This window comes from Thunnus albacares, chromosome 24 (genome assembly GCF_914725855.1).
Source record: "Thunnus albacares chromosome 24, fThuAlb1.1, whole genome shotgun sequence".
Taxonomy (NCBI): Eukaryota; Metazoa; Chordata; class Actinopteri; order Scombriformes; family Scombridae; genus Thunnus; species Thunnus albacares.
The window spans coordinates 484,671-556,759 of NC_058129.1; the positions used below are offsets into that span (position 1 = coordinate 484,671).

At 39.3% G+C, this 72,089-nt stretch overlaps 1 protein-coding gene across 2 annotated transcripts; it reads left to right on the forward strand.

Annotated features, from left to right (window-relative positions):
* Positions 1–337: 337 nt before the first annotated feature.
* On the forward strand, positions 338–53,722 carry LOC122976584 (protein SON). 2 transcript variants are annotated; one of them, XM_044345147.1, is made up of 20 exons: positions 338–430; positions 2,705–2,920; positions 5,962–5,996; positions 6,257–6,459; positions 7,433–7,629; positions 9,133–9,341; positions 13,433–13,718; positions 18,390–18,583; positions 20,642–20,794; positions 21,337–21,512; positions 23,013–23,147; positions 24,654–24,740; positions 26,666–26,884; positions 42,642–42,752; positions 44,399–44,515; positions 48,765–48,912; positions 50,734–50,802; positions 51,131–51,246; positions 52,126–52,227; positions 53,624–53,722. In XM_044345147.1, the coding sequence occupies exons 7-20, from the start codon at positions 13,453–13,455 to the stop codon at positions 53,699–53,701; spliced, it is 1,971 nt and encodes a 656-aa protein (XP_044201082.1). In that variant the 5' UTR covers positions 338–430; positions 2,705–2,920; positions 5,962–5,996; positions 6,257–6,459; positions 7,433–7,629; positions 9,133–9,341; positions 13,433–13,452; the 3' UTR covers positions 53,702–53,722. The 2 variants fall into 2 exon arrangements, with proteins under 2 accessions (XP_044201082.1, XP_044201081.1); XM_044345146.1 differs by lacking the exon at positions 338–430 and adding an exon at positions 948–1,048.
* The last annotated feature ends 18,367 nt before the right edge of the window (positions 53,723–72,089 follow it).

Here is a 72,089-nt window from a genome sequence, read left to right on the forward strand (position 1 = left end):
TGGCAGAGTGGTCTACAACTCTTGAAGGGTAGAGGTATGCACATTACTTCGAATTTGTTATGCGAAAGTCAAGAATGTGATGGTAAAGTGCAAGTTGTGCCCAGGCCAGGGACAACTATCCACTGCTGTGAACACAACATCAAATCTCTCCAAGCACCTGTAAAGGCAACATGTCAACACAAAGCTAGTAGCCAAAGACTCCCGGACTTAGAGTGATGCTCAAGCTGAGTGTATGCCGATCCCAAGCAAGCAGCCAAAGCTCGATTTTCAACAAGTAACGTTAACGTTAACAAAAGCAGAAATGAATAGGCTTGTAGCATCGTACACAGTAGAGAAAATGCTGCCTGTTTCTACAGTGGAGTCTCCGTCTTCCAGAAACATACTCAGCAAAATGCGATAACAGGGAACGGACGGCCACCATCATAAGACAGTAAAACCTTTTCTTTTTTATGTCCTCCTTATTAAGATACGGATTTGCTCTGATACGTGGGCATATGTAAGGTTTAACGTTATATTGGTAACTGGCAATTACACGACAATGCATCTCAGGCGTTGTTGCGGAGTAATGCAAAAGTAATGTAACGAGTAGTGTAAGTAATAACCTTTCACAGGGAGTAATAAATCAAAGTAATGCAGTACTTTAAATAAAAATGTAACGAGTAATGTGTAATGCATTACATGTTTTGAATAACGACCCCAACACTGAATATAGTGTACTCCAGTACACCACCACGACCTACTACGACCTCAATTATAAACAAAGTAGAATTATCTCCTTTCTGACAACGTCAATAGAAAGTGAAAATGATATATTTATGTTCCTAAGAAAGTGCTCTGTGACTGTATATATATAGGTATAACGACTGGGTCAATGTCTGAACAGGGAAAAAAGAGCGACACGAGACCGGATCATAACTGCAGATAACAGTTCCTACCCGGACCTGCAATCAGATGCACACGTAAACATGGCAGCCAACATAGAGCAAATATTCCAAGATTTTATATTGAATAAGATCAGAGAAATTGAAGACCAGAATGAAGAAAAAACGTATGTCAATGTTGTATTTCGCTTTCATCTTAGTGATAGTTAAATGAAATAAAGTAGCTAGCCAGTGAATCAAACTGAAAACGCAGGAGTTTCCAGCTATAGTGGCCGGTTGCCGCTTTGTTACAAAATGTTACCGTACAAGCTAACAGTAGCTATATATTTATAGTTATATTTACACATTGGGAAAGAGCCGTTAACTGTGCTATTGGTGTGGCTTGCAGGATGTCAGTAAAGCCCCGTTTACAGTAGTTCGTCAGGAGTAAACCGGTCCCATGTCTATATAATGTGGAAACAAGGAGATATAATGTCGAACACAGTTGTACTGGTTTAGGAAGCTAATTTACATTGTGCATGCATGGTCCTCCATTTACACAGGCAAGAAGCATGTTCTTCCTGCCTGCTTGCACATTACGATTCTTGTATGCGTCTTAGAGTTCCCAAGTGCCCAGAAATAGAGACTAAATGTGTGATTTCCTTCCTACAAGCTTTTCTCTTTTCAATGTCTGAAGTTCCTGAGCCATAACCACATATAATAAACCTGAAATGTTATATTAAATCTCATATGATATTGGTTCAGCATCATTTCCCTGTGAGAAGTACAGACGGGTGACAAATTAAAGGAAAAACCAACGTAAAATATCTTAGTAAGGTGTTGGGCCACCACGTACCACCAGAACAGCTTCAGTGTGCCTTGACATTAATTTTGCAGGTCTCTGGAACTCTTTTGGAGGGATGAACACCATCGTTCCAAGAGATGTTCCCTCATTTGATGTTTTGATGATGGTGGCTTAGAGTGCTGTCTAACACATTGGTCCAAAATCTCCTGCAGGTGTTTAATGATGTCTTTCCCATAGATCTAAATGCAGATGTCAGTTTAGTCACAGTTCTTATTGAAACTCTCGCCAGTTGAGCAGTCTTTGTGACTGAAGCTGCTGCCATCCATGCCCCAACAATGAATCCTCTTTCAATTTCACTTAGTTCTTTTCCTCTTGCCACCTTGATACAAAATCAGAATCATCTGAGCCTGCTCAATATTTTTTATACATGTCACAGTGCATTGCACCTGTGTGGGAGTATCTGCATTCATTATGTTTCTCCACTCATTTATTCCAATTTTTCCTTTAATTTGTCACCTGTCTGTAGCTCCAGGCTTTAATTCCTGGCAGCTGTTTTAAAGATAAGATATTTTAGGCCCATGTGCTGGTTTTATTCAGCAGATTTATCCTGATAACTCAGTTATTTTCACTAGCAATATTGATTAGTTGCTTGGTCCATAAAATGGTCCCAAAGCCCAACATGATGTCTTGTTTTGTCCACAACTCAAAGATATTCAGGTTATTCTCACAGAGAACTAAAGAAACCAGAAAGCATTCACAGTTGAGAAACTGGAAGCAGAGAATTTGGACATTTTCTTCTTTAAAAAATTAACTCAAAATGATACATCAGTAATCAAAATAGTTTGTGATCAATTTGATCGTTGGCAATGAATCGATTATTTGACGTATTGTTGCAGCTCTAAACTCAACAACTTCTTGGAACAGGCCTCTGAATTAATTTACACATCTAAGCCCACGTTTCCTGTTACAGAACATTTAACAAACTTGGTCTAAGCTGTGTTGGCAGCCATAATAACAATGATCTCTTATTGTACATCAGTGCTGCTGAAGGAGTGGGTGCTTGCAGTGAAACGGTTACAGCAGAGAAAACCATCTCAGAGAGAGACAAACAAGGAGACTTCAGGTGCACCGGTTCACAGAAGAAACATAAAAAGCACAAAAAACACAAAAGCAAGAAGAAGAAAAGGAACCAGGAGAAGGAGAGCAGTTCAGAGTCTGGAGCAGAATTGGACGCAGGAACTAAACATCAACCCAGGTGAAACTTTACCCTACATATTAATGTACACCATAAATATGTAAATGAGCCACACCGCTTCACTGGGTGATATGTTCCTTCATCATGAAGAGTTTGGTCCTGTTAATTTGTTTAGAAACAGATGAATAACAGTGATCACGTTTTCAGTCTTCAGTCAGAGTAGTTCCGTGTAAGACAGATGCTACTGAGAAATATACAATGTGTGGGTCAGAGTCTGAATGATGGTAGGATGAGATGGACTTGTATGAGCATTATATTCAGAAGAGGAAATATAACAGACATGCTGGGAAGGACAGACTGAAGGCAACAGCTGACATTAATGTTACCTCGGTCTTGGTCAGGAGCACTTACGTAACTTGGTTCAAAATTTGGATTCTTTATTACCTCCAGCCATCAACAGCATAACAGAATCTGAAGGGAAAGCTGTTTTCTATGTTTAATGCGTTTGGATTTTGTCTGAGCAATTGTTTGATAGTGACAGATCAGAGCTCCGCATTTTTAAATGACGTCATTATTTTGTTTATTTTGCTCTTTAATTTATAATTCAAGTAACTTGTCTGTTCTGTAAATTCTTAATGTACTATGATTTTGCGTACTGTAGGTCATGTCAGTGGTTAAAAATGGTTTGATTATGGAAAACTGTCCACTGTATTTGATAAATTATAATGATTAATTGACTATTTATTGTTAATGTGGCCGACTATCAGTTGAATAATTGCTTAAAATTTGCATCTCTATATAATTGTATATGTTTTAAATCTAAACATCATAATAAATTCACAGCTGTTATGAGCCCTAGGCAGGTGCCTAATGTTAAAGTGCACCTGTCAATGGTAGGTTCAAGCTAGGTATCTAGGTATCTAGGTATATTTCTAGCTGAGAAGTAGCGATTTCCTCATCGTACACTACATACGGTTGTGCTCATAAGTTTACACACCTTGGCAGAATCTGCAAGATGTGTACCATTCCTAGTGTCTATAGTTGTGACCATAAAACTCAATTTTGGTCTCATCACTCCAAATAACTTTGTTCCAAGCTTGTTTAGGTGCTATTTTAAGCGGGTTGTTTTGTGGCATTGGCAGAGTAACGGCTTTTTTCTGGCAACTTGACCGTGCAGCCCATTTTTGTTCAAGTACCTCCTTATTGTTCATCTTGAAACAACCACATGCAACTTTTAGCTGAAGTTGAATGTGGGTTTTTTCTTTGCAATCTGAACAATTTTCCTGGTTCAACTCCCTTTTTCTCGCAGGTCCTTGACAGTTCTTTTGCTTTCCTCATGGCTCAATATCCAGTAAAGTCAGAGCAGCCCTGGATGAAATGTGCAGGGTCTCTCAAGAGCGAGGAAACCCATTGACTATTTATACACAGACACTAGTTACAATCAAACAAGTCACGGGTGTGGAAACTTACCCTCCATAGCCATTTAAACCTGTGTGTATCAACTTGTGTGTTTATTATCAGGTTATGTAAACTTTTGATCAGGGCCATTTTGGTGATTTCAGTTGTCATTATGATTTAAAAAGGGCAAACACAATTATGTGAAAATACCTGACCACTATCCCTAAATAAAACAAAAGTTTTCAGCATTATCAGTCATATTTTCCAAAAAATGGTCAATATTTCACAAATTCTTCCAGGGTATGTAAACTTATGAGCACAACTGTACCTTCTAATTCATCAAACACTCAATCATCTTTAGGAAAGTATTTTCAATTTTGTCATCTGATTTGTGGTTTTGTGGCAATCATAATGTAATATTAATAACAAAAGTATCTATTGCAATAAATTACATTAAATTGGCATCTTTTTGCATATAGTTACATAACTAGCAGATACTGTATACATCATTGCCTCATATAACAATTACAAATAGCTTCATAGTCATGCTTATCTGGGAAATCCTAACTAGTGTTTGCTAGTTATCTTCTACTGCTTTCCTTCTAATAGATTTGGCTTGCTATGTTATTTGATATTTACCTGGAAGCAAGTTGGCAGTTTTATAATTATATAATGTCCATATTCCATTGCTGAGAGCTGTCGTATCATTAACTGAAACGGACTCCTGCAGAGTCACACTCTGACAAAGCTTTAGTGGAGCACACTATTTGACATTTGTCATTTCAGGAGCAAACATCTGGATTTACATTTTACCTATTATAAATGTAAATATAAAAACGCCTGGATTGGTCCTGATCTAGCAACATTTATGATATGCACAAGATTATTTTTATATTGTCATAATCCTGACATCCAATTTCTAATCGGAGTGCCAGGGCTTTACTTATGATTTGAATTATCTGTGCGCCTGTGAGCTTTTCTTCATGCAGTATGTGTCTGCGGGGGCTGTACCCAGGCTTGAACATGGAATAAGCTGCTGTCTTAAATCAGCTGCTGAATACAAGCAGATAGCAGCTTTCAATTCATTGAAAACTACATTGCACATTTGCACGCCTTTTCCTTAGTAAATCTGGTCCACTGTTTCCAAATGTATTTGAACATATCTTTAATTGCTGATTCTCATATATCTGGAATAAGATAATATTGGCTAGTCGGCCTGGCCTGGCACAATGTTGAATCTGCATAATATGTCAACTTTATATGATGCATTTAATCTTGCTAGCTGTGCTTCCTGTAAGGTTGCAGAATAAAGTGAAAGTTGAATTGACCCTTTCAGTCGCCCTCTGTGGTAGTAAATCTTTGAACATCTTTGGTTTTGAAACTATGCATAACTATCATAAGTATATAGATGTAAAACCAAAGGTGATAGTCACAGGTTCTCTGGAAGCATTTGAAGCAGAACAGACACTGGACAAGTATATAAAAGGTTCAGAATGGTATGGCCTGGTACTGCTTAGTTCCCCTGTGCACTAATGGGCCTTATAGCATACTAACTTGTGTATACACAGTTTGGCTTGTAAAATGGTGTCAATGATTAGGTCTATTTTGGAAATTTGTGGACAAAAAAGTTGGTTTCCATCCATTTTACTATTAATACCCGCTTTTCAAATGTGCCTAACTCAGGTTTTATCTTTGCTTCATAGAAGAGGAACACCAACAGTGGCGAATAAGGCGCAAAGTAAGTCTGTTTGTCTTTCTGGCTCTTCACAGTATTTCTCTGTAGATTTATGCATTTCATGATTTTGATTGCATCACTGTAGGATATAGTGAAATTCTCATTAGGAAAGATGAAGAAGAGACTTAAAAACTGCTCAAATCTTTTATGTGAATACTCCCCAAGACCCCAAAATGATATAATTATCTATACATCATCTCTAGGTTTAAGTTCTATTGTACAAAACATGTTGTAATAGCAGAGTTGCTGAACTGTTTGTCCAGGTGAGGATAACAACTCTAAGTCCAAATGCCACAAGCGGACAACAGGAAAGAAGAAGAAGAAGAAGAGGAGGCGGAAAGGTGAAGGGAGGGGAAACTCATCAGATTCTGACTCAGAATTCGTGTCAAAGCAGAGGGATAGTAAATGTGGTCAAAGCCCATTGCCAAGGCGACGAGAGGACCTGCCTGATATCATCCCAAAACAGGTAAAAACGTAAAAAAAACAGTAAAAACAAAACAAAAAAGGAAAACAGACAGATGCTGGCTTGATAATGTTTACAGGACATAGTTCTAATGATATTTGTATTTCATTCAATCAATTTCCTTTAAATATGAGTAGGACAAAAATATGAATATTGGATCTGACTTGTTATTAGCAGATAGGCTACTTAAATATACTTAGGACTGATCCAAGAAGCTCACATATCAAATTTAAAGGTTACTCTTTCTCTTAAATTGCTCCTTGGCATGTTGATCTCTTTTCTGACCAGATTCTTCTTTTCCGTTACACAGTTCAGTCGGACTACACATCTGGGATGAATGTGTCTTGTTTTGTATATTTTCCATGTTTGAATGATCAAGGCTGTACCCTGTCATGCTCTTGAAATCTACAGACCTCATCGAAGTTATAATTTTAGAAATTAGAAACTTAGAAATGAATGAAATGAAATGAAAACAACGATGTGTTTTCTCCCGAAGCATGTATAGGGCCCCAAGGCCGACAAAGGAGTGTAAAGTGAGACTTACCATAAATGATACAGTTAGTAAAACCAGAAAATATAAAAAGAAGCTTTAGCTGTGCTTTCAATCTAATGGCTGGCCAACCTTTTTGTATTTGAGGAATACAAAAACCTGGTGATTAGAAATGAATGTAAAAAAATCTGTTGTATACTTTTTAAACTTTTTTATTTCTGTTTTCGGGCAAGAATTGGCACAATTAAATAACATTACTTTAAATATACACACTGCATGCTTATCCCCAATCTTAACCTAAGAAACAAGTCTTATTTCTATACTTGTGGGGTCTGACTTTGGTGTGAGGTGACTTTATGAACAGACTGCTGTCCTCACAATGCAATGAATGCAAACAGCATTTTGTTGACTGATAAACTGATGCCACAGATATTGGACATCAGTCCAAAGACAAAAGATACAAGTTTCTTTATTGCTTCCTAACAGGACAGCTCCAATAAAGAAAGAGGAGATGAGGAAAGCTATGACGGGAGGAGTTGTCGTTCCTGTTCACAGTCACATTCCTATTGTCATTCACATTCCTGCTCAGTGAGGAGGAAATCTCGCTCTCGGTCTAGACACCACCACCGAAGATCTAGAAGTCGTTCCCTGTCCAGTTCACAGCGCCACAGGACCTGGTCCAGGTATGAACAGAAAACCATCAGTGGATTATCATCAGGTGATTATTGAGAGAAATTCAAAACATTGAGTTCTCCTTGTGCATTTACTCATAATCCTTGGAGGATACTCATATTCCTAAGAATATGAATATCATATAGCTCTCATAAGATGTTAAATCATTGACATAAAACTCTGTACAATGACGATCTCAATCTGAAACAGGGAAAGTAAAATTGTATTTTAAAACTGTTTCTTTTAACACTGTACCTCCCGCACATTTGTTTAATTTATGTGACACTAAGATGGACACATCCTCTACAGTTTTGCTGCCAGGAAATGTGCACTTACACATATTTGATTGACCAATGCAGTCAGAGATTCCCCCCAAACACCCGGCTCTGAATTGGAAGCAGTTCTAAATTAGTAAGAACTATTTTTATGGTTCCTTCTTCTATTGGTACATGAAAGAAAGAGATTAGCAGAGTGTAAAATGTGGTTTTGTTGTCATTAAAGCACATGCAGACTTTTCACCTCTCTTCTCTATGTCGGTGCTTGTGTTTGCACAAAGGGCATTGCTAAGCTTCTTCACCTCACACACAAACACAGAACAGGCAACAGAGCAGAGACGATGATATCATGTGAAATGTGGATACATTTTGCTTGAGTTAAACTACAGTATACTTGTTACTGTGAATGCAATAAAATCTCCGAGAGGAAAAAGTCAGTGAGAGTTATTTATCAAAACACCTGTTTAACAAGCATAAAGTAATATTCTCAGCGGTTATGCCTGCAGTCTCCCATCTACTGCTGGTATACCATAGTATTGTGTTATAAACAAGCAAAACTAAAACTTACTGTTTGTAGGATGAGTGTTCACACTATTTTTCCATGTGCAATATATTAAAATTTGGTAAGTTCCTACTGGCATGTAGAAGGCAGCCTCCCTTCCAACCAACCCCTCCCCACACCAGCGGTGCCTGCCTAGCAGTCTATCCATACTAGCTGTATAGAGAACAAGATGAAAGAGTGGTAGCGACTGATAGATACATTCTTTGTGAACAGCACTCATTATTGTGTTCATATTGTGGCTTTGCTGTTGTAAACATTGTGGCTACTATTGTAGAAACAATATTGTGGTATACTGAAAATATTTGAAAAATACAATCCTGTTTTGAATTTATTCCTCTTTTTCACAGTAATAAAAAAGACCATAGAAGAGTATTGATAAGAGTAGTAGAATCGATAAAATCCTAACCATACCCATCCTTAGTGAGGGATCTTAATACATCCTCAAGCATATACTCAATTTTGGGTCTGATAGCTTAAAGAAGGCTATGGTATAATAATGTAATGGTTTGGTTATGGCTTGTAGATTGACATCTGCATAATAATTCTACTACTGGAAATACTGTGACAAAAGCAGCAGTCTTGCTGCTTACATGGTATATTAACTAATATCTTCATAACAATAGTGCCTTTTCTCTTTGTGATGTTGCTTTGTCCTACCATCATGTGGCTGCTGGTAGCTCTTCAGAGAAGAAGGGAGCTTTGGATCAATCCACCCAGAGTCCTTCAAAAGGCCTCCAGCTGCCCCAGCTGGTCTCCAGTCCTACAGGAATAAACTTCAAAGCAGAGGTGCAGACAGAGTCAAGCACAGAGCTGCAGAGCCCTGACCAGAGTGGCAAGCCAGCAGTGACAAAACAAGCGCAAGCAGAGGACACATCAGAAAAACAAGGTAGGGCCTGTTTGATGACATTATCCTGTCCCATGTTGGTATAAACCCAGTTTATTGGCCTCAATGCAGTTTTACACTCCACTCTTATGGTAAAAAGAGGGATTTCTTTAAATTGATTTTGAATGACAGTACATAATGACAGACAGGTAGAGACATAAAATACACAGATGGATGGAGAAGAAGTAGTATGGGGAAAAAAGGTTTACGAATATCATCTTATACTAAACTATGTATATCTAAACAGGGGAGATATGACAAAACAACAACAATAATATATGATAACATGCAAGCCAGTTACAGTATACTTGATCAGAGTGGTTATGCAGGGCACATGTGTGTTCATGTGTGAGTGTGTGTGTATTTATATCTAAGGAAAAGAAAGAAAAGAAAAATGAGAAAGGGAAGAATAAGAAAATTAATAAAAAAATTAAAATTAGGTTAAATTTCAAATAATAATGAGAAGAAGAAAAAAAAAGGAAAAAAAGGGCCACAAAGTGTGAGGAACCTATTGTTTTTGTAGCGATTACTATTATTAGGGCCCAAGCACGAAAGTGCCAGGGCCCAACGGTAAATGGACTGCATTTATATAATGCCTTTCTAGTCTTCCGACTAGGCTTGCAGCGGTGGTTGATGTTACTGGTGTTACACGGTGTTGGGAAATACACCGATTACGTTACCATACCACACACATACTGTACTGTTGCTTTTTTCTATAGAAACAAACTCATTTATTTCATTTTCTTGTATCAGCACCCACTTTCATCAAATCAAAAAAATCCAATTTGTAAACTGACAGTGTCTGCTCTGGGAGCATCTGCAGCAGCAGCAGAGTTGCAGCAAAAAGTAGCAGAGTGAGACATCTGTTTCTCCGTCCTGCTGCTGTAAACTAACGTAACACTAGCTGTTAGCGAGCAGCTTTTCGGTGTGCCTCTCTCTGGATGGCAGGAGAATTGTTCCGGTTCCCGTTCTAAGCAGCGGTTGTCCTCTGGCTCGTCCCAGTGTGTGTACACTGCAGCCTGGCTGTACATGGAGGATGACCCACTGGCAGCAGCCTGAAGCCCACTGTCACTAACTCTTAAATAAAGGGAAGAATTAACTAAAAATCTAATGTTAAACATCAAAGTAAGCTCTCTATGGATGAGTGTCATTGACGATTATCTTATTCTGTAAAATGTCTGCTGTAACTGGTAACACCTGCTTTGTCACGAGTTTATTAGTCGGTGGGAAAATTTCCTCACCGTCTTCTGTACTTCCGACCACTCAAAGCACTTAACATTACATGCCACATTCACCCATTTTCTTACTTATCGGCATACATTAGCCACCAATATATTGTACATCCCTAATTAAATTGCAGTGGATGGCAGCTAGATTCTGTATTGGCTATATGCAGTGACATAGTCAAAGCGTGCATAAATATTATCAAGAATAAGTGAGAAACCATATACTTGCTCGACTCCAATGATGTATGCAGTGTCTGAATCTACCCATGTTCTACACATATTCTTGTTAATTACAATAACCACCCACCTTGCCTGTGAGTGCAAGTTGGAGTGGTAGGATTGGCCCACCCATTTGCCCCTCTTATTCTAAAATTATCACATGTACACAAATGCATCTCTTTAAGAACAGTAATATTAGCTTTGAAGTGTTGAAGTTGGGTGATAACCTTTTTCGTTTCACTGAATGATCATGAGTTTTGACATTCCAGCTCACAAAGTTAACTAATCAAACCATTACCTGTCCAGAAGGATCTATATTAGCCATAAGGAGGCCTATGTCAGGTTCCCACTGAACTTGCGTCCTACAAGTAAACTAAACTTAAGTAGTATATATACAGTATATACATCACCTTAATCACTCTAAAGCCCCATTTGGACAGAGTTTATTTCTCTAAGGGAGGTAGTAGTTTGATTTAAACATTACCTGCCCTGGTCAGTGATTTTAATCCAAACTCTATGGTAAATCTCAAACCATAGACTGTATATAAAGATAGATTTTACAAGGTGTGACGTTACCCATTGGTTTGCATTGGAGCTGGTTTGAAGCCCAGCTACCAAAACATGCCCTGCTACCTCAGACACCCCCAGTGGTGCACACTTAGGCTAACATTAGCTGCTTTAGCTAAATTATGCTAACACAGAAGGTATAGTTATCAAGTAACATCAAACTTACTAAAATATTGCGCCTGTAGTCTGATTCAGTGAGTCCCAGTGCCAGGGAGAGCAGCAGGTGAGCCAACTGTCAATCGCAGCTGTCAAAGCTACTATATATCTTCAAATCTTATTAACGATGTAATAATTTCCTAAACGACTACCAGCACACCTATTACAGGACTATAATTTACCATTTTAAACCTTAATGACTTGTTGAAAAAATATATTGACTTTGTGTTTCTACAGAGAAGTTGAATATTTTTGAATGGGAATCTATGCAGCCAGGGATTTTTTGGAGCCAGCATCTAGTGGCTGTCAGTAGCATTGTACTTTGAGGTACTTCCGCATTGGCTTCAACCTCAAGTCGTGGTAGATGCTGCTTGGTTCAAACTGTTGTTGCAGATTGTTTCAAATCAAGACCCCAAATTATTGATAAAGGTGTCCCTCAAGGATCAATATTAGGCCCACTGATGTGTAGTTTATACACAAATAACATTTATATTTCAATTCAGCACTGTAATGTCCATTTCTATGTGGATGATACCATCTTGTGTACAGATACAGTCTGCTTTTGACGACCTCCTGACCTCTGTTTGATTTAAAACTTGTTCTCAACTAAAAAAAGACTAAACGTGTGCATTTCACAAGAGAGCAAACTGTTGATGTCTCCACACCTATTCATGCTGTAAGTTAACTAATTGACACAGTACAGCACTAAAAATACTCAGGACTTTGGTTAGACAGCAGATTGTCCTATAAAACTCATGTTGAACATCCCGCTCAAAAACTAAGAATTCACATTGGAGTCTTGTACCGGAACAGAGCTTGTTTCTCTTTTCAAATCAGAAAACACATGCACTTACCATTGTGTTATATGAAAAAGTCAGAGGTCATCATCAGCAGACCTGTGTCTTAATTTGTAAAGCCTGTGAATGTGTATCTAAGTTGCCAAGTTATTTAACGTCTTTAGTTGAGCTCAGAGCTAATAATCATGACGCCAGATCCCAGAGCAGGTTGGCTTTAAAAGTTCTGCATGCAAACTCTGAAGAGCGGAAAGCTGGTTTCCAGTATTATGCACCTCACTACTAGAATGAACTACAATACAGCTTTAAGTTAGAGACACTGTTCCTCTGAGGGACTTTAGAGTTTTACTAGTTGTATTAGATGATAGTTCATAATGTTTATAATGTTTATGTTTTAAGTAGTGTGTCTGTTAGTGTGTATGATTGTGTTGTGATTGTGATGTGAATGAACCATCTAATTGTGATCCTGTGTATATGTAACCTATTGTCAGGTCTCTCTTGCAAAACCGATCTTGATCTGAATGAGATTTCCTGAAAAATAAATCTTAATGATAATAATAATGATAATAATAATAACTAATGAAATTAAATTGTCAATCTAAAAATAAGTATTTATTGTCCTCTTCATTTTTTGCATTTGCAATAACAATATCATATCAGTAATGGACATCATTATTGGCCCTGAAATTCCATATCATTGCATCTCTAGCTTAGGCCATGTACTCACATCTCAGGCTTTTATTATGCTACTCCTTCTGCCCTCCTTATCCATTTTGATGTCCAGGGATGTAGAAAAAATGTAACAAATGTGGCTCAAGAGTTTTTTGTTGCCTCAGACCATCATTGAGATGAAGGTTAAAAGATTATGAGTTTGAGGGCCTAATCACTTAATTTTCAGTTGTAATATGATCATTGTTCTTTTAGAAGTGAAAAAAACAAGATAATTTGTGTTATTGAAAAGTTTGGATCCTACTGTATTTTGCCTTGTCTTATTTCCTATTTTCTCTTATTTTGTAAATATGTGTCTACCTTTTATGCCAAGCCTGACATTAAACACAGACAAACCTTTTTAAATAGGTTTGTGCAGCTCTTCAAAGTATGTCCAAGTAATGATCTAATGCTAAAACTGCAGGTTCTGCAGCATCCCAGTCCATGCTGAATCAGTCTGCAACCTCTGAACCTGACCAGACCACTGAGCCCAGCCTCCCTCAGCTTAAAGCATCAGAGTACCCCAGGTCCACCTCTGCCACCAAAGTTAAATCACCAGCAAAGAAGAAGAGGAAACCATCCAAGTCCCCACAAAGGAACAGAGAAGGAAAGTCATCAAAGAAGCAGAAAAGATCCAAGTCACCATGTAAGAGCCACAAGAGGGGATCCAGATCCTGCAGCCCTTCAAGGAAGAAAAGATCACGGTCAAGGTAGAGTAACTGGATTTTTTCTTCATTTTTTCTTCAGGATCTACCTTATCCTGTCGGTCTGAAAGCCAAATGAACCAACATATAGCGATACTAATAATTTTATGTTGAAATATGGTAACAGTATTTGTTTGCAGTATTGCATATTCCATCCACTCTCTGGACACTGACAGGAATCAGTCTGGGCCATTGTAGTCTTCTGTTTACAGAGTAAGATGAGGAATTACCTGTGAACTGTATTGGCTGGTCATGAATTATGGATGAATTACTTTTCCCCACCCAGTGTCAGTTGTGGAAAGAAACAAAGTACTTGGGTACAAATTTGAGACACTCATACTTTTCTTTATATTTCTATCTGACTACATTTCACTGAGAAATTTGGTTGTATTTACGCTACTACATATATCTCAACAGCTACAGTAACTTTTTGAATGTTAAAAGGACAACTCCATCTGCGTTTTTTTCCGGGTTGTTCAAATAGGAACACCTGAAAAATTGTCAAAATATACTAAAAGCAATGTCACAGCGCTGAGTGTATGAGTCTGAGTGTATGCGATCTTTATAAATCCACCTGACGGAATAAGGGACAGACAGCTACTGAGTGCGGGGAGCAGAGCAGATTCTGCTCTGATCTGGGGCCATTTACTGGTGGGAGGAGAGCTCAAGAGTTTATTTTTTAAACTTTGAGCAGCAGCAACAGTGAGTGCTTAATCTGTTTCTGGGGCTACTGGCTAGGTGGGTTAAGGGGGTTTATATGTAGCCACGTCATCATGCAGAAACCTACGTCAGGTCACATGGGAAAAAGTTTTTAGAAGGGCTTGGGATTTGATGCTAAAACATACATACTTTGACCAAAATGTGAATTTTTGGATTTGAATACACGTGGAACACTACTTGGAAGCTACAAAATATTATAAAACCCTTAAAAAAATGGACCCATCCCTCAATTTAATTGACAGTTCTGTTGTCAATTTCAATGATTCCAATAATTGATTCCATTTTGAGGAGATTTGGCTCCTTTACTTTTCTGGATGAGTTTAACATGAACCAGTGTGATATCAAGATGGCCTAAAAATCCACTGTGAAAGACTTAAAGTTGGTTTTGGTAACTTTTATAAAAATCACTTTTTGTTAAATCTCCCGAAACTCTATGAAAACAACCAGTCAGAGCCAGGGGGAGTCTCTAACTTACTGTCAATCACTCCTCATGCACACAAAGAGCAGTCCCCCCTCCCTCCTCCTTCTTCTAGCCAAGCTCAAAGCTCTGGAAGACTCTGGAAGAAGTTCTAACACACAGTAGTGGAGACTCAGCTAGCAGAAATGGAAAAAACTGCCTGTGGTAACAGTTTACAAATAAAAAGTGACTAAACAAAAGAAGACAGCGAAGAAAAAGTGAGCTAAAAGAATGAATTATATCAAGCCAGAGATTAAATTTGAGTAAATGAGCTTTGGATCTCAGCGCACTAGGATGTAAAAGAAAATGTTTCTTGGACAGGTAATTACCCCTGCTAGATTTCTACTTAACACAATATTTAAAAAATTCTCAGTCAAACCATGTAAGGTGATTGCGAGCCCTGTGTCATTAGGTAGTTTAAATCTTATGTTATAGTCGGGCTAATGGTGCAGCCCAGCTAGCGCTTTGACATCCAGGTGGTCTGGTTGGTGGTGTTTGTCGTGATAATTTCAACGTGGGTCTCTTTTCTCACTATTAAATGTCCTAAGTATAAGTCTTACAGTGAAGTAAGCTTTGTTACTGACTACAGTTGCTGTTAGCTTTGTTACCGACACTGCACTGCTGCTAAGATTATGCTTGTTGGACTAATAAATAGAATTTATGGCAGATTAGCTTGATGATGCTAAGGCTTCTGTTGTTGGCCAATAATGTTGATGGTTTATTACTAAGGCAGCGCTGCTGTCAGTACTCCCCTTGTACCAATCATTTAATAATTTTTGTGTAATTAAATAATTACAGTTAAAATCATTAAAATCCAGTGCTGTATTAGCAGACATATCTTCAGCTTTGTGTGACCTGAAGATAATACCCATTTGTTAGTAGAATATGTCATGAGTTGTATTTCTTTTCTTAGAGCAGGGTGACACCAATTTTGTAATATATGTTTTCTTGCAGATACCAAGCAGATGCTTATACAACATCAGTGATAACAAAACGCAGGATAGCCACACTACCTTGTCCCGTCTTTTCCAGTGTTGATTGAGACGACTTGGGGCATTTCTATATGTAGTAGTTATTAGTAGTAGTAGTAGTTATTATTTATTCATTTAATTTATTTATTTTCAAAAGATGATCTTTGGTTTCTTGTACTCATGTATGCTTTTTAGTCATTGATTTTGATTTGATTCCGTTAAATGATCTGGAAAATACAACACTACCACTACCAGTTTTTGTAATTTTTGAGTATTCCAGTTCTTCTCAAGCTCATATTTCAGCTACTGAAGGAGGCAAAAGAGTACAGCTGCGTCTCAGAACTTCAGAGGGCCATAGTAATAAAAGGTGTCTTTAGGGCCTGGGATGACACAGTTGTACCTCAACCACCCAGGGGCTGTTGTAGACACAGGTCAGCAGGGGACATGAAATGGCATGAAAATGTATCACTGTCTTCACTGCTGTGTAAGAGGTGGTTGTTACACTTAATTCATACATACAAAATTTAAATATTGTTCATCCAGTTTATCCAGAAAGCCATTTTAAATTGTGAATGTTTTCAAAAAGTAGCTTGTCTTTTTTTCTCTTAGCATGTAAAGATTCAATTTGTGGATTTAGAGGCTTGTCCCTGAATCAGATGAACACCACTTGTGAAGTATCCACAGTCACCCACCACATTTTAAACTATATTTCAAACTACATATTTGCCATATCAGCTTGCCCTCTGTGTAGCTGTACATCATTTATATTTGTGAGTACTTGTAATCCAACATTCTGTATTTTATATACTGTATTTATTCTTGAGCCAAATAAATTCTTACAACAGCTCTAAAACGTCATTATTCTTTGGCTGTAACTGATTTACCAAAAATTGATTTGTTCATGCCATTACTCTAAATGATGGTGAAAGTCTTGTACAAATAATAAATGGTACAATGGCGTAGTTTTTAACATGTCTGCATTCAGAAACAAATCAACTAGGAACTAAAAAGTAATATATTACTAATAAACACAAACCTTTTTACAGTATATTGCATGCCAAACTATTTACAATTGAAAAATTAAAATAGAAGGTACACCCTCCTGCTTGTTTGTGATGCTCTGGATCAATCACAGATTCTCCAGAAACAGCAATTTGGGATGACAAGTGACCTGGACCAAGAGCCCAACACTGCCATGTAAATACTGTCTGTTATCCTCCTCTGTTTCTGGTAGGTCAGCTACTCCCTTGGTGTCACTTCTGATTCATGGCATTATAAACACATACGTACACACACACCTGCTACTACACTGGCTCATGTTTATGTGCATACATGTATACAGTGCTGTGAGGATGCTTTCAAAAATAATGCAATGAGTAATTTTTATTCATCAGTTAACTTGCTACGAAGTTGAGTAAACAGCAGAAACCTAAATGAAATCAATATTTGGTGTGAACAGCTTTGCCTTGAAAACAGCAGCAGTTCTCCTCGGTACACCTGCACACAGTTTTTCAGGTAATTGGCAAGTAGGTTGTTCCTGTATCTTGGAGAAGTTGCCACAATTCTATTGTGGATTTAGGCATCTCAGCTACTTCTGTCTTCATGTAATCCTAGACAGACTCCATGATATTGAGATTAAGACTGTTTGGGAGCCATACCATCTGTTGCAAGACTCCTTGTTCTTCTTGTTGTTGAAGATGGTTCTTCATGACTCTGGCTTCATAAACTGTGCAAAAGTTTTAGGCACTTCAGATGTTTAGATTCTTATCCATTATGCAACACCATCAGGGAGGTGTCTGTTCAGTCCCAAATTTATTCTGCAGCATGACAATGAGCCCAAACATACAGCGTCATACAGAGTCATAAAGAACTGTCTTCAGTAACAAGAAGAACAAGGAGTCCTGCAACAGAGAATCTCATTTAGTAACTAATTTAATAATCTAGTCATGTTACCAGTATGTCAGCGCATTCCCATTTCAACCTCAATCAAGTGTAACCGCCGTAACACTGGCAAAAGTAAACCACTATTACCGTTATTATTCCGTTAGAGTAGGCAGAACGGCAAAAATGAAGATTAAATATAAAATAAAATTGTAGACATAGTAGTAGAGATGATAGATTTTTGTATTTAATTTTTTAATGAAAGATGTCTAAATTACATCTATGACAGCTATGATCTTTCTAAAACATCAAAATTAAGCTAATTATTTTCTATTTATCTATCTACTGTAATATCACAATATTTCAATTTATTTTGTGATAAAAGGAATGTATAATGATAACACTCATATTTTATAATCATGTGTATAATCATCCGTTGCTCCTCTGCAAATGATCTCACAGTAATCAGCACCTTCACATGCATTTGTATATTTATTTTAATTTAAAATTTATTTTCATTTCTTTTTCAGGCTAGTTCCTTTAGCTGCTGTGCATCCCTACACAGCTTTTGCCCGAATTTCTCCGCAGGTGGCTCACATTTGGTTCATAGTTATTGCAAATAAATTGAACTACATGTTGTCTGTACAGGTCAGGGGGCTGGAGGTCACGAAGGTCACGCTCACGGTCGGTGTCACGGGGTCGGAGAAGAGCAACATACAGCCAGAGGGACCGCTGGAAACGAGAGCCGAGTCACTCCCCTGTACTTATCCTCCGCAAAAATAGATCACCCACCCGGAAACACTGCACTTCCATCAACAGCCCTCAACGCATCAGTGAACTGGGTCAGATGATATGGAATCACTTATTTGAATGTTATAGATTACCTGTAATGCTGTTTGTTCTATGTTTTTTATTTGCATTTTGGCATTATTATTTATAAAGCCATATGTTTCTCAGGGGCTACACTCCAGGGATGTACAGAGGATGTTAGAGGGGCAGGGGCCCAAATTCATAAAATGCAATTTTTGCAAATAATTAAATAAATATATGCCTGGAATGACTACTTTTGCAACACTGTTAAAGGGATACTAAAATGTATGTATTTAAAACAAACCCATGACTGAGGTTGGTTCAAACAAGTGACAGTTAATTAATGGTACATGCAAAGAAATTATGTGTATTTCAGTAAATTCTCCTCACATTTTAACCAGCCCAACTCTTACCTAGTCCTCTGGCTGACATCACTTGTAGAAGCTCAGCTTAATACTGCTGACAAAGAAACACTGCCTCTCTCGCCTCCATATTCGTCTATTACCACCTCTCTATAGAAGGCATAATTGCTTCAGTAATAAAAGGCAATAAGAAAATGCTGACATTGTATGGCTAAGATACTATTACTATATGCCAACAAATTAGTTTAATATAATTCACATATCACATCATAATACTGAGGCTTGGAAGACATCATGCATTTCACAATTCTAAAAAGTAACACATTTTTACACCAATACACTTTAGATAAAGTGTATTGGTCACTGGCTTGCTCAAGGGGGAATGTTGGGTCTCTGTAAAATAAAGAGTATGGTTTTGACCTGCTCTATGTGAAAAGTGCCCTGAGATCATTTCTGTTATGATTTGGCAATATATACATAACAACTGAATTGAAAAAATTGAACTGGTTTGTAAAAGATTTTAACAATTAACATTCCCTCACTCCCTCCCTCCAAAAATACTGAAACATGCTGAAAAAGTGCCTGAACTTAACTATTTGTCTAAATATCATGACAATAATAATGACATTTAGTAAACAATTAACATTCAACATTTGTGTAAATGAAGCTGCATTCACTGTCCCTATTCACATATTCACCTGTTGAGCAAACATAACACATAAAATACAAGGAAAGGAAATAGTGAATATATAGTTGTACATTAGGCATTACTTGAATGTCTGACATTAATAACACAAACACAACACCACCAACAACATTACTGCTGATTATAGTTAATGCAGATCAATTTGACACTAGAAACTCAGATTAACTTAGCTAACATTGAATGCACCTCATTGGCTACTTTTACAGAAGGGAGTAAACGTCCTTAATTTTGTTGTATTTCTTAAGTTCATCATATCATCACTATTTTGTAGCTTGTGGGGGCTAAAGATGCATACATTTTTCACAACTTTATAACTAACGTAAACAACTTGGTGAAATGTGTTAAGTGACGGTATCCATACCTGCTTTGCATCTGATGTGCAATGACATTAATAGTCATAAAGCATATTTAAATTTTACTACTTTTACAAACCTGTTCATAGGCATCTTGGATGTCCTCATGATTTTGCTGCTTTAAGGAAGCTGTAGGCATCTATGCCTTTAGGCTTTGTTTAGTATAACCTTACTTGCCTGGCGTTGAGCTACATATTAAGACAATTAAGTCCCTAAATTCTGACAATCCATTACGTCATACCGATCAGTTCCATTTCCAATGGAGCTGCTTTTTCAAGATTTTGGTTTCTTTGACTCTTGATATCACAGCTTCGCCAATTCATAACAGCAACAATTTTGTATGTTTTAACCACTCAGGCTCAGTGAGGAGTGTGATATCATGTGAAAATTATAATCTATACCCTCTATAGGTATATTTTCTGAATTTTGTTAACCACAGGTAAGTTTAAATATAGGAAGTTGTGAGCAATTGCTCAATTTTTCCAAAACTAGAACAATGAGTATGTATGTATGTTAGCAATTATTAACTTGGTTTGGGAAAAGATATCTGAACATGTTGAGATCATCACAGTATCAAGAAACTTGCTTAAAACAGTTATCACGTCAATAAATCTATTAATTTCATTGGTTTGTTGATTGTATTTATGTTTATTCTTTGTGTTTCCTCAGATAAGGACCAGTTGTTGGAAATTGCCAAGGCTAATGCTGCTGCCATGTGTGCCAAAGCAGGTATGCCCATCCCTGCCAGCCTAAGGTCCACAGTGCTTCCCCTGGCCCTGCCAAGTATGGCCATGAATGCTGCTATGGCTAGTATGACTGCAGGTATGATTTTGACTCTTGTCTCCTTTCTGTATGCTGTTTCTTTTCTAGAATTACTAATCTAGCTATTGTATTGTCATCCCTATAAAAGCTTTGTCGTTCAAGAACTGACCATGATAGAACTGAAAGCAAAATGTCAACATAATAGTTAAAAGGAACGTATGAAAAACTGTTTGTCATGATTAAATTATGATTTATTTAATGTAACCTTTGTAAAGATGATAATTTTTAGTTTTTATTTAAATAGTTTTAGAGGGGCGTTTTTTAAATTTGTGGTGATTTTGGAGGTTAGTTAGTTTGTGCTGCTGTTTAATTGTATTCCATTATACTGGAAGGTGTTTCTAATATTTATATATCCAATATGTCTAACTTAATTGATCTCAGGGGGGCAGTTTCGCTTGATTTCATGTTTACACTACAGATTTGTTCTGAAGGTCATCTTTTGTGACAAACAGTTGATAAGCTTTGATCTAACCCTTCGCTACAGTACTTGTTTTTCATTGGCTCCTGTGTTGTTGTCTTTCTCCATGTCTCTATCTCTGTAGCCACCATGACAGCAGCCTTGTCTAACATAGGCACTCTGTCTTCACTGCTCCCACTGCCCTCTATTACCAACAAACCACCTCCTGTTCCTGCTCAACCCAACATTGCTGCTTTGGAGGAAGTGAAGCGGAAAGTAGCAAAGCAGGCCAACAGCATCAGCATTAAGGAGTTCACTGATGTAAGGCTACAGAAACTACACGGCTTGTACTATACATGTTAACAATGTATTATTTACTGGAGTTTCACTGCACACAGCAAAAAAATCAAATGTGCTATTCAAGTAAAAATCATTCTCTAACTTCTAGTCTGTAACGAATATGTACTACTGTTTCATAAACTAGACAAAGTCACTAACAATAACAAATCATAGACCATCACAGATCATGGGCAATTGTTTGGGAGGCCAAACCTAACTCAAAACTAATTACCGGTCTCCAAAGCCAGACATTTTCAAATTCTACACATAGAAACTTTTAAGTATCTGGAAAGTCAATTTTCAATTAAATTAAATTTTATTTATATAGCGCCAAATCACAACAGAAGCTATCTCAGAGCACTATTCATACAGAGCGGGTCAAGACCGTACTCTTTAATTTACAGAGACCCAACAATGCCCCCATGAGAAAGCACTTGGCGACAGCGGCAAGGATAAACTCCCCTTTAACGGGAAGACACCTCGAGCAGGCCCGGACTCTAGGTGGGCGGCCATCTGCCTTGACCACAGTGTATCTATAATGTGAATTACAATATGACAATTAATATCATGACATGCTAGGGACTGTCAACTGGTAGAGCTTTACTGTTTATACCATGATAGTTGATCCCTTTTTAACATCTGTCCTTGTATTGGGCTGTTGTATCCAATGTTGCAAATCAATGAGGAGGACTGCTTTATGGTAGCAGGATTTTTGAATCAGTGTGAAGTGCCATGATTTGTCAGTTTTTTCATTCTCTTGATTTGCCAAAACATTAAATATTCCCATCTGGGAATTTTATCTATAAATTCAAAGTTGAATTTCCAACAAATATACTATATCACAATATATTGTATGTTGCTATTTTAATTTTTGATAAGACACGATAGAAGTTTTCATCCATATTTGTCAGAGTTCTGAGTACCCAACATGTATTGCAAACACAGGAGAACAGATATCTTTATATGCTGACGATGTACTCTCTTGTTCTATCAATCAGTCATTTTATCCTCTGCAGTGTTGCAACAGTCGAGAGAGGTAAACAGTAGAATTAGAACTATCCAGAGGACCCTGAATTTTTTTGCTTGAGCTTAGCCAATGCATATTTTCCTTAGTTATGCTTGATTTGAAGCTTGATTGTTTATGAATAGTAGAATTGTGAACACATCCTTGAAAGTTCTGAATGCTCTGGATTTACATAGGATAAAGAGCAATTCCACACTAAATCTTACTCTGTAGGTTGAAAGTGCCAAGTCTGTTGCACTTCAGACCCAGCAACACACTTGGGTGTAGTCAGATGGGGCCTGTGACCACACCCAACTTTAATATTGAGCTTCACAATAGCACTCTGTGAAGCGCACTACGGTATAGTGGACCGAGTAAGCAGCAACCATGAGAAACTTCCAAACTGTGGTGTGGTAAAACAATGTTTTTACAATGCTAGCAGACAGTGCTTAATTTTCTGTGTCTGTATGTGTTTGTAGAAATGCAAGATGATTGTGGACAGTAAAGGAGAGCTGCCAGTGGCAATGCCACATGTATCAGATGAAGAGGATGATGGGAAACCCTTTGGAGGATCAGCTCTTCGTGAGCAAAAAGCCATCAGCTTCAGCATCAATGTAACTTCCACACACTGGCTACACTGTGTCTTATATAAATCTACATATTAGCACAAATGACAGTTTCGTCTCTTGTGAATGTATGTGAATGTCTGGTAAACCCTTCCTAGAAGACAGTGAAGTATATGGTAGCACTTTACGTTACAGCTCAGAAATAACAAAGTTATTAAATAGCAAGTTCCACAAAACTTAAGTTAAGGTTAGTTTAGCATTATGTTAAGGTTAGGGTAAGGGTTAGGCATGTGGTGGTTATGGTTAAGGTTAGGATAAGTCTCCAGGAAATGAAAGTCAATGTAATGTCCTCTGAAGTTACGGAAACACAACTGTGTGTGTGTGTGTGTGGGTGAACTAGCTTGAAGCTATAATCTGGTACGGTGCATCCAATGTTGACATTTATGTTTGAGCTGTACACTGTCCCTTTTAAATATAAATTAATTAATTAATTAAAGGTACTGTCCATTCCAGAAGGATTGAAGGTGGGGTTTGTAGACATAGTTATGAGGAAAGACGATGCCTTGAGTTTAAAATACTGTATTGGCCTGAATATAAGATGACTCTGATTATAAGACAATCCCCCCCTCCCTTTTTCAAGACTCATTTTTGGAAAAAGACTTACAACTTGGATTAAATTACTCTTATTTGCTTTGTACTCGCAAATTTTTTATTGCACTTACAATAACGTAACAAGTTAGTTGTCATCAACTCGAGCACACACACACACAGACAGAGCGCTCAGCCCCGGCCGTGGTGAAACAGAGGAGAGGAGAGAGTCTCAGTACAACCATAAATGACAGCAAAATGCAGTAGAGACTATGTTTATTTATGATTTTTATCTAATTATGTGCACTCATTTCATTTCAGCACAGTGCTCTCACTGCGTTTTGCTGTCAGTTATGGTTGTGCCGAGATTCACTCTTCTCTGTTTCACCATGGGTGGGGCTGCCCCTCCACACACACAAACACACACACAGCTCAGCGCAGCAGAGGAGAGACAGTGAAGAAGTCGAGTTAACAACAACCCTCATTACGTTACTGTTACTCAGTTATGGGTTAACTTGGCCTATTTTTCAGCCACTTTGTTGAAGACGAATACTGTGTCTCTCCATCTTTCAGGCCCCTGGCACTGTATTCTAGTTGTTAGGGACGGTGGCTACCCTCAGTCAGGAGGAAAGAGCTGTTGTTGTGAAAGTATATTGACATTTTAGTCAAGAGATACTGTACCTTGCACCATGATTTAGTGCATCTGTTTAAGATGTCCTGATATATGCCAACCAGTTAGTGAATTCTTCTTTAGTGTTAAATAGGTGAACACTTTATTTATGACATGTAAATATGTTAATATAAAAATGTTAATATAGTTATGCAACTCATTGGTGAAAAACAAGAATAATTAACACTTGACATCCTCATCTAAAGCACACATGCCAACTATTTCTACTAATGTGTGAATTTAGATGCTGAAAAGCTGCTGAACTCATCTATTTTCTTTTTTCCTCATCTTTCCAGAACACGACAGTTCGTCCAGCAGTGCGTAGTGATGCAGGCATGGCCAAGGAGTTTCCAGTTTCTTCAGGATCTCAACATCGTAAGAAGGTCTGAATAGATGTGTATTTGATTTGGATCTTGTAACTCTGTGACAAAGTTTAGTTTTTGAATATAGCAGGTACTTCACAGTGGAAGATGTTGAACAGCAGACCTACTATCACTCCACTTTTTTTTTCTCTTTGCAATTAAACATTTCTTATGACTCAGCACACTTAGTTCTTAAAGTGTGACTGTTGAATTGCACAATCTGCCATAGTTTATTACTCTTATACTGCAATTAGTGCTAAGTACGGTCTAAAACAGCAGGCTAAACGGAACTTTGTCACTGGCATCAGGTTTTTTCACTGCCAGTCACGTGAATATGGCGCACAGAAAGTGTTGAGTCATACTTCTCACGGCACCTACATTTCCTGAAGGCAAGGTGATTGAGGAAGGCCCTCAGCCTTCTTTGTTATAATGGCACTCATGATTCCATGCCACTCCCTATTGATGCCATGCCCCCCACGTCTGATTAAGGCCAAAAGTCTGAAACTGAAAAAATATGATTTGAAAGTGAAAAAAATATCTGAAACTGAAAACCTAAGATTTGAAACCGTAAAAAATAAGACCTCAAATATCATAAATAAATTTGAAAGTGAAAAATGAAAATAAATAATTTATTCAAAAGAATTTCAGAACTGAATCAAAATTATATTTAACCTGAAAAAACTTTTCCAGCATTTATTTTTAATTTGGATATATTGTTGTATTTTTCAAAGTTCAAGATCAAAACTTGAACTTTCAGTTTCAAATTTTAGTTTTTCAATAACAATTTATTTTTTTCAAATTATCAAACTTATTGGCCTGGATTTAGCACCATATGGAAATAGCTGGTAATATGTGCTGCTGAACTAATATCATAGTATTATGACATTCTACATTTTATTACTTTATTTTATTACACTACTTTCTGTGAAGATGTGAAACAAAATGAATATGGGAGCTGCTTTAAGCAAGTGAAAAATGACATGCTCTGTTGGAATATAATAATAACTAGTATTATAAAGACCCATATCTGTTTTGTTTCTCAAAACAGACACACTTTTGAGTCATGGCACACACTAAATGAAAAGAAATAAATAGACTTGAAAAAGACCCTCCCCTGCTCTCCTCCCAAAAAAGTCAAGTCTGGAGAAAGCAACAGATAAGTGTCAGTGAGTGACACGTTACTAGATTAAACAACATCAAAGTTGATTTGTTTCATTCTGTTGAAGCTTTCATCTAGGATTTGCTACCACCATGTGCTTCAAAGCATTCACACAAATCTTTGGCTTGTGTCTCAAAATAATTATCAGTGTCACATATATCTTTATAGATTTATATTGTACTATACTATATATACTGTCTTCTATTGGTTGTTGACAAGGAAACATGTAAGTCTACTGTACATCTTGGTACATTCTTGATTTGCTGTGCAGGTCAAGGTTTTTTCTTCACCATGCAAATGGTTTTTCCGCTCATCCACAAGACTTGTGCTCCTTGGTCAACCAGCTTGATTGCCATTTTACCAGTTTTACCAGCCTCATTATTATCTTCCTCACTTGCATGGTCACCTATTTACTCCTCATATTGACAGACAACAACACCTCACTCTCAGTCAACTTTGACTTTGAACCCATAAACTTTAGGCACTATGGGTTAAAGGGGTTGTATCTCCCACACAGTTCTTTCTTTATTGATGTAAACTTACTTAAATTAGAGCTGATTAAAGCAATTAAAGCTGCTCACTTCAATGTAGTATCCATTATTTTACTTAAAATTGAATGTGTAAGAACAAAATCTATAACTGTCCAAATGCTTACAAGCAATACGTTAACTGTTTACAAAGGCGCATCTATGTTACTGTTACAAATATGACAAATGATATATGTGAATGCCATTGTAAAATAATTTCATAATGCCTTGTGAGTAATGTAATCTGTTATGTTGTCCAGGAGGGTGAGGCGCTGGGTGCATATGGAGAGTGGGTTCCGGTTGACAAAGCAGCAGATGAAGCTGCAGCTGCCTCCAGAAAGGCCCTGACCACTGTTCCGATAGCGACATCCACCACATCATCGAGTGAAACTGCAACAGCTGCAGGGTTACCGGGGGTTGTGGAACAGCCAGTCTGTGTGGCAGAAAGTGACAGCGTTTTTCCTGACCCACCACTGCAGGTGAGGAGAAGTATACTGTGTATATACTTGGTACCAGTTTTGTTATTGGCATAATTCCTAAGCTGCAAACTGACTATAGGAGGGACTCTGAAAACCACTGACAAATACAGGCATAGGGCCCAATAAATACAATGTCTCAGAAACCCTGAAAGCTAAACTAGGAGAAAAACACTCCTTCAGAGTTTGTACTTAAAGCACTTGGCTGACTATTTTCTATATTTTTCTTATTGTCAATAAATCTCATGTGCAACACCACTGTCCAACCAACAATGAACTGATCCTGCTTACGAGAATTGTGTGTGTATCCAAAGATTGATGTATCTTATTCCTCTGTGCCTCAGACCTCCGTTGTTGTCCAGAAATTATTAGAAGAATTACTATAAAAATGCGTCAATGAGCCACACCGCTGTACTCTCCGACACTAACGTCGTTAATGGTTTTATGTGCTATCAGTCATTTCTTTGAACAGTGGTTTTTGTTTTCACATTCAAATATTACACAGTATGAATTCACCTTCAGCTCTATGCATGTTCTTTCTGCGAGTGGAAAGTTTTTTTATAACACTTTGACTGCACATTAATCAGATAGCTGTAGGTTGTTAGAGCAGTTCCTGCAATGACATGTTTATGTTGCACATAATGTGGTAATCTCTGTTTTAAATTTAAAAAATATATAAAGCTTCATATACATTCAGTCAGTGAATATTCATCTCATATTTCTCACTGCATTCTGGATTCTGCGTAGTTTTATAATGGAATCCAGCTAGATTTGACGTCATCTGAAAAGGACAACCGTTAATGCCTTCACTGACCCACTGACTGACTGACTGCTGCTTGATAGTGTGCAAAGGTCTCTTTACGCCCGGATTTTAAGCAACGTAGTTGACTAGTGGGGAAATGCGAGTTTTTGTACGAATGGTTGGAGGAGAAGAGTTGGAACCATGGCTGAGGCCTGTCTCTTGGAATAACCATGAGCCGTACTGCTCTGTGTGTCAGAAGGCGATTAGTGCAGCCTCGATGCTGTCCAGTCCTACATGTGCTAAGTGCTAGCCACAAAGCTGCTATGGGACGCAAAATGCAGGTCTCTATTGCCGATTCTGTGTAACACCACTGTCACTGTCCCTACCCACCACAGCTGAAGCTACTACAAGTACAGCCACCAATTTCATCATCTATTTACTGCTGACCCCCAATTGATGATGGATACCACTCCAACACTACCCACAGAGGTTCTGTGGTGCCTCAACACCGCAGCAAAACACCAATCCCTCAACTCCAATGACCAGATTTCAGATATTTTTCAAGCTATGTTCCAGGATTCAGAAATAGCCAAGAAGTTCACTGTGGAAAAGACAAAAGAGTGTACGCGGTCTAATTCGGTGTAGCCCCATACTTTAAAGAACAGCTTGTTAATATCATCAACAAGGCTGGGCTGTTTGTGCTGATGTTTGATGAGAGCCTAAATGAAGCCACTAAGCCACAGTTGTTATTGGGAGGATGGCTGTGTCTGGGCCAGGTATTTGGGGTCGCAACTCTTGGGACACAGAAGAGCCAAGGACTTGTTGCATCACATTAAAGTAAGTGTGTCTCCAGTCTATTAGCATTTGAATTCTTATTACTTATGGAAAGGGTTGTGTTTAGGGCCCGCTTGGGCTATAGCCAAGGGTCTTTTGCTTCAGCCCCGGGTCTTTTTTTTTACTGCCGAAATATTTAATATGAATATGAATTATGAGCTTGTACAACCAGGTAGATTTTGCAAGCTTCAGACCCTCTTAGACAATTAACAACTCTTATTTAAGAAGCAACTAGCAACAAACCTAGCAAGTTATTTGGACAACAAGGGGAAATGCAAGAAATATACATAAAAATCGATATAGTTTATTCCCATGCATGCTGCTCAGAGTAATCTCAGTCAGCAGCATAGCATCTCTCACTCTCCTCTCGTGCTGTGCTACGCAGGCAGGTGAGAGTGAGTTACTAGGGTTACAGGGACACTCTGTATATATACTATATTTTATTCCTATATTTTAGCTGCTGCACAATTTATGTCTTAGACTCTTAACTAGATTTGATTCTTCTTTATACATGTGTTTTATATATATCTGTAAGAGCATTGCTGGAGGGAGCCTGAGATGTAAGAATTTCATTGCCAACAACTGCTTTGTTGTAACTGTTGTGTACATGACAAAAAATAACTTGAACTTGAACTTTAGGCTGACAACACAGAAGGAGAACAACTAAAGATGGTAGAGAACATAGTAGGAGCAGACTTGGGAAAAAGGAAGGTGGCCCTAGTAGGGCCACACTTTAGATTAGTTTTTACACTTGGTCTGACCATTCGTTCTCTGATTGTAGGGGAGTTGGGGATCTCAGATCATCTGTACATCAGATTTTCCACCATGTTGCATACTGTTCCCAAACCTCAATTACCTGCTTCTTACAACCGCACAATAAACCTCTCTACTGCAAGAAAATTCTCTGATGCTTATATCGCTTCTTCCCTATCCCGTTACTTCGACACCTGTTCTTCCTGCCTGAGTACAGAAGAGCTAATCACCCAGTTTAACTCTGCTTGCATAGACATCTTGGACTCTGTTGTCCCACTCAACCCTGGCTTAATGTCAATTCTCGTGCTCTTAGGCAATTGTGCAGAAAAGCAGAGAGAAAATGGAAAAAAGACAGGTTTTATACGACATGATGAGAAGCTGTTTTGTAAACTATCAACAATCCTTTCAAGCTGCGAGGGCACAATACTTTGCTGACATAATTTCAAAAGTACTTTTCAACATAATTAATTCAGTCCCCCCCCCCCCCCCCCCCCATCCGCCCTCCTTGTGCTGCTGTCCTTAGCAAGTTATATTAAAGACAAGTTATATTAAAGTCTCACACATACTCACATAATATCTCCTATCATTTCAAACTTTATGTGTTTCCGAATAATATTAGCCAAAGGAAGAATATATAAGGTGAATAGTATTGGTCCAAGCACATAACTTTGTGGAACTCCATGTCTAACTTTGGCATGCTTGAAAGATTCATAATTAATGTGTACAGACTGAAATTGACTAGGACTTAAACCAGCTTAATGCAGTTCCTGTAATGCCAATTAAATGTTCCAGTCTCTGTAATAGGATGTGATGATCAATTGTGTCAAATGCAGCACTAAGATCTAACAAGACAAACACAGAGTCCTTTATCCGATGCAGTTAGCAGATCATTTGTGACTTTCACCAGTACTATCTCTGTGCTATGATGCGCTCTAACTCCTGACTGAAAATCCTCAAATAAACTACTTTTATGTAGGAAGTCACACAACTGACTGTCGACCGCTTTCTCAAGGATCTTAGAGAGAAATGGAAGATTAGATATAGGTCTATAGTTGGCTAAAATGCCTGAATCAAGAGTAGGCTTCATAAGTAGAGGTTCAATTACAGCTACTTTTAAGGACTTTGGTACATAGCCTGTTACTAAAGACAGATTGATCATATCTAACAAAGAAGTGCTAACTAAGGATAAGACTTCCTTAAGCAGCCTAGTTGGGATGGGGTCTAAGAGACAGGTTGATGGTTTGGATGAAGAAATTGTTGAAGTTAATTCAGAAAGGTCAGTTGGAGAAAAGCAGTCTAAATATATATCAGGTTTCACAGCTGCTTCTAAGGTTCCTGTGTTTGAGGATAAATGGGTGCCTGTTGAGGGCAGAAGGTGATGAATTCTGTCTATAATTAATAGAATTTTATCATTAGAGAAGCTCATGAAGTCATTACTACTGAGAACTATAAGAATACATGGATCAATAGAGTTATGACTCTGTGTCAGCCTGGCTAAAGTGCTGAAAAGAAACATAGGGCTATTTTTATTGTCCTCTATTAATGATGATGATGATAGGCGGCTCTGGCATGACAGAGGGCTGTCCTATATGTTTTAAGACTATCCTGCCAGATTAAGTGAGATTCTTCTAGTTTGGTGGAACGCCAAATCCTTTCAAATTTTCGCGATGTTTGCTTTAATTTGCAGGTTTGGGAGTTATACCATGGAGCTAACCTCTTTTATTATTTTCCTTTTTAAAGGGGCAGTGGAGTTAAGTGTCATTCACAGTGAGCCTGCAGCACTATCAACAATCACGATTATCAATTTTGGAGGGACTAAAATTAGCATAAGAGTCCTCTGTAGTATTACGAAATGGCACTTAATTCAATACTGATGGAATTGTTTCCTTAAATTTAGCTTCAGCACTATCAGATAGACATCTAGTGAAGACAATTTTGTCTAATTGCGTGTAACCCAGCAATATGAATTCAAAAGTTATCAAGTAATGGTCTGATAAAATAGGATTTTGTGGAAAAACTATTAAATGTTCAATTTCGATGCCATAAGTCAGAACAAGATCAAGGGTGTGATTAAGACACAGTGCTAAGACCATCATTATAGATGTCCACATGAATATTGAAATCACCTACTATAATTACTTTATCTGTACTAAGGACTAAGTTTGATAAAAACTCTGAGAATTCAGATAAGAATTCAGAGTATGGACCTATAACAAATAGAACTGGCTGTAAAGTCTTCCAGGTTCGGTGAGAGAGACTAAGAATAAGGCTTTCGAATGAGTTACAATTAAATTTAGGTCTAGGGTTGATTATTAGGCTTGAGTTGAAGATGGCTGCAACTCCACCTCCTCAGCCAGTATGTCGTGGAATGTGAATATTAATATGACTGGGGGGAGTGGATTTGTTCAGGCTGACATATTCTTCATGACACAGCCAGGTTTCAGTAAGACAAAATAAATCAATATGATGATCTGAGATTAGATCGTTTACTAATGCGGCTTTAGATGATAGTGATCTAATGTTTAAGAGTCCACAGGGCGGCTGTGGCTCAGGAGGTAGAGGGGGTCGTCCACTAATCGGAAGATTGGCGGTTCGATTCCCGGCTCCTCCAGTCCACATGCTGATGTGTCCTTGGGCAAGACACTTAACCCCAAATGTGCCATCAGTGTATGAATGTGTGTGAATGGTTAGCTTCCTCTGATGGGCAGGTTAGGACCTTGCATGGTAGCCCCTGAACCCAGTCAGTGTATGAATGTGTGTGAATGGGTGAATGTGATTCGTAGTGTAAAAGCGCTTTGAGTGGTCGGAAGACTAGAATGGCGCTATACAAGTACAGTCCATTTACCATTCCATTTACATTTAATCCTCCTATTTTGTTGTACAATTGCAGAGGTGGTGTTAATTTTTTTTTAGATTTTTATGAATGACTCCTCCTTTGTTTATTTTAGATTTAATTTATTTAAGTGGTTGGGGGACAGACACAGTTTCTATGTGGTTTTGGGTAGGTAACTTCTCTAATAGAAGCGCAGAGAAGTGTGTAGGACTGCAGCTCTGCCTCCTGGTCTCAACTCTGGGCTGTCATGGTTTTGGTCTGCTAATAAACTCAGCCATATTTCTAGATATGAGAGCAGCTCCATCCAAAGTGGGATGTATGCCGTCTCTGCCAATTGTCTATGAAGCCCACATCATTTACTGGACACCACCTCGACAGCCAACGGTTGAATGATGACATGTGGCTATACATATCATCACTGGTCAGATTTGGTAGGGGCCCAGAGAAAACTATGGAGTCTGATATTGTCTTTGCTTATGTACACACTGACTCAACATTAATTTTAGTGACCTCCAATTGGCATAACCGGGAGTTGTTACCGCGGACATGAATAACAGTCATACCAAATTTACGCTTATCCTTAGCCAGCAGTTTTAAATTTAATTCAGTGTTGCCCGCTCTGGCCCCAGGAATACATTTGACTATTGCTGCTGGTGCCACTAACTTCACCTTACTCACTATGGAGCTGCCAATAATCAGAGTTGGATTCTCAGCAAGTGTGTTACTGAGTGGGGAGAACCTGTTAGAACAGGTGAACTGGTTGTTGGTGAACCATGGGCTTCTGCTTAGGGCTATGCTTGAAGGTTAGGGCCCCTGGCCCCTAACCTTCATGCCCATGCCAGAAATCTTGGTGTCATTTTCAATCCAGCTTTAAAATTTGAGAAACAAATTAACTCTGTTGTCAAAGTTTGTTTTTTCCAGCTAAGAAATATCACAAACTTAAACCACTACCCTCATTTAATGACTTGAAGACTGTCACAAATGCCTTGATTTCCTCTCAACTGGATTACTGCAATTCTCTTTTTTTGGGTATTAGCTAGTCATCCTTGTCTTGCTTACAGCGAGTGCAGAATGCTGCTGCTAGGCTACTAACTGGTACCAGGAGGAAAGACAGCATCACACCTGTACGGGTGTCTCGGCATTGGCTACCGGTCAAGTATAGGACTGAGTTTAAGGTTCAATTATTTGTTTTTAAAGCTTTACACGGCCTGGTGCCCCAGTACATCTCTGAGCACCTTTTCCCCCTTTCCAACCCCAGATCTCTCAGATCCTCAGACCAGCTGCTCCCAGCTGTCCCTCAATCGAGGCTGAGGGGTAAAGGCGACCATGTGTTTGCTGTAGAGGCCCCAAAACTTTGGAACAGTTTACCTTTTGCAATTAAGTATTCCCCTTCTGCAGACACTTTTAAGGCTAACCTTAAGACTTATTCCCTCAGGCCTTTGAGTGTCCTTAAAGCTTTATGTTTTACTATTACTTATTTATTTGTGTATGCGTATGGGCTAGTATTGTTACGTCATCTCTACTCCTTTTTTGCTGTTACCTGTTATGTTGTTTTAATTTACTTTTGTTGTTTTATTGTACAGCACTTTGGTCAACTCTGGTTGTTTTTAAATGTGCTTTATAAATAAACTTGATTTGAATTGATGATTTGATAACCTCTGCTGTTTTTTGAAATGCATTTTGCTCTTAATTTCTATGATTGTGGGAGGTAAGGAGTTCCATATTGACATAGCTCTGTACATAACTGTGTACTGTTAAATTATTGAGCTATGTGATATGGCTTTGTAATAAATGACTCATCAACTTCAATAAAAGTAGATGCATTGTTAGACCCCTTATCCAAGGCATTGTTAAATGTTTTCCACAATAGCTTATTGTCATTTTTAATTTCATTAATCCTTATTTGTGACCTGATTTCTGAGTTTACAGTAAATCTGCCAGTCAACCAGACAGTCAGACTCAAATGCTTTTCTCTCTATGGTGTTTCGATTAACCATACAAATTCTCAGTTCATCATCGATCCAGGGTGCCTTAGCTGTTTTAACAGTACATTTTTTAATAGGAGCATACCTGTCAGCTACCGAAAGGAATAGCTTCATGAATAAATCTAATGCTAATTCTGGGTTTTCCTCTCCATATACATTGTGCCATGGTATTTTTTCACCTCCTCTATAAATGAATCTTCATTGAAATTCTTGTATGATTTTTTATAAATTGTTTTTGACCTGCTTTTGGAACTTTAGCTTTCCTTGTAAATTATATATTATATATATACTATATTTTGATCAATGCACCCAATAGGAACTGATATAGCTTTTGAGCATTGATCAGCTTTATTGGTGAAAATATGGTCAATGCATGTAGCAGAGGAGTTCCCAGTTTTATTAGTATGTGTTCTGGTTGGATGGTTGACTAGCTGTGACAGATTACACACACCGGTTACAGCCATAAGCTTTTTCTTAAGTGAGCAGGTTGAAGAAAACCAGTCAATATTCAGGTAAACCAATAGATATATGCATACATTATGACTATCTGAGACTTTGTCCAGCATCTCACATATGATAGAGTTAGCATTAGGTGGTCTATAGCAGCATCCTATTAAAATAGCCTTTAAATGAGGCAGATGTACTTGTATCCATAAAACTTTGATGTCCTTCTTCATAAGGTCCTCCCTTTGCTTCATGGGGATATGATTTTGAACGTAAACTGCAACACTGCCTCTATAACTATTTCTGTCTTTTCTGTAAATCTTTTAGCCTTATTTTGTTATTTCAGTGTCATCAACTGACTGATCAAAATGTGATTCTAAGATAGCTAATATACGTATATTGTTAGCGTGCAACAGACTCCCAACCTCCTGCAGTTTATTTCTCAGGCTGCAAATGTTTATGTGAGCAATTTATAGCCCCTTCTTTGGAAGATTAAGCAGTTCTGAGTTGTCCATATTGATGTCCACCATAGGTCGTCATTGTACAACTCGGTTAATTGCATTGAATAAACTATATTACCATCAACCTCTCCTTGGCTTTGCAGGGTGTGTAATTAGCCTATTGTACCTTAGATAAGCAATTTCCCCCTGATTTCATGCAGCTTTCAAGGCAAGCATCAGGTCCCTTCTCTTTTGTCAGACAGCCACAGTGAAGTCCTTGTTCGTTCCTTTAAGCTACTTTGCCTTCTCCAGCACTGCAGATCTGTCCTTGAATCTCAGAAACAATCGGCCTTGGTTTGTGCGTGTTAGGCATGAATCCATTCCGTCTCATTGTATTGTAGATTTGCTACAGCTCGATGTCCCCATCGGATTTGCAGTTTATGTCAAATATGACATAATCTTATGTCATGATTGTAGTCTATAACAAAATGCAGTGCTGTCATCATGAAATGAGACAGCAAAAACTGAATTTTCACACTGGACAAAAGCATTCCTATGATGATTTGGAAACGTGAGAACTATTTATAGTCAATCTTCTGACATTGCGTTGGCAGCTGATCTGATGCAATTCACACATCAGCCTTAACAGTCAGGATTTCATGCATGTTTAAACGTTCATTCACTGCTATTGTCAGGTTGTGACAAGCAGCATGCCTGCACCCTATTGGAGTGGACCCAGAGTGACTAATCAGCTGACATCATTTTAAAAGAACAGCATAGCACAGCGGCCTTAAGCAGCAAATAAAATAGCATGTCCTTCCTTAGGCAGAGAGAAGATGCCTCGTCAGTGCACTCTTCTCTGCCATCCTGTCAATTATTCCATCAGTGCCCAAAGCCATAGGAATGTCTTTTTCTGTAGCCATAAGCATGAACGCTTCAAGATGTAGTGCTCTGTAATCTATTCTTGATGAATTTTGAAGTTGAAAAGCTGCGCTCGTATGCCACTTGCATAACAGAGAGGGTCAGGTCTGGAGTTCTGCTGTTAACACTGTCTCTACTTGAGCTAATGTTAGCAGTATCACCTGTTGTAGGTTGTCATACACCTCTCATGCATCCTTGGCCTCCTCTTCTTGCCGGTGCTCCCCTCTGGAGTCAACCTGTCCAGACTCTTTCCTCCTCCTCTTCATTTGGCGGTGGATTTTGCATGGCAGTGGCATCACTTTTTTGAAAAAATATGTTAATTTATTTGCAGCATTTTTTCTTTTTATCGATGATCTTTTCCGCTCCACCTTTTTGCTTTTTGGTACCTTTATTCATTTGAATAAGCTAGTGTTATTTTCAATTCAAACTCCCCTCTTTCTGTCTTGATTTGATTATTTCCTGCTTGACATCCAACATTACATGGATGGACGCATCCACTTGTGGGGTGGAGGGAGGACGACGGTAGCACTTCCTGCACATGCTTTACAGTATAGGAAGCCTATTGATCGGGACTGTTGGGACTCAGAATAATAATAGAATAAAAGTATTTAAGTGAATTGATAATAATGGGGCACTACCCTGAGGTCAGGGACAAATAATCAAACAGTGAGAACAGTCTCAAAAGGGGGTGTCCAAGAATGTCAACATATGAGTGATATTAACATTATAGCATGAACAGTAAAGGTTTGAATTAGAGCATTGACCCTATCACCAAGCTACTATCACAGCATGTATGCAAACAGTCACAGGAAACTTCTCTTTAAGTGCACAACAGAGTTTATTAACATTAGCAGTATCAACTTTAAATCAATAATGCTTCAATTAATAAGATAGATAGAAGAGAGAGAGAGACAGAGAGAGGAAGGGCAGAAGCAAGATGGCGGACGTGACCCACATGGGGGGGAATATGTCACGTGAGAAATCAGGTCAGAGGAGGTGACCGCAAGACTTGAACAGAGACAATGGTTAATGCCATCTGCCGGCTTATCATGTGTCTCTAACAACAGGATAACTTGGGGACAGAGCTGAGCTCTTAACTGAGTTATCTGCCCACCAAATGTGTGTGTGTGCGTGTAGGAGCGTGTATATGCATTGTAGCGGTTTGAACAAACTTAACCCAGCCAAAGTCTGAGTAAGACACCATATCAAACCCCACAAAGGATGCATGTATTAAGTCTACACATGACCCCAAGTAATGTTTCAAACACAGGATGTAAATGACCATAAACCACAAGAAGAACACTTAGTTAAAATAAAATAATCTCAACCACACCACCAGTTGAATGTTCAAAAAATTATATTGGTGCAAAGTAAGACAAAAGCAAAATTCTTTATAATTTAGTCTAGGTCCATAATTTCATCTCCATAATTCCTTGGAGAGGACAAGATGCTTTTCCCAGCTGCACGAGGGCACACAACACGAACATGGATCAACATGGACTTAAGCAGGATGGCAGAATGCCATCACAGAATGCCAGTGGTAGGCTTACAAAATGGAGGTTGAACTTCTCCCCTGTTCCTCACTTGTCGGCGTCAGACGCCAATAATGATTTTTTCATCACCTGATATGAACAACGTAAGAGGCTGGACTCTGAGTGAGCGGTAAAACAGAGCCATATAACTGGCTGACTGGGCTGGCGGGGCGTGGAGGTGAGTAAAAAACATAATATGGGCGATCACATTACATAACATACCGTAATCCAGAATATGTCTGATTTTGAGATGATACATAAAACAAATCATATAGTCATGTAAATAACACAAATGACAAAGAAATACAAAACTTTCAAATCATCATTCAACCATTGTTTACCAATACCATGTTTTACGTAATATGTTAATTGACATAACCATCATTAGTTATAATTTGGGTGATCGCCACAGCATGATTAGTGAGAGGAGAAAGGAGGTGGAAGCACCAAAGAACAAAAGATCTCAGCGATTGTGAGGAGAAGTGGTGCTTGCTTTTATTAGGCCGCGGTCTGTTTCAACAAATAAAATGCAACCCACAGTCTCACGCACAATGGCTAGCTAACACAAAGCAGTCCAAGCAATTGGACAAACTAAGATCAGTTTAGCATGATAAACACAACCAGACAAGCAGCAAACAGCAATAATACTTTCACAGTATTCTCAGCAGCAAAACCGCACTCACAGTCCGTTAATGTCACAACAAACAACAGCAATAAAGCTGAAAATAACACACTTTCATAACCTACCTCTGCCCAGACTTTAGCCCCTCACTTGTGTCACTTAAGGAAGCAAGTTGGGTGTGTTTCAGTCCATCTTTCGGGTCTGGTTCAGCTGCTGACAGAGGGGGGGCATCTTCACCCTCTGTCAGCAGGTTTCACAGTAGCTGATCCTTGCCGGTGTTGCTGAGAAAACACCAGAGTCGACTCACTTAAGGATGAATGAGACACAGAGATTATCCTTGATCCCTCTTCTGCAGGAAAGGGTGAGCATGCTGGTTGCATAGCGGTCTTCTTCAGATCTGGTAATGTGCTCGGTTGAGCAAGGTTGAGATTGTGTGGCATAGCTAGAGTTTAACATATGTACAGCAGTTACTTCCTTACGTTAGCCATGTCTACAGATTGGAAGTGGAGTTCAAGTGTTCCTCCAGTGTTTATACTCTCAGTGGCATAACAGCTGGCAAGAGGAAATCCCAGGCCGGAGGAGTTTTAGCTGGTAGGAACAAGTATTGTTTAGGGATAGTAGAAGTGGACGAGTTAGTGCTGTTGGGCCTCAACCATGGGGTCACACAAAGAAAGGCCCACATGTAAACCCTGAGGCCTGGCCACAAGGCGCCTCTTTTCCTTTGTTCCCCTGAAACAAAGGAACGGCGCCAAGATGCTGCTCACAAACTCCATATCCCAACATGCACCAAGTTCGCACCTAGGTGCTAAACAGGAAATGGTCTCAACAACAGTCTCTCATTGGCAGAGACACTCCTGCGCAGAGGAGCGTCATGATGACACTGATAGGACATCACCGCCCGTTTAAAACCAGAGGACACCCAGAGAAACACGCCTTTCCATTTCAACTGAGCTAGTGGAAACTTTGGTCCCTCTGTGAGTCAGCTTGACTAAAGGGAGTACCCCACGCACGTGTTTTTTTCCCTCACTGAAGACTCCCCCCGCCGGACGAGACGAGACTTTGCCATGTTAACCCAAACAACATCCCTGGATCCAAGAGAGACCACTGCTGCAACCAGCTCTCTCACCTCCTGCAGAAGGAAGAAACAGATTTTCTTCACGAAGACATCGATAACTTCTCTGCCTCGCTCTTCTTCAACTGAGTCGACTCTGCTGTTTTTTCTGCCACAGCGCCGAGAATCACCCTACTGTGAGACCTGCACAGCGCATACGGCACCGTCAACATCCAAGCCGAGGAACCAAGCCGGACCGAAACACGGACTTAACACACACACCCTGCTTGCTTTCTGAAGCGACCAAGTAAGAGACTTAAGTCTGGGCAGAGGCAGTGTTAGAATGTGTGTTCTTTTCAGCCACAGTGCTGTTGTTAGCTTTTAGCTTTTAAGCTTTATTGCTATTGTTTATTGTGTGACTTAACAGACCACCGAGTCTATTTGTCCTGCTGTAGTATTTAAAGTTTGGTGCCTGTTTAGTTGTGTTCACCACGCTAGACTGTTTTTGTGTTTGTCCCGCTCGGGACTACTGCTGTGTCTACTACTACTACTACTACTACTACTACTACTCCTTATCCGCCATCAGACACGTGTGTTTTACACGGAATTGGGTGAGTGCAAGACGCCAACCACCAGGCAGCGCCATCTTGCTATTGTCTAACCAAGACACCGCCTAACTTCCGCCACTTGATTCTTGCGTGACTTGACTTCCTCCCATAGTCATATCTGCGTCCCAAATCCTCGATGTCATCACGCCAGATCACGTCACCATCTTGTCACAGACACACAAACACACACTCACAGGCATTCACCTGCATTTTCGGATCAGCAAAAAAAAAAAGGGAGACAAATATAACTGTTTTCCATTTATTCTGTAAAACATTTAATACTCAATAATCAATTGTTAAATTAAAGTGCAATATGAGGTATGATACCTTCCCCCTTTAAACATGGTAGTGAAGGAAACAATAGCGTGACTTGATGATAACTTACAAACATGAACACACGTCTTGTCTTGCAGGTTAGCTTGTTGAACGAGCCACCAGACAAACATTCCTCCAGGGAAAAGTGCACTGCTAACGTCAGGTAGCAGCTAGATAGCTAATTAGCTGCTCAGCTGCAGCACATTAAACAGTGTGTAAATATACCTGCAGATGTCACTTCAGACCCGTTAGATGCTGGTGTTACATACTCCTCCCCTGCTGGATGGGATATGTATAATAATTAATAATTCTATTTACCATGTGTGTGCTTTCTCCCAGGTGGCCCTGATCTGATAATTGAGGGAGGACCTATAAAGAGGGCAGGAATGTGACTCTCTCTTCTCCATTTTCCAGCCTTGGCAGCAGCTGTTTTGTTCTTGTGTTTGTTCTGCTATGTTTTAGCTTTGTCTTTGTTAGTTTTTGGTTTATTTGGTGGGTCTGGTAGTCCTCTTTTGTGGCTTTATTTCTGTTAGGTTTAGTTCTTATGTGGATTTAGGTTAGGGGGGAGAGCCCAGATCCTATGGCCCTTTGTAGGTTGGTCTGCGTGTCTCCTCTTCTTTTTGTTCTTCTTGGCTGGCTCACCAGCTTTTGTTAGTAGTTGTTGTTGTTTGTGTTAATAAAGTGGTTTAATTGTGGTGAATTCTCCTGACTTTTAATTATGTTGGGCCTTCTATGGGCGAGCTGTTTTTAGAGGGTCGTAACACTGGTTTGGTCGTTGCTCTTCAAAATCCCTGTTAGCAACACGCTGTCTGTCCATTACTTACAGCAGTTTGTTTACTTTGTCTCCAATGAGACATTAAATTTTGCAGTTAATCCGCAGTTCACATGCGTGATGAACAGTGGAGTGAAATCCGTACGGATCACAGATAAACTACGTTCTTTACACCAATAGTGTTTACTTTAATGAACTCAACTCAGGCTCATAATAACCCAACATCTGTGTTTCAGCATGCAACAAACTCTCCACTTTATGCATGACTTCCTGTACACCTGCAGGTCACAGTCAAGATACTTACATCATTTACACAAGTTTGAGTTTTATATCTGTCATCTTAATATCGTAAGTTTGTACTTGTTAACTCAGCTTTAAAAAGTCTGTATACTCATGTCTGTGCTTGTAAACCTGTCAAAAGTCTGAGGGCCCTATTTTAACGTTCTAAAGCGCATGGTCTGCAGCGCATGGTGCAAGTGCAGTTAGGGTGTGTCCAAATCCACTTTTGCTATTTTAACGGCAGAAAAATGGTCGCTGCGCCAGGCGCATGGTTCAAAGGAGTTGTCCATAGTCTCTTAATTAATCATGGGTGTGTTTTTGGGCGTAACATGCAATAAACCAGAGTGTCATCTCCCATTCCCTTTAAAAGCATGGTGTGCTTGCACCTTGGCTGATTGCTCTTATGATGGCATATTTGCCAAGTAGTAAGAAGGGACACTTCTCTGCAGAAGAATCGGATCTGCTGGTGCGCAAAGTTAAAGCGCATGATCCATAACGAGCACACTGCTGCTCCTGGACCCTCCCATGGCCCTAGACCACCAGTTCAAGGTCCTGTTTGTTCATTTGTTGCGAATGTATTTTCATTTTATTTTTGAAAAAGTTTATTTTTTAATTACAGCTTTGGTTTCTGTAAAATCGTTTTGTTCAGTCATGGAATAACAGGTAAAATCAGTGAGGTTTTAATTGCTGAAAGTATGGAAACCTGATCGCTTTATTCTCAAAAATGTTAAAGAATATTTGTTAAATATTGTTCAAAAATTAAATCATTAATTTTAATCATGAAAAGAATCATCAACACAGTTATCAGGACTTGATTATTTCCAAGGTGCTGATCCTGCTGCTGGCAGCAGCTAGAAGCTGTACAGATTTATTTCCTTCTTTAGTTGAATCATTGTTTTCACCTAATTTATTTCCTCATGTGTTGATCTGAAAGTTGATCTGTGTCTGATCTGTTGTTGTTTGTCTGTTTAAATACCTACGTGTATCGCCACGATTTGGTCAAATAATTAGACAATTTTATCCGTCATTACTGCGATTAGTTAATTCTGATAAATATTAGGGCTAACCATTATGACATCTATTTTTTTAAAAAGTGAAGATGTAGCCTTCACAATAATAATCTTTCACATTGTAATCCTTTTATTTGTAATCTTTTGCATGTTTGTGCACTGCTTCACATCCGTGTGTGTGTAAAAAGCACAGTGCACGCGCGTTGTGCACCCGCCTATGTAGGCGCATATTACTGTCTTGATAATGCGCCCTTAAAATAATAGCGAAACACTGTGTCATTGACTTCAGACCAGGTTTTTGTTGGTCAATAGCACAATCGCTCTCTGCTGCCTCAAGATAGCAATGCGCCAACAATACGCCTGACCACACCTCATTTTAAGACCAACATGCCCATGGGTGCTCTGATGGGCGCAAGTGCATTTGCTATTTAAACAACATGGGCACTGGACGGGAAAATGACAACTGCATCAGTCTTAAACTAACAAAGACACTTGCGTCGCGCTTGGCACCACTTTGTGCCGGGCTTAAGATGAGTGTGCAGACACCTACCTCTTTGCCTTTCAGCTTGTAAAGTCTGAATTTTTTAAATTCACATTCATTTGTTCTCTCTCCCTGCAGCCTGTGGATATCTCTCAGGCTGTAACCGAGAGGATTAAAGCTCAAAGGCGATTGGCGGAGAATCCCTATGATGTCAGCGCCATCTGCATGCTCAGCCGGGCACAAGAACAGGTATAATACATATATCTTATCGATCATTATTAATACATACACTCACAAAAGTTAAATAACATTAAGATAATGAACAAAATAACAACACTTAGAGTCTGCCATGCTATTGACTCTGTCTAGCTTTGTTCAGGCAAAATATTACATAACTATTGGAAATCATTACATTATTAGATTATTATTACTAGAGTCATACTGATACAGGTTTTTAAGGCTGATGCTAATTTAAATATTTGAGGGTTTTAAAAAATCTCATAACGGTATGTGGGCTGATCATTTTTTAACAAATACAGAACATAAAGAAACATTTTTGATAAGGATCCCTTACATTAAGTTAATGAAGAGCTCTTACCAGTGACTGCCAGTCACACATCAACCAAAGGAGATGCCCAGGTGGAGCAGAGTTTCCCAATTTGAACCTGTTTTGCCCTGTGATAAAACAGCCAAAAGGGCTTCAAACCCAATATTTGAACCAGGAAATAAAGATAATATAATTTAAGTAGAGAAACAATGTTGAAGCAAATTTGAAGAAGACATTTCTATGGCAAGACAACTTCCATTAATACCTACTAATCTACACATTCAAAATTTTCCCGTACTGTAGTTTTCTGTACTTTTAATGTACAGTTTTATTTTTTACCTTTTAGAGTAAAAAAAAGTTGCAGAGAACAGTACCTAAACCTGGAGATACTTTAACACTCATGAATGAGGTGCAAAATTATTTATTGAGATTAGTTTTAGTGCAAACTTGGACTCTGTGATGGTGCACCTTTGATTCCAAATTGCATTGGGTGTTTTAACCCCTTCATACTTGCTTGCAAATCTAGTTATTATTGTTGTTGTTTATGTTGTTAATTATAGAAAGCAAGGTTATAAACAAAAACAAATTTCACAATAAGTATTGGGGGCTATGGAGGAGTGTCTGGATCAGCTTTCACTGTCACTTCTCTCAATGTACACAAGTTTATTTCTAGTGTTTTTACATCTACTAACCAATCTATTTTTTTTTCCATTTCGAGCCAGCTGTTTTGGAACATGATGATTAGGACCGCAACTAATGATTATTCTCATTATCCATTAATCTCTCAATTTTTGTCTCAATTAATTGATTAGTTGTTTGGTTTAAAATGTCAGAAAATGGTGAAAGTTTTCGATCATTGTTTCCCAAAGCCCAAGTTGCAACCTAAAATGTCTTGTCTTGTTCCAATCAACAGTCCACAACCCAAAGATATTCAATTTACTGTCATAGAGGACTAAACGAACCAGGAAATATTCACATTTAAGAAGCTGGAACCAGAAAATGTTGGTATTGTTTCTTAAAAAATTTCTCAAAATGATTCATTGATTATCAAAATAGTTATATCTAATAGTTAATAGCTGATTAATTTTCTGTTGATCAGCTAATCAGTTAATTGACTAATCATTGCAGCTTCAGTGATGATTAGCCACAATATTAATATTTCCAAAGCTCAGCTTTAAACTTCTGTTCTGCTGTTAGTAGTCAATTCTGCTGTATGTTTCTTTCTATTCAATCGGATGCTCTGCACAACGTTTCCAGAATGTCTACTCAGTTATACTAGTAGATGTGATCAGTTCTTTGATTGTCTGATGTAATGGAATTTTTTTTTTAATATTTAAATTTTTTATAGGTTGATGCATGGGCCCAATCCAACACTGTTCCTGGTCTTTTCACTGGTTCTACAGGAGCCCAGGTCCTCAGCTCGGAGGAACTATCCACCAGCGGACCACAAGCATGGCTGAAGAAGGTAAAACTAAATGATCTTTCTGGTAAGGTACAATGAGTGGTCTCGATCAAATGATCGACAGATTTTATTGCATTCTCTTTGAGCTTTTCCCCATTTTCTCCCTAAAAGTTCCCCGGTGTACTGCGGTCCTTGTTGCTGTGAACTCCACTGCATGTGTAGGCAGAGATGCTACAATGTATGTTTTATTTGAGCTGGCTCACTCTTCGAGATGGTGCCCATTCATTGCAATGAAAACTCTACTGTTTTGGACCCACTGGCACATGCACAATTTTAATGTCTTTCTGCCTGGCCCCACCTGCTTGTCCCAAAGTTTTTGAATTGAGATGACGTCACATGCATAAAATTGTTTTTCTATGCTCTGGGAAGATCAGCACTGAAGATAGACACTGGCAAGAATAGAAATGTAGGGAGAAGAATTTGAATGTACTTTGAGTACTTGAAGCTCTGCCAGTTTCACACCTATGCACAACCTGACCAATGAAAAAAGTTATAAAACATGTTATGATGCAGACCCCCCGGTCCAAACATCGAAAGGAGCATTTGAAATAAGACATTAGTAACTGCTCTCATGGGATGTGGAAATGTAGTCTGAAAAGATAGGAGATGGGCAGTAACTAGGATTAGCTGCATGCAGGGCTGGTGGCTGACTTTTATGGTCCAGGTGGGAGATGGCAAGAGCCAGAATGACCTGGGCTGCCTCCCTAGTAAGAAAGGGGAAAATCCTCCTGATGTTTTTTTTACAGGAGGAATCCACAGGAGCAAGCTACTTGCGGCCATGTTTGCTGAGAACGACAGTTCATTATCCAAGGCTAGACACAAGTTCCTTACTGTAGTTTGGTGGCCTGCTGATAAACACGTCAAAATTTTGTCTGAGCAGCTGCCCACACTCTTAAAACCCCTGACTTATATGTTCCTTGCCCCACTAAATTGGGCCAAGATTTATTTTCAAACTTTTCTCCTGTTCAGGGTTATACTGTTGTATCCTTAACTACTATGTATATAAACATTGTTGTAAATGATAGGTGATATGCATATTATGAATAGAGAAATGTAAATGTTTGTGTTACATGATCTGCAAGTGACCGTTGGCTATCAAGAGTCATGACAATATGTATACATACATATTGTAAATGGATTGTGGTCTTTTTTCTTTCTTTGTGGATTACTCTGAGTGGATTTTACTGGATTATTCTACTTGCTGATCATTATTTTATTTTTTGACATATTTCTGTGATTCTTCACAAATTCACAAAATGGCTCATGTTGATTTGCCATGTACCACTGACTGTCCCAATATTGCTCTGATCAGTAAGGCCAACAAACATATTGGCTGCCTAAAAGAGGACATCCAGCGGATTTCAGAAGAGCTTAGAAAGAAAGAAGCTATGCTCTCTAACTACATTAAGACTGCTACAGCCCAGGCTAACCATATTTCAGTCCTGAACTCCCCAACTTATGTTAATGAAACTCTCGACAACACTGGCCCATGGTCTCACCACTGTCATAGGCCCTCTGAGATCATGGACACCACCATTGCTTGGAACAGTTCTGCCTCTGGCAGCTGCTCCACTCCTCAACCATATACTCCATGGACTCAGGTAGTGCTCAAGCACAGGTCAGGGAGGAGAGGCAGACTGTCCAATTATCCCTGCCAACCACTAATTGCTTCTCTCCCTTGAAGTGTCCTGCTGGTGACAGAGATGTCACTGAGAGCCAGCATCAGCCTCTGCCAGGCTGGGTGAGCCATGAGGTGGAAGGTGCTAGGAGGTAACTGCACCTCGACAGTCCCCTCCAAGACTGCCTCTGAGACCATCTTTTCAGCCTCCCTGCACTCACCCAAAAACTTCTGCAAACTTGGGATCAAACTGTTTTCCTATCCCTCAACCGCCACATCCACCCACGGACGTCATGGACCCCACTATCACCACTCTGGTTGTTGGAGACTCTGTAGTATGGGACATTGCCCCGCTGGGTCTCTCTGTTACTCAAAGACTGTGTGCTTTCCGGGTGTCAGTGTACAAGGACTGCAGCAGATATTTCCAACAATTCTGGACAGACATCCCAAGCGATACTGTGGGTTATCCATGTGGGAACAAATGATGTGGGTCACTGTGAATCTGAGGAGTTAAAATCCGACTTCTCTGACCTGATCTCTGGCCCTCTTCCCATTCACTGCAAAGGGGATGGAGCATTGGTCCAGATTGTTCTCCATTCATGAATGGTTTAAAGTCTACTATAATGCTGTTGGCATCATTTTTGTTGACACTTTTAACTTGTTCTGGGCCAGACCCTTCCTTTTTGCACATGATGGTGTCCACCCCAGCAAAATAGGTTCTCACTTCCTGCTAGGTAATATCTCCACCTTTTGTGCCCCCTGATACTCTACTGTGGTAGAGAAGTGTTCTACTCAGGTAATTGCATCTCTGGTTAATTGTGTTTCCTGTCTCCTACCACATCCTTGCCATATCTACCTGAGCATGGCTCCTCCCAGTTTACACACAGTGACCTCCACCACAACATACCTGTCCTACGTAATAGAACTCAAGCTAGTGCCTACACTGTACATCAAAGAAAGGACAAACAACTTGCAAAATCAGCTTGAAGAAGTTTGATTCTGCACCTTCCATGTCCTCCTCAGATGATTTGAAGTTTGTATTGTTGAACATTAGATCGCTCACTAGTAAGAGTTTTTATATTTGTGATTTTATTTCTCAATATGGTCTGCATTTTCTATTACTTGCTGAATGTTGGCTCTAGTCTACTGCCTTAGCGACACTTATTGATGCTTCTCCCCAGGACTATAGCTTTTTATTTTCTGCTAGACACGGCAAGAAAGGGGGTGGAATAGCAACCATCTTTTCTTTTCTGACTTGGTCACCTGCATTGAATGCACTTTCGGAGATTTATCATCCTTTGAAAATTTAGCCATGGTTGTCAGAACTCAACAACACAGTCTTGCATTAGTGTTTATAGATCTCCAAAGCACAATCCTAATTTTCTGTCTTAGTTGTCTGAATGCTAGTCAATTGCTCCTGGTTAATATGGTAAGAGTAATTTTACTGGGTGATTTAAACTTGCATGTAAATGACTATTCAGATTCTAGATCAGTGGAATTTATGAACCTTGTCACCAGTCTTAACCAAGCATCTGAAGAATGCTACTCACAACCGTAACTATTACAGGATAGTACAGAGAACCCAAGGTGCAGAACACAGAGGCAGAGGTGAGGAATTGGAATCAGAAAGATTTTATTAACAACTGGATGTTGAGGAGAAAAAAGGAGCAGCAGAGTCTTTGTGGCCAGATGGAGGCAGAGGCTGGGAGAGGAGGAACCAGGGGTTGAAGCTGGCAGCCGGAATCTGAGGCTAAGACAGGAGCAGGGAGCTGAGCAGGGCAGAGCAGGGGAATTGGCAGAGTGAAGCAGGGCAGGGTGAGTCCGCAGGGCTTGGGGGAACTGAGATGATCCTGAGTAGGTTCCAAGCAGAACAGGAGGGAGACGGAGGCAGGAGTCAGGCCAGGGAACAAGTGTAACTGAGTCTACGATCTTGTGGAGTGTTGAGGTTGGAACCAGGTATTTGAAGCAGAGCAGGATGATGATGATGGCTGACAGCTGGTGACCTGACTCTGCACACCTGACCCCTGACTCCATAACATTGATGTTTTTAATGCGGTTGTTTTATTTTAATTTTTATTAATATAAATTGGTTGCTGTATGTTTTGTCCTATGTATTCTCTTTAATTGTGAAGTGTATTGGGACTGTGCTGCATGGAGATTCTGCACTTTAAATAAAATTGATTGTTTGGCTGATTGATATTTGTGTGTCTGCATACACACACTTGCCAACTGTAATCCTAAAGCATGCTTTTTGTTTTTTGTGGGGATTACAGGTGGTGAATAATCGGCACGGCTCAGACCAGTGTGGCACAGGCTGTTAGTTCAGATGTGTCTTATCTGGTTAAGTGTGGTCTGATTTCTGTTGTGGTGTGGTTTGTGGGGAACTTGTAGGAATTCCTCTGTGTATTAGGGTTGGGGTCCCCATCATGGGCCCCCTCTCTTTTTGCAGGGCAAGAAGGGGATGGAGATAACTGTTAACAGGATGGGATTTTCCACCAATGCATAAGTCATCCTTTTTTTCCCCTCATTATCATAACTCTCCATTTGACAACTCCTACCGATAGTCTTTTTTTCTTTCTTCCCTCCATTCTTCCCCTCCCTCTGTCTCACTGTGCCTGTTTGTGTCTCGCTTAGGACCAGTTCCTCAGGGCAGCACCAGTCTCCGGGGGTGTTGGGGAGTTCCTGATGAGAAAGATGGGCTGGAAGACGGGAGAGGGCCTCGGGAGGAACCGTGAGGGCACTGTGGAGCCAATCATTATCGACTTTAAAGTCGACCGCAAAGGTCTGAAGGCACAGAATACTAGAGCAACAGCCCAGTGATCCAGCTTTTGATAATCAGTCATTTTAAAGAATTTTTCTGCAGCTCAAATTGTCTGTGGTCTACAGCTTGCTACAGACTACATACGTTTTACAAAGAGAGCATAGTGAAGGCAAAACTCAATAGCTTCACCTCTGAATTAGGGATGTCAATCCATTAACTGGTTAACCGCTGAGAATATTTTTGACCAGTTATGCATGTCGGTCTATAGGTTAATTTGCATACACACTCCACTAAGGGCTAGACAGTTACGTGTTCACAACATAATTTTGAATGGATAATGTACAGGAGTGTAAAACTGACTCCTACACACTGTGAGTGTTGCATTATGGGTTGTTTGTAGCCTTAATGTTGCTAGGCTAGCAAGTGTATTAAAGTCTGCTTATTGTGAGTGTGTCAGGGTCAGTCAGCCCTAAAAAGTGTTTCATAAGTCCAGTTTAACCTGGCTTGTGTAGCATTCTTCTGCCGCAGAGGAAATAAATTCATGATGAGTGAAAATGGGTCCAAATCATCTTCTGACATCTCTACTGCAGAAATAGAATATGTCAAGCTGCCAAATACCACTGTCACAGATGATAAGGAGCTCAGAAAGACAAACAGGCAGTCTTATAAATGATAGCTGCTGGAGAAAATAATTTTTGACCACTTCCAAGAGCCTGGTAGGAGAGTGTGTGAGTATGTAACTATATTATGATGCAAGTTATATTCAAAAAGTAACGTAATTTTTGCAAAAACAGTTGTTGGAAAATTTATTATCAGGGTTGCCTTATATATGGGTCAATACGGTACTAGCATTATGCTGTACCACATTAGGAACAAGCACCCAGCTGCCATGTCCAAGGGTTAGGGAGCTTGTTCTTAATGTGGTACTCGGACCAAGGTCAGTGCCTGTGCACGCCGGTCCGAGGCCATCACCCAGTTGGTGTGCTGAATGATTGAGATATGCTGTCAATCCGTGTGGTAGAGGGTGAGGGATTGAAAGAGCTAGTTTGGTACCTTGAGCCCGAGTACGTTGTGCCATTGAGAGTTATTGTGACTAAACGCATTGAAAAACACTTTGAGGAGAAGAAGGATGAGCTAAAAGTCAAGCTAACCAGGGCAGACAAGCTAGCTCTGACCACTGACTGTTGGACAGCTCTCACAAATGAAAGCTACATCACAACTTTTCTCAAAATTTAACTGGTTAATCACCAGTTAATGGTTGTCGGTCTGCCAAAAGCAAAATTAACCGAAACTAGTAGACATCCCTACTCTGGATCCTGAGCTGTGCTTACATACCAGTATCCATATGACTGTCATCATAGCTCCTCCAGACCTGTTCCAGTGACTCATCAGTACTTTCTTCAGTACCTGTTGGGAAAAGGGAAAGGTTGAACAGAAGAGCCTATTATCCTTTGACCTTGAAATGCTGGAGTTTCATCTGCCAAAATTAAATTCTGGTGGTGGGCATTGCTAAAGACATTTTGGCCTCAGTAAAACCAAAACTGTTTTAACATTTCTACCCCACCAGCCAACAGGAAGATACTTCAGTTACTGTCAAAATACAGGTGTCTGCTTAATACAATTTTCTAAAGTTAAACAAGTTCCTCTCACTACTGTGAAGCTGCAAATGTGCCTGATACAGTGGAAAATACTGGTATCACATTGCTGTCACTGTACAAAGTCCACCCAATCATTCTGACTGATACACACTATTCTTTAGGGAGACTGCTTTATATTGATCATGAGAATAATGGTACTAATGCTAATGATGGTGATGATGATGATGATTTTTGTGTGTTTCAGGACTAGTTGCTGAAGGAGAGAAGCCACAGAAACAGACAGGAGGACTGGTGGTCACCAAGGATCTGATGGGTAACACATACACAGCAGGCACAATCACAGCATGTTCAGTGATAATAAAAATGAATATTGTCTTGCAAAAGTTGCATAGCTATAACCCTCACACTGTACTCCATATGTAGATTGGTTGCACCCACACTAAATCTTTATAGTAATAATACATGTACAAAGTGGAAAAAACAATAAACAATATCAACTTTTACAATAATCAAATTGATAATTACATGTATTAGAATTACATTTTTTATTAATATAGATAGCCGCTCTGGATGCAAATTATGTGTCTCAGTAGGCTGTCACTGGCCCCTTCATCTCATTATGCCCTTTTATCTGTGTACAGGGAAGCACCCGGTGTCTGCTCTCATTGAGTTGTGCAATAAAAGACGGATAATGCAGCCAGACTTTGTCATGGTCCATCACAGTGGTCCTGACCACCGCAAGAATTTCCTCTTCAAGGTGGGTCATGTTGATTCTGTGCATCAGTCTTGCTCCTTTTCATTTAGTTTTTGACGTTTTAAGTTTGTCCCCACTGCTAAAAGCTTCTGCATCTTTTCATCTCACTGCTTCATCTGAGTTCTGCTACATCTGATTTGAAGAAATTCTCGTGGCTTTAATTTTGTTTTTCTTTCTTACTTCACCTGACAAAAATAATCCCGAAATCACTGAAAGGCACTTTCAGTACATATGTTGCCCGACTCTTGAACAAAATTAGATGTTTTTAGAATAATAAGTGTTGGAACTTATATTGTTGGAAAAAAATATTGCTAAATTCAGTTGGAGGCAAAGAGTATTATATACTAAGATATTTACACTGTCCTCAGAGCATTAAAATGAGTCAGGCAGGCTCTGTAATACACTGCAGGATCAGACCACCTAACCTTGGACTGACAAAAGACTGCAAATGACCATGTTTAATTTGCAGCTATAATATTTTTTTGTATTTGCACTGTATATATCTAAATGTCTTTGTCTGTGCAAAATGAAGGTGTTACATCTGATTCACTCTGTTCATATTTTGCTTATCTTGGAAAAAAAATTGGGACACTATTAACTTTCTAAGTCTGTTTGATCAGATTCAGATCAAGCCAATGGCCCAAAAAGCCAGTCAATGAGCGCAGTGAAGATACACTTTCTGTCTGTTTTTACTGTTTCCCTGAATACTCCTATCTCACTGTATATAACTGGAAACCCAACCCAGTTTGGATCTGAGTTTCTAACAACATCAGTGAGCTAGACGGATTTTTTGTTCTCATTCACATGCTGATTTTATTTATTCTATCCTGTAATGCTTAAATTCTGACATTTGATCATCCATCAATGTTGTGTTGTCTCCAGGTCACAGTGAATGGTGTGGACTACCAACCTCAGACAGCTAGTCCCAATAAGAAACATGCCAAGGCAATGGCAGCTACAGTTGCCCTGCAGGCTCTGGGAGAGGTAATCTTTTAAAATAGATACACTATAGATACACTATAGATACAGACAGTCGGCAAGTCTGAAGACAGGGGATGTTTTATGCTTTACAGATTGTAAAGCCCCTGAGACAATTTTGTGATTTGTGATTTTGGGTTGTATAAATAAAATCTGACTTGACTTGTAACATGGATAAAGTTTCAGGTCTTAAGATGGATCGCCATGAAATTTGGTTCAGACATGAACTGTAATAACTTTGGTGACCCCTGACTTTTCTTTGGCTAATGACTGAATACATGCAAAACTAATGACACTCCCACTACCCTCAGCTGTACTTTGTAATTTAGTACTAATTAGCAAATGTAATCATGCTAACATGTAAAATTGAAATGCTGAACAGAGGAAGAGCGAGGAAACAGGGATGACACCATCAACAACAATGGCTCTATTTATGCATAAAATAAAAAATATGACATTTGTGTAGAATCTTAATCATGAAAACACTGGACTTCACTGTTATTGTGCTTTTCTACCTTTTGGAAAAAGCGCTTTTCAATTTGTCTCTCATTCACACACTGATGTTGGTGGAGCTACCATGCAAGGCGCTGTCGGTGTCTTAGGGACAACTCTGAGGAGCTGGGGATGGAAGCGCCTGCCCTGCTCTACCTCCTGAGCCACAGCCACCCCAACTATGTTTATTTTTTGTAACTTTATAATAAACTTTGTAATATTGTTACAAAGCCAGAAGGCTTTTCTTTCCTTTTTATTTTCGTGTTTTCCATTTCAAGTGCATCTTGGAATGTTAGCTGAAATTGAAAAACTCATTGTAAGCATGTTAGCATGCCTACAGAAGCCTTCAGCTTCACAGACCTGCTAGCGTGGCGATAGACTCCTGTTATATTTAGTGTAACAGTGTTGCTGATATGTCAACACATTATGTCAACTGATGTCAAACAATTATAAATTCTAAAAACTAATAATCAAGCTAATATCATTTCAACTATGATAAAAATAAAATCAGTCAATAACAACATAAATATTTACCATTTCTTACCTGTCCTAGATAGATAGTCATTAACATCCAAAAGGGATGTCAGAGGGTGTGAAAGCCTCACACACTACCTGCTCAACCTATTGGAAGTAAAAAAAAAAAAAAAAGACACAGGATAAAAGTCTGAAAAAGCTCTGAACTTAAGTCTTTAGTCCTATTATAGGTCTAATTTTATTGTCATGTGAGTGGCCAGATTGTTTGTGCTTCATGTCCACGCAGACTTAATGTGTCCCAATGGCTTTACTTAACACAAACTTTGTGCTGCTTATCATTTAAAAACCTGGCGTTCATTTAAAAAATATCATAAAATCATAAAATATCCTATTAATTCTCTGCCCATTTATATTCACGTGTTTTCTTTTGTCCTAGGTTCCTGTTGATGGACCAGGACTCTACACTGGCCCTGTCTTCACCGCTGCTTCTACTGGCCCCCTGTTCTCTACATAGACATACACAAAATAGTGGGACTGGCAGATTCTACATGTTTAAACTATTTGACTGTATTCTCACTTCAGATTGACAGGCTTTTTTGTGTCCCATTAAAGGACCTTTGTGTAAGATTTAGTGGCATCTAGCGGAACAGACTTGGCAGAAATGGAATATGATATTCATAAGTATGTTTTAATTAGTGTATAATCACCTGAAAATAAGAATTGTTGTGTTTTTGTTACCTTAGAATGAGCCCTTTATATCTACATAGAGAGCAGATCCCTTTTTACGGAGCCCGCCATGTTGCACCGTCATGTGTCTACAGTAGCCCAGAATGGACAAACCAAACACTGGCTCTGGGGAGGGCCTTTTGCATTTTTCGCGATTTTCACGGCGACCGTAGGTTCTCTCACACACTTGGAAGGGGAGAGTGTGGGGAGGGGTATTCAGTTGGTTGCAATATGCCACCTCACCACTAGATGCCACTAAATCCTACACACTGGTCCTTTAAATATCAGGTCCACCATTCCACTCTGGTGGCTTAGTTATACACAAATATATACACAAATGAACAACAGTGAGAACCATGAAGACCGGCCTGGCTTCACATTATGCAGAATATCTTTGTATCGAAAATACAGATTTTCTACCTGAAAAATCACACTTAAAAAGTCACATTATTCATGACAAGGTTGCAAATATATTTTTGCCAGGTTGTTAGGATTGCAAAAGTCTCTCCATCATATCAGAAGTGGGTGACATGTATGTATGTATGCATGTATGATGACATGTATGATATAGTAGCATTTCAGCCTGATACATTAGCTGACCAGTACTGTAGTCTAACTTTAGACTAGACAAGTTTCTCTGAACTGGATTTGTTTCAGTGGTCACAGCAAAGCAGAGCTAAGTTGGGCTGTTAAATGAAGAGTTGTACTGTATTTGTAAATCACTGTGTATTGTTGGTCAACAACTTTTCTGTTGGTCCTTATATTACATTTGTGGCCTCGAACAAAATGTTTCTCATACAAGAGGCTGTTGAACGTTATAGAACTAACCATCAAAAATGTGTAAACAGAAATAAAGATTATATTTATGTCATGTAGTAGAGGAAGCCACATTATGTTTCTTTATAACAATTCCTATTAAATGTGATTTAAGCTTCTTAGGAGTGTCCCCAAAGTCCCTCCCATTATAAGACCAGGGAGGGTGCTGACAACCACGTCTGTCCTCCAATACACACAAGCATCTGTTTCTTTTCACCCAGCATTAAAGGATAGATTTACAATTTATCAAGTATGTCTTAAAACAACAGTCAACAGTCAAACAACAGTGCCCATATGAACAGTGAAAGAGGTTTTCCTCACTGTAATCATTCCTCCTGTTCATACTGGCTATTAAAAGATCCCCTTCAAATGTGCTTTCAGTGTAAGTGATGGGGTTCAAAATCCAGTGTGTCCACACAGTCATTTTGTGCAAATATGCATTTAAAAGTTGATCTGGTGCTCATACTAGAAAATGCATTTCCTGCAGAAAATGCATGTGAATGCTGACAGCTGAAATGAATCGCAAAGCATTGCTGAAAATGCAGAACTCAGAAAAGACATTTGTTTGAAAAAGCTGAAAGCTCAAATGCATTGCACTGCACTGCTGAAAAACCTGGAAGCTGAAATGCAAAACTAGCAACATTGAAAGCTGAACTGTATTACCTAAAGAAGCTAAGGGTTGAAATACATTGATAGAAAAGCTGTAAGCTAAACTTCAATACTGTCAAAGATGGAAGTTGGGATACATTGCCTTGAAAAGACAGAAAGAACAAATGATTTGTATTAATATCATACAGATGAACTGAATTGCTAAACATGTTGGAACAGAAAAGGCGTTGGCCTAAAGAACTGAGAGTTGCAAATCATTACTGCAAATGCAGAAATGTGAAATAAATAGCTAGAACTGGAAGCTGATCTGCATTATCTAAGGAATCTATGAGCTAAAATGCATTGCTAAAAAAGCTCAAAGCTAAACTGTAATATTGCCAAAGTTCTTCACTTCTCCTGTAAAAAATTGTTGAAAAAGCTTAATATTTTAAAAAAGTATAAAAGGTAGAAACATGTTGAATGGACCAATGAACATCAAGGAACATATGCTACCTGTACTTGTTAGAAGCCTGACCTTTGTGCCTTAACATACTTCAACTTGTGAGATTAAAGTTTATTTTTTGTCTCAGGCATAGGACTGAACATGTAGATAAAGACCAAAACACCATGGCCACATCATGTCATATGACAGGAGAGCAGAGCATAGGTGGGTCAAGGAAAAGACAGAAAGAGAAGGAACCAAGAGTGTGTGTAATGACACAGTTGAAAATGGCATGTCAATGAATGGGGAGATGTGTGATAGAAGGTCTGAACACATCAGTGATTGGATGAAGTGGGATGGAGAAGGAGAGGAGAGGCTGAACCAGAGGGACAGGCAGGGATGAAAATGGTCTCAATCTCATACTTACAGTAATCTTCCAATTCAATTAGATGAGACTCTGCCACTTGAATATGAGATGAACATGCTTTATTGATGAAGTTTTGGCACATACTCAGACTTTGTGGAGTGCTTGACCGAGATTGGTACAGTCCCAGATATCAGAGGACAAGGAAGGTACATGACAGATAAAGCTAGACAAAAGCCTAGTAAACCCAGAGTGGGTACGATAGGAGTATGTGGAGCCACAAGACCACCAGCTACCATTATATCTAGTATTTACAGAACATGGTTCCCTGAGCCAAAGAGACCAATCAGGATGGATGTAGGATGTGTATGCTGAAGGTGTCCATCAACCTTGTGTTTTCATTTTGTGAAGAGGAATGCTGCAGAGTTGCAGTTGAAGTGTCCCGGGATGACCATATGTGTTTTTGTGTGAGTACATGTAATGTCTCATTGTGACAGTGGCATATCCTATCTGGACATTCCCCTTGTTTTGCAGGGTTTTGGGGTAACCCGTAAATAGAGATGTTTAGGTATCAAAATTTCACACCATGATTATTGTGACCAAAAATAATGTGGTAAATGGTATAATCGCAATCTTCATCCAAATTTTGCTGAAACACAATAGTGCCAAAAGATTGTAAAATTTCATCACACACAATGTTTTGGATTGGATTTTATTGAATATAACAAATGATCAGTGAACCCAGGCATAGAGATACTTCATATGTTAAATGTGCTCAATTTGAGTGTAATTCAATTTAGCTGTGCTTAAACATTTCAGTGTTTGCTGGACTGGACGCAACAGCCTTAGCATAAATAGTAATGACGAAGTAAGAGAAAACTCAAATGAGCATTTAAACAAAGTACTTCATTATGTCCTTTTTAAAAATAACATACCTAAAAAATAAAATAAATACACGCTCCACTTATCAACATTTCTGTAGGAGTGTGTGTAACACTTAATAATGCCTGGAAGTGCAATTATAAGATAAACAGCACTAACATAATTCAGTGCTTGGTTTCATTTCACATTCATCTGTTGTGTAACTGACACCTACAGTAAAACTACTAACTTTTCACATAAACCTTCCTATACAGTGTATGTACTTCACACCCTTGTCATTTACAGTCCCTAAATATTTAAGGTTTGTCAGATCTTTTTTTAATCTAGCTATGTGATAATCCAGCTGTGGCTGCCTAGTTGAGGTCTTTCTGGAGCCAGTTTTGATCTTTTAGATGCAGGGATGTTAAGAAACTTTTGTCCAATCCTAGCAGGTGTTGAAATTCCACAGCATGCTTATGCCACCATAACAACAGATCTGTTGCTGGTGGAATGAAGGGCAGAGATGTGTAGACCTTGACCTCAGCCCTTTGTTCTGTGGTGATGCCGCTGTATTCTTCAGCCATCTGCTGGTTTCTTGAGGAGTTTATTTTCTGTAGCAACCCAGCCAGGCCTTTTCTTGCTGTTGTGGCAGTACTGGAACTGGATGCAACTCTCTACAGCTTCTTCTCGTACTCTTACAGGTGATATCAGTGAAATGACTAAGGGGTCCCACAAATTCACAGTTTTTCCATTACTGCAATTTCTGTGTCCTTTGGCATCAAGACACATACTGCCTGTTGCTGTTCAATGAACCTCTCCAACATCTTGTATGTTGATCCCCAGCGGGTCACCACATCATGGATGAGGAACTTCTGAGGGATGTTCAGAGCTGCTTGTTTGCTCTTCAGCTCTCTCCTTTGTCTCCAGCTCCAGGAAAAACCCTGCACCAGGTGACGGCATGCAATGACAGCTGCGTCCACTTTTGTTTTTCAGGACTTTTGAAATGGCAAGGTTTAATTTGTGCCCAAAACAACCAAGCCAAAGTTCAGTAAAGTCATGCTTGAAACATTATCTATAGTAACACAGACCTTTGTCAATGCCCCATTCTTTTAGCATGTTCTCAAAAAACTTCCAGATGTTTTCATGCGTGTGGTTTTCTGGCAAGAACTGAATCTAAATGACAGCTGGATTGCAGTTTCCATTCATTGGAGAGGTAGTGGACTGTGAAGTGAATGAAAGACTGACCAGCACTTCCACTGCTGGTCCACAGGTTGGTAGTTCCCTGAGACAACCTCTTGTCAACATCAGCTTTCACATCATAATACATTTTTGGAATTTCAGTCTTGGAAAATAACTTCCTTGTTGGTACTTTTTACTGTGGAACTGCAGTCCTCATTAAATTCAGAAATCCTGCTTTCTCATCTATCTGGATCGGCATCATGTTCTTGGAAATTAAGTAAATTAATGCTCAGTTGAGGTCTTTGGCATTTTTGGATGAGGGTGCCTGTCTTTGAAATAATTGCTGGACTGTTTGTTGGCCATCTGCTAATTTGGTAAAGTGTTCTGGTGGCACTACTGGGTCTGGTAGGTGGTCCCTGCAGGAAAAAGCTGATAAGTATATTAAGTAAAGTATGTTAAATAATTAGCATGTTAACACACAACATTAAATTACTAATAACTGTGCCTGTCATTGATACAGACAAAGATATCATGAGCAGCAACATGAGCAATTGTAGTTATAAAATGTGTAACACACAAAGTGAATTATTTTACCATTAGATATTATACCTTCTTTGTTATCGTTGTTATTGTTCTTTAAAAATGATCTATCATCAATAACATATTGCTTTTTAAAGTTATATCTTACACAGACCTTGATGTTAAACTGTAAACACTGTTAAAAGTTTTTGCAAATGAAAATATTGTTCCTCATTCTCACTCAAAAGTTGTTTTTTTGTTTTGGTTTGTTTTTTGTTTTTTGTTTTGTTTTGTTGTTGTTTTTTAACCTCAATCTATAAAGGTTTTTTAGAATTACTTTGTCTTCAAGATCTTGTCAAAAGCAGATTAGTTGGGAAAAGTTGAAAGATTGGTTGTGGGAACTAAAAACATTGGTAACTTTGGTGCAGATTAATGCTCTATACAATGGCTTTAAAAAAAAACACAAAATTATGATGATTTATGCATGTCCAAAATCTCAATTTACTGGTCCCCATAATCTATTGACAGTCTGTTGTATGTGAAGTAGTGAATGAGAGAGCAACATAACAGTAGTCAACGGGTGGGGATTTCATGCATCCATTCGCGTTTTCATGTCCTGATTTATTTTCCAATGTTAAGATTAAACTTTATTGAGCCCCAGAGGGGAAATTCACCTCTGTCCTTGTTAATCGACATTTACAATGGAATAATGTTTGTAAAAGCACACAGAAAATTATATACATGGACTGTGACAATTACACATGAGCCAGTACAAGCTACTTGCAACCATGCCCCTTGGCTCACCACACTAACCGCACCCACCTCACACACTATACCCACCTGTGGTGGTCGGGTAGTGACCTGTCAAGTAGGTGCTCAAATGAAATCTATGCTACAGACGTTCTGTAGCTGAAGCTAACATGAGGTTTTTACTCAGCTAAATGTGTTCCAATGACAGTTATCTCTCTCTCTCTCCAATGGCGTAATTCAGCCCCCACAAACTCATTACCATCATTTTTTTTCAGTTGGCAAACAATGAACTGGTGTATTACCACCACAAACTGGTGTGGAGTGTGGATCAAGATTCTAGTTCTAAGCCAACAATAATAATAATAATAAATAAATAAATAAATAATTTAAAAACATATCCAAAATTATCTTAATCAGATTTGTTCTTTTAAAAAAAATGAATCAAAAACAGATTCTTCTTCAGCATTCTTCTCCTGGACTCATTTGCAAAATATCCAGTAACTAAAAGTGTAATGGGATGAAACCCCTAGTTTGTTTCTTTTTGCTGTCCTACTGGGGAGCACTCTGTCAAAACAGCACACAAGTTTGAGTCTTTGCAAATATTCAATTCAATTTTTTTTTCAGTTAAATTTCATTTATATAGCACCAAATCACAACAAGTCATCTCAGGGCACTTTTCACACAGAGCAGGTCTAGACCGTACTCTTTAATTTACAGAGACCCAACAGTTCCCCCATGAGCAAACAATTGACGACAGCGGCAAGGAAAAACTTCCCTTTAACGGGAAGAGAGGAAGAAACCTCAAGCAGAACCCGGCTGCTTCTCCCATTGACGGAAAGGGCAAGAGATGTGTCTGGCTTTGTGACACAGGAATGTTTGTATCGCTGTCAGGCTCTCCCGTTTGGCATGAAGAACGCGCCAGCAACCTTTCAGAGGTTAATGAATTTGGTAACCTCTGGATTGCAGAACACTGTAACCTATCTAGACGATGTGGTTTGCTATAGTTCTTCATGGTCTGATCACGTGCAACACATGAGTTGTTTGAACGTCTTAAGCAAGCAGGGTTGGTAATCAACTTGCCCAAATGTGAGATTGGAAAGGGGCAGGTCCCATACTAGGGGCACCAGGTTGGTCAAAGTTTGGTTAGGCCAAGGACTGGCAAGGTGCAGGCCATCTGGTCGGCAGACTGTCAGAAAGCACTGGAAATGGTTAAAGCCATCCTAGCTAGTAAACCAGTATTGGTGGCTCCGGACCTCTCTGTCCCATTCAAGCTTACAGTGGATGCTTGTGATGTTGGAGTAGGGACGGTGTTACTACAGACTGATGTGTCAGGGATAGATAGGCCAGTTGCCTACTTCTCTAAGAAACTGAATTGCCATCAGAAACGTTATTCTACCATTGAGAAGGAGGCCCTGGCTCTAGTTCTGGCAGTTCAACACTTTGAGGTGTATGTCTGTAGTGCTGTAGGTGATCTGGTGGTTCTCACTGACCACTACCCATTGACATTTCTATCTAAGTTCAAAACATCCAGTCAGAGAGTGTTCCGTTGGAGTATAATTTTGCAACCATATAACCTGACAGTAGTGCATTTGCCAGGCAAAGAAAATGTTATCGCCAACACCCTGTCAAGGGGATGAACATGTGTTGAGAAGTTGTGGGGTGCAGCATTTATAGTAATGCATGTGTATTAATGGACAATGGTCAAGAGACTGATCAGATTATACATTGGTGTAGTCTTTCACATTGATAGTTAGTCACAACTCCAGAGTAGACATTAGTCATGTCACTAGTGATGACATATACTAGTATACTAAGGATCAGAGACTAGACATTTCACTAATGAGGGTGCTAATGTGATGTTTACATAATTGTTTTTAAGAAAAGAGAAAATGATTAAGAATAAAAATAAAAAGGGTAAAACAAAAAAAGAAAAAAAAACAGGTTGGATCCAGATGGGGTTTTTTTTGATGTAAGGGGGGAGGAATGTTAGGAGTGATTGGGGGCGGGGTTTATAGTTCCTCTTTCTTCCTTTTCCTTTCCCTGAACACTGGACTGGTTTAAGGAGGAGATAACAAGGAGGTGTGGTTAAGCTGTGTGTTGACAAAAAGGACGTCATGGTGAGGTGCGTGCACAGCCACTGGAGTAACTTAATGACGTGATGAGGCTCAGCTGGAAAGGCGCAACAGTTGAGTGAGTGATAGGAGTTGAGTTAAAAGGAAGACATGTCCTTTTAGAAGCGCTTTTTGGGACATTACAGCTTCACACCTTTCCTGCTCACGGACCCTTGTGTAAAACCAGCTCTGTTCTTTGGGGACCCATCCCCCAACCACCAAAAACTGAACTGAAACGCCAGACGGAGCTCGCTGCTCACAAGAGCAACGCCCAGCACTGGTGAGGCCGAGTCGGAGGGACCTAATAACTGCTAGCTGGCCTGGGAACTCAGTAAGGTAACCCACCTCCCAGCTGTCTCTCTCTAATTTTGGAAACCAGTCCCTCTACCTCTGTGTCCTTCCACGTTTTTCTCCTTTTCTACACCCTCCAGATTAGGACTAGTATCAGTTCTCAGCACTGAATCTCCTAGACTTGACTAGTCTGTAACAGTACAAATTCTGCTGGTACATCAATTACAATATGATCTGACCATTCATGACATGAGCTACAGTAGAATTTCACATGAAACTAGTGCAGTGCCTGTTCAAAAAGTGCCTGTTCAGGCCAATTTCTTATTATTTCTGGAGAATGGCAGATACACGTGTCAATTGGCAAACGCATCAATTAACACATCAGTGCTGATGTTAATATTGACAATGACACCAAATTTATAAAAACTGGCATTTCATGGGTTGAAAATGGCTCAACCTGTTATCTGCTGTTTAAAATCAGTCAACTGTTTGGGAGGTCTCTACACATGAAATTTATATAAATGGTAGAATGATAACGGCCACCTTCCCCAGCCCCGTGCTCATTTTCAAATATATGAGACACTCTTAGCTTCATCAGCTAACAGCGGAGCTGGCCAGCTGGAGGGAGATGACAAGCCTCATTTTTCCAGTGAGGGAGATGCTGCCCCACACCATCACACTGCCTCCAACAAAAGATGTTACTCTATCGGTGCAGCAATCAGCATAGCGTACAGGAGATTGGCTTCGTGTGGTCTGTTCTGGATTGTCTAGGCAGATAGCCGTCGGCGATATCGTCCTGCAAACCTTGACTGCAAATCTGTAGAAGACAGCCTACGGTACCTAAGTGCTGACAGGGTGAGGAAACGGTCTTCTTGGGGTGTTGTCTTCTTGGGACGCCCATTTCGTGGCCTGTCTCTGACATCCCCCGTTATATGGAACTTGGCCTTCACTTTGGAGATGGTACTAGGGCTCACTCTAAATAATGCTGCAACTTGGTTTTGCAGAACACCAGCTTGAAGTTGCCCTATCGCACAGGCCCTATCCAGATCAGTCAAACGTGGCATGATGATTCTTGGAGCAAACACCTACTGACCACTGTAGCAGGGCCCATGCTCACAGGTGCCAGAAACTCAAAACAAGAGTCAATAGCAACAGCAAAATAAGCTGTTTGGCATTGGCAGAGAAGATTTGGTGTGTGTGTGTGTGTGTGTGTACTGTATATATGTATTGTATTGTATTGTATTGTGTTTTTACAGTTAAAATGCAGAAATATGAGGTTTGTATGGCAGCTATAGATTATTTGTAGGGAATTTGTAGGGAATGTAGGGAAATACATATTGTGTATGTTTGTCTGTAGGAGGAATTGAGAATCCTGTCACATCACCTAGAGGCTGAAAAGGAGAAGACAGAGACTCTGCTGTATGCCATGCTGCCACGCCACATAGCCAATCAGCTTAAAGATGGGAAGAGTGTGGAGGCAGGTCTGTCTGTCTGTCTAATCAACCCAGCTGTCTATCTCATCATATCCATATGTTGCTCTGTCAAAGTGTCTGTCTTCTTCAGGGGAATATGAGGTGTGCGCTATTTTGTTCAGTGATGTGGTAACCTTCACAAACGTCTGTGCTGCCTGTGAGCCCATTCATATTGTTCACATGCTAAACTCCATGTACTCCAGGTTCGACCGACTCACCAATATACACAACATCTGCAAGGTATTATTATTATTATAGCAAAGTATCCCTCCTGTGTATGGAAGATTTTAAATGCCTAAATGAAAATAAATCAAACAAAGAAATAAAGTGGAATACAATACACATTATTATTTGTATTTCCTTGTGTAAATGTATGCATTTACTTTGTCATAATTAAATGCAAAACATATCTTGCAGAGCTTCATCCTGTCAGCTGTGACACTCTCGCTCTGAGTGTTTGTAGCTCAGCCCCACCCTCAGTCAAGCAGACACATAGACCTGCAGCTCTTTATACATCCATGACACAGAGACAGAGAGCAGAGTGGAGCACAGGAGAGAGACGGAGAAAGTGATGAAACCTGGTCACTATGCTATGAGTCCCAACCTCACATCCCGTGTGTTGTGATTAGCTGGGGGCTACACACCCACTAGCCAAGGGTTGACGCCCAGAGGAGTGCAGAGTCTCTCTAGATACATACATCGCCACACACTTCTAGTGGGTCATAAGTAATGATTATTTTGATTTTTGTTTTTAATAACTGAATGAATTGTTTTTCATTGTGACATAAATTATCCATGCCACATTAATATCAAATCACAACACATAAAGCAAAGTGGAGAGGAGTATTGCATTTTAGTGTTCTCCAGCAGAGAGCATAGACCTGCCAATACTAAATACAACGCACTATCATTAGTTTTCATGATGAGGTGCAAAGGAGCTTTTTCGTCAAGTGATGGAGACACATCATCAATGCCAAAATGAAAAACAATCAAATGTCCAATAACAATTTTGAGTGCAGGACCATGGACAGAGTTTAACAGCGCTGGCATCAGAGTGATTAATGGAGAGTGGCGACATCTCTTTTTAAAAATCCTTTGTAATAGTGGACCGTGGAGACGATGAATAATTCCAAACACAGGGAGCGAGTAGGAGCAGCGCTGTATGATCACTGCATTTTTCTAAGGTAAGAAGTTGAAATCAGCTGCAATTATGATTTCTATTATATTTTTGATTTATCAATAACTATCACAGCATATTAGCATTATGTTTTACAGCATTTAAGCTCCTTCCCATCTAGCAAATTAATAGATTTAGCTAATGTTTTTTCAGCAAAATTTAACCGCTTGTCCAGTTTTTACAGACAGCTCTTTACTTTGCTGTGAGCTTCTGTTATCAGCTGCTCTAACAAGACTCTGAAAAAATGGGAAGTATACATCCAAAGCCTCTGCTCCATGAAATCAGGTGTACTTTTATGTATCTCCATAAATCCTTATGTTTCAATCACATTCTGACCGACCAGGTACCGCTAAAGGCCGAGTGATCTGACTACATGGAGCTGATGGTGAGCTGCCATCAGCCCCATGTTAATGTTTTTATTAACTTATGCTTTTATACTGTTTAAAATGCAAGAAATCATGGAGTTTGATTTATTAAATCATAAACTAGCAAGTCATTCCCACTGGGTTTAATTAGCTCAAAGTTACTCCAAACAGCACATCCAGACTGTGGAGGTCGGAACAGAAGCAGTGTGTTATTGTTTTTTGTTTTTTTTTAAAAGACTGCGTCCTAATTAATTTCAGACTATTGTTAGAGACTGAATAACTTCCATATTCACAAAGACCACCTTCATCTGTCGGAGGGGGTGACTGCTGACCGCAATTAACACAAACATCTCTGCTGTCACTGTCAGTGTAAATGTGTTCAGTTCCACCGCAGTAATAGTGGTCGCGCCTGAGAATGCGTATCAGCCAGCAGATTCGTCTGTACGGCTCTGGCTGGCATAAGCTGATGGCAGCCATGACAGACAGCCTTTCACATGAAAACAGTTTCCTGTGGGCCAGCTGACTGGAGGGACACCACTATTGACTGTACTTTTAGTCATATTTGTGTTGACTGTCTGCTGTTTAAATTTATGGATTGTGCTGCAGGAAATTGCACAAATAGACACCTAGAGGTTCTTCTTGGCCCAATTCTTGGTGTTGACAGCTAAGCTGTGTTACCTAGCTAGTGTTAACTTACAGTAAACAGCTGGTTTAATGGAGGAAGACTAGCTAAGGCCAACAGATGTCTGCAAGGTAGATAGCTAGAATTACCTGAATGTTAGACTACAGAATGGATGAATTTTGCAGTGTATAATGTTAACTACAATTGATGAAAGCAAGAAGTTTTTATTTAGCTTTTAAATAAATAATTTACAGGTACAAAAGTAAACTTACAGCATGTCTCCCCTTATCTTGATTTTCTGAAATTTAGCACTTTATTTTGTTGTCAGAATAAGTTATAAAGTTGTTTGTGTGAATGTGTCTGTGAATAATACAATTGTTAAAATTCCAATATTGTTCCAGGATACAGGTAGGTGATATTACAGCCTGAAATTAGTCTTATTCTTTTTGTTTCCTATTTGCTGATAAAGAAAAAGATAAGTTAGTAGGGGGAGAACGGGGTAACGTGAGCCACTTTTTACATTTGATGATTTTACTGCAAAGTGAAAGTGTATTTGTTTCAAATAATAGTTACTATATATACCTCAGGTTGTTGTGTACCCATGGAAATTAAAAAAGTTATCTAATTATTATGGTTTTAGAACAATGAGCCATCAAAAAAAGTTAGTCCTATGGCACAATTTGCCCCAAGGTAGGCAAATGAGCACGGGGATGGGGTAAATTGAGCGCTCTACGGGTAAATAGTGCTACCATTAAATACTGATTTAAAAATTAAACAAAATCAAACAAATTAATTATAAAATTAAAAATATTATTATTATTATAAATATATTCCCTTAGAGGGAAGCGTCACTCCATATCAGTACAAAGTTGTTCTGAGACATCACCTTTATCCTATGATGAAACATTTCTATCCTGATGGGAGTGGTTTCCTTCAGGATGACAATGTCCCAATTCACAGGGTACGAGGGGTCACTGAATGGTTTGATGAGTATGAAAATAATGTGAATCATACGCTATGGCCTTCACAGTCACCAGTTCTCAACCCAATTGAACACCTATGGGAGATTTTGGACTGATTTTGGACGCATGGTAGACAGCGCTCTCCACCACCATCATCAAAACACCAAATGAGGGAATATCTTCTTGAAGAATGGTGTTCATCCCTCCAGAAGAGTTCTAGAGACTGTAAAAATCAATGCCAAGGCACAATGAAGCTGTTCTGACAGCACATAGTGGCCCAACACCTTACTTTATGTTGGCTTTTCCTTTAATTTATCACCTGTCTGTATGTGTGTCTATGTTTGTGTGTGGCTTAAACTTAAAATTAGGTATTTATTCATCAACATTGTAGCACTTGTAACAGGGATCAAACATGAACAATGTCTCTAGTCTCTAGAATATCAGAAAATAATTTTTGGGGTAAATTGAGCCATTGACTCAACTTGCCCAAACATAACTGGCACGTTTTACCCAACAACCTCCATTCTGACAAAACTGTTTCACACAGTGGCTCAGATCCACAGTTATGCTAAGTTTATGACTTTGTTTTGTAGCTTATACTGACTTAAATTAACATGTAATAATGTCCAAAACTTATCTTTTTAAATTAAGATACAAGACTGATATCTTTAGTAGTCCTGTTGGTGTCCTTCCCCGGCTATTGCTGCTGTTATTGTTATTGTTATGATTGTTGTTATTCTGTTCACTCCCCCTCCCCGTCCCCCTCTCCCTCTCCCTCCCCCCTCTTTCTTTCTCTCTCTCTCTCTTTCAACCCAACCAGTCAAGGCAGGTGGCCACCCACTAAGAGCCGGGTTCTGCTTGAGGTTTCTACCCGTTAAAGGGGAGTTTTTCCTTACTGCTGTCGCCAAGTGCTTGCTCATAGGGGCATTGTTGGGTCTCTGTAAATTAAAGAGTACAGTATAGACCTACTCTATGTGAAAAGTCCCTGAGATGACTTTAGTTGTGATTTGGCATTATATAAATAAAAATTGATTGATTGATTGATTGATAGTAACATGATGAATTCACTTGGCATGACAATTTTTTTTTTTTTGCTCTGTTTTGCTGACTACTCTCTCCATGTGCTTGAGTCCGAGATGGATTGAGTTATGTGAACTATACTTTCTTAATTTGTGGTCACATGATTACTTTTGTTTATGGTTACCTAGATAAAGGGGGTGGCTCATTTTACCCACTGCCTCTATACACACCGTTCTCCCCTATTTCGATGCTGATTAGAAAAGGTAAACTTATGATGAAACACAAAGGTCTTTGATGTTTTGCCTAGTGATGCTGTTTGTAAAGGTATAAAAGGATACTCTAGGTCTTAGCTTACCAAATTTTCTAAAATGTAATAGTTTGTGACATGACAATAATCGTACAGAACAAATCAGTTAAAACTATCAGCTAGCAATACACAGTAAAATGTGTCAAAAGTTGGGTGAGCATTGCTACCCAAGGCCCAGCATTAATGTTAAATGATGTTTTGACCAATCAAGAGTCCCATAAATCTATTAGGCCCCTTGAGAGGCGACACCATTCTCTAGCCCTGACCTAATTTACCTTTAAGCTGCTTCTCAATTTTTCTCTCACCCAAGAAATGAGCAGATACTCGACAACTTAACCTGGCCTTATATCTACTTTGTATCTGTTTAGGATAAACTGCTAATTGAACTTGTGTCTGAATATCCTGAATTATATGACATCACCAGTATGCAAAGATATCAATAAGATAGTTGGGCTTGGAGCAACATCAGCTTCAAACTGTGATTATCTAGCAGGATATGGACCAACAAATATAAATATGCTAGTTAACCTAGCTAAACTTGCCTGTCACTCATGCTTCATGCCTATTACAAATCTTTATTTAAGCTACAAAATATATATATAGGATATAAATAGCTTGAAATATACACTACAAGATGATGGATGATGGTGAGTCAGTAGCTGATAGAAAGCTGGATGGGATTATCTGATGTGTAGTGCCATGGTGGACGGGTGTGGTGCTGTTTGTGAGTTTCATGCAGCCAGGGTGTTCCTCCCTCTGCAGAAGTGCCCAGCCAAGTTATCAGGTGCAGGCTGATGGTGTTTGTGGTGATGTGGCAGGTGCTTGAGGTGGGGTTGTTTCTTAATGAACTCACATCTTTGCGAATAAAGCTGTGCAGCACAAGTGTTGCTTTCACAACTGTTTCTGTCTTTTCAGGGCTAACACCACATACTCACAGATAAGATGTGCCACTGGGATGAGAAAATGCCAAATGCATTTTCTGCTATGCTGCAAGCTTGAGACGGGCAGTAACTGAACATCTGCTTCTCCTCAGAAAGGTTTTGTCTGGGTATGGCCTCATTTTGATGAAGGGTAATTGCTTCATCTCCTACAAAGACATATTGGAGAGGTAAGTGTACCAACATCACTGTTGTGCCCCTAGGCACCAAGATCAACCACACAAACCATGTAGTCAGCATCTGCCATGGCCAGTAAGACTGTAGAAAAAGTGCCTTAATAATTATAATATTGAGATCCAGATGATCCTGGGGTCTGTATTATGACATCTATTGCACCAATGCAGTGGGGGAAATTTCATTTTCTCTCAATCAATATGCTCTTGATGGGAGGAGGCATGTATACTTCAACCAGTATGTCTCAAACGGCACATTCCTCTCAAAGCTGTGATTGAGTTTTTTACATTTTGGCATTGATGATGCATCTCCACCACTTAGAAAAAGCTCCCTTGAACCTCCTCATGAAAGGTAATGACAGAGATTTTTGTTTAGTATTGGCATGTCTATGCTGCTCTCTGCTGGACAACACTGAAATACAATACTCCTCTTCACCTAGTTTTCTGTGTTGAGATTTTATTTGGGTGTGGAATGGAAAATTCATGTCAACATGAAAAACTATCTGTCATTTCACATATGATTTTCATTTAATTATGACACAATAAATGAATGTGTACTGTATTTCACTTTATTCATTTATTTCTTTTTATTTAGGCATTTAAAATCTTCCATATCTGTGACATATCACAGGGACAATTTATTTTATTAGTTATCCCCACAGAAGGTTTAGGACAGATATTGTAGTGTTTGAAATTAATATTTTGAGATAAGATTATGAAAGGCTACTCATGTTCAAAAAAGGAAGGCACTGTATTGACGCTAAAATGCACTATTGTACTGGATGAGTTTCCTGGTAAATTACAGTCAAGAGAAATCATAAATACTACTTGTGTACTTAATAATGTAGCTTCAATCTGAAAATGAAATGAGCATCAGTACAGTGCTTGTTGCTATGTGCTTATGCTAATATGTTAAGAGATAAAGGGTCCCTTAAACGATTGATAAGTGTCACATCGCACGAAATTCTGGTATTTTATCAACGTGTAATCCGATCCAAAATGGAATCAGCTATCAAAACCCAAACCCTAAAAATAGGGAGGTAGAAATGAACAGAAAGAGTTTTTGGGTGAAGTGTCTCTGTTGGTGTATGCTTAATTTGGTGGTGATTATGGATGAATCATACTGTATGTGGTAGATGGTTGTGTTTAGATTAAAAGCTTACAGATTTGGTATTATCTGGTATATGGTTATTTGTACATTTGAATTTCGGTTTGCTTGATCACATATTGGTTGAATTGCCTTGGTTTCCTAAAGGTTGAGACTATTGGTGATGCATACATGGTGGTGGGTGGTGTTCCAGTCCCTACAAAAACCCATGCTCACAAAGTGGTAAACTTTGCTTTAGGTATGAGGATAGCTGTCAGAGAGGTCACTAATCCTGTAATAGACAAACCCATACAGGTGAGGATTTTGCATTTTAATGCTTACCCATACTATCTTGGGGTGGCTGTGATTTAGGAAGTAGAACGGGTTGAATGAGAAGCAAAATTGTAAAGCTCTTTGGTTAAAACGCTATATAAATGTAATCATTTATCTTGTCCATGAATATCATGACCAACAGAGAGAACAGCGTGCCCTCTTGTCAGAGCCTGCAAAAAGATTTTTATTTAAAGAGTAACTGAAAATTAAACTTGATCATTTTTCCACTTAACTCTTCTGGTTAAAAATTTCAAATCTGTTGCACCTCTGCACACTTTCTGACCAAGAACCAACTGCGATGCTGGCTGTGGTCAGAAGTATGCTGTGTTGCAATTTTAACCACACCTAACATTGATATCAGGATGTACCAACAAGTCCTCCAAATGAAACAACAAAATACATTGTTTGTCCATGCACTCCATAACATCACAGAGGGGTTTTCTGATCTCTGACCATACCCTGAGTACAGTTCATTGGAGGTAGTAATGATAATTATGTTGGAGATGGTGATAAAGGTGAATGAATTGTGATTATTATAATGTAAAATATTGAAGACAATTCTATAGTAGTTGTTAAACAATTTCTGTTGAGTTCATAGGACTTGGTTTAACAATCCTGTATTATAATCTGCAGTCCTCATCAGGTGGTCACCTTCCTTCCTTGGTGTTTTGTTGATATGCTCACATAGCAAGAGAACTTCAAAAGGATCAGTCGAATCCAGGTTTCTTCTGTCAATGATTCAGTCCTGTTTATGTAGACTATAAATCATAACCAGCAGTGGGTAGGGGTAGAGGCTTAACTGGGGTCATCAGGTGGACACCCTCCTTCCTTGGCGTTTCGCTGATAGGCCCACGACACCTCCAGAGGGCGGTGTCAACGTTGACATCCAAGTGCACCCCCCTTTGTTTTTATCCCTCCTGTTGACTGATGGCTATCTTCCCACCCAGTTTTTGTTGTTTCTTTTAAGCCAGAACCAGTTGCTGCTTCATTCAGCAGCCTCTGCGATAGCATGTAGGAGGGCCTGTCCTCAGACTCCCATACTTTTCAGCAGCCTGGTGGTTGACATGGCCACAAAACCCCTGCAGCTGACCTTCACAGGGAGCACCTGTGTTCTCCAGCCCTTTTGTTCAGATTCAGTTGCTAGATTGGAGTGTTTCAGCTTTTTGCGTTTGTATGCTTCACCAGCTGCATCCTCCCATGGCACCGTCAGTTCTATGATGGGCCTTTTGTGAGGCTGACCACAAGATCTAATCCGGCCTGAGACCAGCTGTGATGATCTCCAGTGCCCAAGGTCCCTCCCAAGCCACTGGTTCAGGTTCTAGGGACTGGGAAGAACATCGTAGATGGCTCTAATGATCTCGCAGGAAACCCTGGGTTTCGGGCCGAGCCTTCGCGGTCTTTCACAGTCCTGTTGGCATCCTTCCCTGGCTGTTGCTGTTGCTGCTGTTGTTGTTGTTGTTATGATTGTTGTTATTCTGCCCCCCCCACCCTCAATCAATCAATCAATCAATCAATCAATCAATCAATCAATTTTTATTTATATAGCGCCAAACACAACAAAAGTCATCTCAAAGCACTTTTCACATAGAGCAGGTCAAGACCGTACTCTTTAATTTACAGAGACCCAACAATTCCCCCATGAGCAAGCACTTGGCAACAGCTGTAAGGAAAAACTCCCCTTTAACGGGTAGAAACCTCAAGCAGAATCCAGCTCTTGGTGGGCGGCCATCTGCTTTGACCGGTTGGGTTAAGAGAGAGAAAGAGAGAGGGAAACGAGGGTGGGGCAGAATAACAACAAT

What these genes read in the sequence shown, in the direction of transcription:
- LOC122976584 (XM_044345146.1), top strand. Translation starts at nt 966, where the DNA reads ATGGCAGCCAACATAGAGCAAATATTCCAAGATTTTATATTGAATAAG. An exon ending in CTGATATCATCCCAAAACAG is followed by an intron (nt 6,460 to 7,432) that starts GTAAAAACGTAA and finishes GCTTCCTAACAG; the next exon opens with GACAGCTCCAATAAAGAAAG. An exon ending in GGTCACCAAGGATCTGATGG is followed by an intron (nt 50,803 to 51,130) that starts GTAACACATACA and finishes ATCTGTGTACAG; the next exon opens with GGAAGCACCCGGTGTCTGCT.